We start from the raw sequence: 72089 nt of genomic DNA, 5'->3' as shown, positions 1-72089 counted from the left end.
TTTCTTTAAAATAAGTTTCGCATTTATTATTTTGATTATTTTTATTCGTTAAAGTTGTAATAAGGCCGCTCTTTTTATTATTTTTAATATTTTGGGTTATTAAATTGGTTAGCTCTAGTAGCGTTTTATAAAAGTTACTTATTTTTAAAATATCACGATAACCGAGCAAAGCTTCCGCAACGTAAATGTTTTCAAAGGAAATAAATATTTTAAATAGACTTAAACTTAATTTGTTGTTCGTGGACAAGTAATAAGCTTAAAGGGTGGCAATGGATGTATGCATGTCTAGGATTGGATCATGGAAGAGCTAGGTACTTAAGCAGTCTAATTGACTCACCTCCTCTTTTCTTGAATCCTACCTGGTGCGTAGTATCCATTCACTTTAAGCCATGACAAAGAAGGTTTGATTTTTTTTCGATACTTAACTGTTTTTTTAAAATAACATGTTTCTGCCACTACAAAGGTTTACAAGTTTTCAAAGTTTCCCATAAGATTTTACAAGGTTGTTAACAATACTTTGATTATTACAATGAATCACGTTTTGGAAAAAAAAAATAAGGCTAAGGTTTTATTCAAGTTTAAACGGTAAAAGTTTCTAAACATCAAGAAGGGTTTTCAATGAAAACATGGTTTTCGAAAAATACTTCAATGTGACACGCCGGATTCGGTCGTAACGTCTGGGCCCGGTTTGGGGTGTTACAGCAATCTTTGTCAGCTTGTCTAACTAGTGCTGGCCACACAACTGTCGGTTTATCTGAGTAGCGCTGGGCGCAAACACCCTTTGTTCATCCAACTAGAGCTGGGCTCACAATTATTATCGTCGGTATACCCAACTAGCACTGGGTGCAAATATTTTTGGTTTATCCAACTAGAGCTGGGCTTACACTCAATACTATTGGTTAATCTGACTAGCGTTAGGTGCAATCTCCTCTACGGTTTAACGCTAGGCACTGGATGCCACGTTGCTAATAGATCTTGTGACAAGGTTACTTGAATTATCGAAAGAACTGAAATTTTATTTGGTTAAGTTATAATTTCATATTAATATTGTTTCTTCTTATGGTTAGCTGATAAATGGAACCTATTAATAGTAAATTGATTTATACCTTGTAGGTTAGATAAATAGTAGAACCAGACTCGAAATCCTTCAAGAATCCCGTACTCAATGTTGGTGACGTTTTCTTTTGTGTTTTAGGCATGTACCTAGGATGCAAATTTAGTGATAGTATCCCTTTTGTTTAGTAAGTTCTAGGGAATATGAATTTTTAAGTGTATAATTGTAAATACATGTTTAAAGTTTTATGCAATACTTGAAAGTAATGTTTGCTTAAATGATTTGGTTATTTTGGTGATTTACCTAGGTTGTTTATTTTGTAGATAAAGTAAAGCTATTCTTTGTGTCACTTGGGTTGTGAATTGAATAGGAATGATATATGTAGATTGTGCATTTAGCAAATTCAATTATTTGTATATTTATGTTTATTGAGATACCTATGGATGGTATATTAGTTGTTGATGATAGAATTATATGTGGTGTCAATAAGGGCACATTGTTTAGGCATTTAAGATGCTTTCTTGAGTATGTTTGACAATGTTTGTTGTTACTTAAGACCCTTTTTAGATGTGCATAGACGGGTAAAGTGATCATGCTTGAGTGGTTTTGGAAAATGCTTGTTTTAGGTAAAAAATTTTCCACATGGCCTAAGACACGGGTGTGTATCTTAGCCATGTGTGACTCACGGCCTGGAGACATGCCCATGTGTCCCCTATATGTTCCTTTGCATGCTAATCAGGCAGTTACACGGCCTAGCATACGGCCTGGCACACAGGTGTGTGAGGCCATTTCAAGTCTCACAGGGCTGGCACACAGGTGTGCGGCTTGACCGTGTGACCCAAGTCTGTGAGTTACACGGGCACTGATAATACTCTAAAACAACATATTTTAGTGCTAATTGCATGTTTATTTTGAGTATGATTCTACTAATTTGGGTTACTTTATGATCTTTTATCTTTTAGGGATTAAATTGGAGACAAAAGGAAATTTAAAGGCAACAAGTGCAAATTTGAATATATAATGGGTCAACATGCAACGTAGGGAAAAAGGTGGTGCCAAAAATGTAAGTATGGAAGACATAAGGGCAAAAATGCAGAAGAAGAGATTTTATAGCACAAGACTCTATTTAATGTTTTATTATATTAGGATAATTATTAAGGATAATTATTTAGATTTAAATTTAGGATTTATTTTTATTTATCTTTAATTATCTTTATTTATTTGTATTTATCTTTTAGAATTTAATTAAGAATAGGCTAGATTTCTTAGTACTATAAATAGGGGATGAAGTGACACAAATTTTGTCCATCTTTGGCTGTAAACACTCTCTCCCCCATAAATTTAGTCTTTTTGTTCTTCACATATTTTCTTTCAATAAAAATTCTCTTTCCATTATTTTTTGTTTTTTCCCAAAAATCATGAGCCGCTAAATCCATCTAGCCAAAGGTTGTCAAAATTCCCCAAAAAAGGTTCATGAGGCTTATAATCTGCGCTTAGCCTTCTCAACAGGGTATTCATCGCTTCTCTGCATTACAAGGCTGATGCTTCCGTTCATGTCCCTTAATAGGTGATCTTTTCAACTTGTGCAAGGAACAGCCGCTTTGTACGTTTTGGGAAGGTTGCACTGTCAGTTCGTTAGCTTTCTGCTTCAGAGGTTGGCGAATCCAAGAGACAAAATAGCGTGGTATTCGTCGTTGGGAAGTGATGATCTAGCAGAAGATAGTCCCACAAAAGCGATTATTGGCTAGAGTCAGGTTCCGCCAAATCTTAAGTTTAAATTCTTGGAGCTGGTGGTCGTAGGCGTCCTCTTCCACTATAACTGGCTTATCCTGCTTGAGAAGGTTACTTAAAAGCCAAGGATTGAACCCTAGGCGGATCGAGACAACCGGAGGCTGGAATCTCTCCATATAAGAAACTCTCTCTTTTCTCAAACTCTGTTTATTTTTATATTCTCCATTTTAATTTTCACAATTTATTTAATTTCGTAATTTTAATTCGACTTTAAATTCTGTTTTTATTTTATTTCAAATTTCTTAATTCTGTTTTTTATTTTTCAGGAACGCAAGTTTTATTGGCTAAGAAATTGTCCAAGATTTCAAGGAACGAGTATTCGTACAATTCGATCCTTGAGGATTCGACCCTACTTCCCATTTACTATTATTTTTACTATTTTACAGGGAATAGGATATTTTTTGTGCTCTCAACGACTGCATCAAATTTTGGCGCCATTGCCAAGGACTGGCAACGTACTAATCTTGTTTTTTGTTTCTGATGACCAGATCTGCTCCAGGTACTCTTGCGTTTGATTCAAAGATTGAAAAGACTACGAGAGCTAATCGCAAGGAAACAAAGCTAAAGGAAACAAAGCTAAGGAAAAAGCAACCAGCGGTAGTTGGGACTCAAAGTAATCCACTGTTAGAAATCAAAATCGACGACGAAGCAGAGTCTATGGTTAACGAAAACCCTACTCAAACATTTGATAGCAAAAAAAAAGAAGTCAATTCCCCAGAAGAAGTGCTTAACGCTAAGGTTAACAAAAACCCTAATCTAGCACCTCAACCTATGGCTCAGACAATTCGGTAACTAGCCAAAGTGCCGGTAGAACAACCTCTACTATGCATCACGCTTCCTACTATAGATACTAATTTCGAATTAAATTCAAGGTTAATTCAACTACTGTCAACTTTTCGTGGGCTGCAAAACGAAAATCCCTATAAGCATTTCAAAGAGTTTCATATGGTTTGTCTTAGTATGAAACCTCAGGGGGTAACTGAAGACCAAATCAAATTGCAAACTTTTCCTTTTTCCTTAGCAGATTCTGCTAGGGAATGGTTATTTTATTTACCTCCTGGGTCCGTAACGACTTGGGATGATCTTTCTCATTTGTTTCTCAACAGGTTTTTTCCAGCATCCCATGCAGTTGAGTTAAGAAGAGAAATTGTGGGAATAAGGCAAAAAGACACAAAGTCTTTGTATGACTATTAGGATCAATTTAAAAAGTTGTGTGCAAGTTGCCACGATATAACGGAACAGTCTTTGCTCAAGTACTTTTATGAAGGCTTGAAACCCATAGAGATGAATATGGTAGACGTCGCTAGTGGAGGAGCGTTGGTCAACATGACTCCACAACAAGCAAGAGACTTAATCTCCACGATGGTTGCAAAAACTCAGCAACTTTGGGCCAATCCTGAACCCCCTAGAAGGGTTCACCAGCTAAGTAATTCAACCTTAGAAGATACAGTTGATAGACTTACTAATAATATAAGTTCTCTTGTTCCAGAAAAAGAAAAGCTAGCCCAAGTATGCGAAATATGTGCTACACCTGAACATACAATTGATGCATGTCCCAGTTTGTATGATGATACTATGGCTCATTTAGATGTTGTGGGAAATTTCCCTAGGCCACCACAAAGGCGATAAGACCCTTACGCTAACACGTACAACCCAGGATGGAAGGACCACCCTAACTTAAGATATGGAGCCAATTGATAAACCGTAATTTATACATATTTTTACCCCATGCTTAACACATTTTATGGATGATTTTTCCTTAGAATTGGTGAATTCGATGCTCCTTATGCTTTAATTTCATGCTTTAACAAAAAGACAATCATTACTAGTACTTTTAGTTCCTTTAGGTTTGACAATCCGGTCTTGCTAAAACTATACTACTGTTCGATAGGTACACTTGCCTACATCGTGATAATGGTTAGTTTCAAGAATGATTAATTATAAATATATAAAACTTACCTGTCACGAAAATTGCGATCAAGTTTTTGGCGCTGTTGCCAGGGAACTAAGATATTAGGAACACTCAATTTTTATTACTTTAGTCATTTATTTTTCTTGCAAGTTAATTCTATTTTATTTATTTATTAATTTACTTTTTCTTTATCTTGGCAAGTTTTTATAGTTTATGACTAGAAGTCAGGACCACTACTTTTTGACGAAGAAATCAATCGCACAATTCGTAGAAACCAAACAGAAATAAGGCGAAGCTTCAGATACATAGAGAACAAGCAAGAGGAAGATATTCAAACCCCAACTGAGGAGATGGCTGAAAACCAAGACAATCAGCTACCTCCTGCGATACCCGTTGAACAAGCAAATCAAAATCCTGCTCCTCGTACTATGTATGATTATGCTAAACCTACTTTAACAGGAACTGAGTCAAGTATAGTGAGGTCTGCTATTGCTGCAAATAATTTTCAACTAAAAACTAACACTATTCAAATGATACAGCGATTTGTTCAATTTAATGGTTTGCAGGATGAGGATCCAAACACTCACTTGGAAAATTTCCTGGAATTCTGTGATACATTTAAAATTAATGGCGTTTCTGATGATGCCATTCATCTTCTGTTATTCCCTTTTTCATTGAGGAACAAAGCTAAATAGCGGTTGAACTCGTTACCACAGGGTCAATTACTACTTGGGAACAAATGACCGAAAAATTTCTATTAAAATATTTCCCGCCGACTAAAACAGCCAAATTACGTAATGATATCTCTTCATTTGTGCAAATGGACTTAGAAACTCTTTACGATGCATGGGAGAGATCTAAGGACCTACTGCGAAGGTGTCCTCACCATGGACTACCTCTATGGTTGCAAGTTCAAACATTCTACAATGGTATGAACCCCTTGACAAGGCAAATGATTGTTGCAACAGCCGGGGGAATCATCAACAACAAAACACATGGAGAGGCTTATGAATTTATTGAAGAGATGTCACTGAATAACTATTAGTGGCAAGTCATGAGGACTAAGCCAACTAAAACAGCAGGCGTTTTTAATGTCGATTCGGTTACTATGCTGTCAAACCAGGTAGAACTTCTAAATAAAAAGATTGATGGTTTACTTGGTTCTACTCAAGTACATCCAGTAATGAGGTGCGAGACGAATGGAGGAGGAGCATGCACAAAGTATCAACCCCTCAACCCTAGCATCGGGGAGGAACAAGTCCAATATATGGGTAACAATAACTCTACATCCCAAAATAACCCATATAATAACACTTATAATGCAGGTTGGAGGAACCATCCCAATTTCTCGTGGGGCGGTCAAGGAAATCAAAGACCACAACATCCTCTGGGTTTTCAACAACCACCCTATCAATAGGAAAAGAAATCAAACCTTGAAGAGATACTATCTAAATTTATCTCAGTGTCAGAAACCAGTTTCCAGAACACCGAGACAACATTTAAAAACCAACAAGCGTCGATCCAAGGGCTCGAAACTCAGATAGGCCAGCTTTCCAAACTAACCTTCGAACGACCACAAGGTAGCTTGCCAAGTAATACTGAACCCAACCCAAGGGAACAACTCAACGTGATTAATGTTCAAGATGAAGAAGGATTCGTTGAGCCTGAGCCAGAACCGAGGCAAGAAACTGTGGTGAGTAGAGATCAAGGTGAGGTAGGTCATAATAAAAACAAATCAATTAATGTCAAATATAAACCTCATGTGTCATACCCCAATGCGACAAGGAAAGACCGCTCAGATGAACAATTTGGTAAATTCCTTAAACTCTTAAAAAAATTACATATTAACTTACCATTTATTGAAGCTCTATCGCAGATGTCAAACGCAATGAAATTCTTAAAGGAGCTTTTAACAAATAAATAGAAGTTGGACGAGGCATCGCATGTGGAGCTAAACGCAGTTTGCTCAGCTATTCTACAGAATAAACTACCCAACAAACTAAAAGATCCAAGGAGTTTTACGATTCCTTGCTTAATTGGTAGTTTAGATGTTAATAATGCATTAGCTGATTTAGAGGCTAGTATTAACGTCATGCCCTACAAAATGTTCAAACAATTAGGTCTTGGGAAACCCAAACAGACTAGGATGAGCATTCAATTAACAGATAAGACTACAAGATTTCCTAGGGGTATTATTGAAGATGTGCTAGTTAAAATCGATAAATTTATATTTCCCATTAACTTCATTGTTCTAGACATAGAGGAGGATAGCAACACTCCTTTGATTTTAGGACGGCCCTTTTTAGCAACTACTAAAACGATTATTGATGTTGGCACAAATGAGCTCACACTCCGTGTGGGAGACGAAACAATCACCACTCAAGCTCGCAATTCTGGTAACACATCGGAAATTGAAGGTGATCGTCTAAACCATTCTACTAAAACTGACAATATAGTGCAACCTATTTTGTAGGAAATAAGTCTGAAGGAAGTACATGAGCCATTCTCAAGTAGTAGCAGAGCCTATTCATAAAGATCAAAGGCTACAAATCGAGGAGCTAGATGAATGGCGGACGCATAAACCAAGAACACACGATAAACAAAAACTACGCCAGAACGAGCTCAATACCTTCCTAAATCAACTTAAGGTTGGAGATAAAGTATTATTAGATGTCGCAGATCCTCACATTGTCACTACCAAACTGAATGAAGAAATCCCTCTTACGGTACTTAGCATTTTCCTATTCGGTACAGTCGAGGTAAGTCATCCCAAGTTTGGCACTTTTAAGGTAAACAACACCTGTTTAAAACCTTATTTTGATGAGAATGATAGTAGGAATAAGGAGTATAAACTCTTCGAACCACCATGACCATTCAATGGAGAGGTAAGTCGAGCTTAGACTATAAATAAGTGCTTCTCATGAGGCAACCCGAGCACTAACTGTATTAACATTTTTCAATTTTAGTGTTTAACACCTAACTTACTAACGGAGCTTTTAAATACAGCTTTACCACACAGACACGGCCAAGCACACGGGCGTGCTTATGATCGTGTGGAAACAGGGCAAAGATTTCCCCAACACGGGCTATGACAAATCACCACGGCCGTGCGACATGGCCGTAGGCAAACCTGCAAAAATAGCACGGTCGTGAGACACACCCGTGCCTTGAACCCATGACCGAACCTATCAAATTAACACGGGCGTGCGACACGCCCGTGCCAAAAAACTGTGGGTGAACCTGTTAAGTTAACACGAGCGTGGGCCTACATACACGAAAGTGGGAGAAACGAATGAAACCAGACACAATCGTGCGACACGGCCGTGTGCACCCACACGCCAAAGGGACACGGGCGTGGACAAAATGTCAGACGCGCCCAAATTTAAAATTTGCGAGTCACACGGGAAAAAATTAGGGAACACGGGCGTGTTCCCTGGCCGTGTGCCTCAAAATCTATAAATAGGCTGCATTATTCATTGTCTTCTTCACCCAAAAACCCTAACCCTAACCACTGCAAGTCCACACGCCCTCCTTGCCACGCCCGTGCACCGCTTCCCACTCCATTTTTTTATGCTCAATCTCTCTCCCTTAGTGTTTGTTTTCTCCCTTCACTTCTATTTTACTTATTTCTAATGCTTATTATCAAAATAGTCTTCAGTTTTCTTGTACTATTTTCATTTTTGCTCATTATTCTATCATTTAATTTGCATTCATAGGTTACTCAGTATACATTGCATGTTGAACCGCGTTATTAAGAAAGCTTCATTCTCTTGTCATACCCATGCCATTACTATGCTCATTCTCATGCTATTACCATGCCAATGTCATGAAATTAGACTATCAAATTGATTATTTTGGTTGAGTTTGCTTAGTATTAGTAGTTTTGGCTGAAATCGTTAGTTCAAATTCATGGCTTTTTCCTTTTCAAATTTGTTTACCTACTATCATTATTCTTTATATTGCAAGTATACAATGTCGTCTTCACGAGGAAAGAAGACCGCTGTCCCTATTTCAAAGAAAAGGAAGGGAGCGTCATCTTCCTCGGGTCCTACCACAAAAATTTGCCACCCTTTCCTCTAATTCTCCATCGGGCCGCAAGAAGAACTTTTCCAAATATTCCGGGCCTGACCTTTAATTACAGGCTGCTGCATCGACTGGGCTGCAGTAGAACAAGTTTAGTTGGCTGATGTAATTCGAGCCCTCCTAACCACCAATCCTTGGGATATTTTCTTTGGGATCATCGAGCCAACATATCTCGAGCTCACGATAAAACTATGCTTAACGTTTCATCTTCAGACCGTAATGACAAACTACGATGATTCTGGTATGGTGTAATTTTGCCTAGGCAGATTAGTCCTCCATTTTAGCGTCCCAGAATTCGGTACTGCACTAGGCTTATATACAGAGGAGTTCAAGGAGGAGAATGACTTAGATACTCTCAACGGCCATATCCATCGTTCTTCTTCACGGTGCTGGGACGCACTAGTACTAGGTTCAGCCACCTATAATTCTAGCCACTCCAAGGCATCGGCTCTTCCTTCATCTCTGAGGTACCTACACGCCATTTTGGCTCAGACATTAATAGGAAAGCGAGAAAGCACTGGCGTCGTTAACACTCACGACGCCTACTTTCTATGGTGTATGTCGCACGGGCACATCATCGACCTTACCTATTTCATCGTCCTCGCCATTCAACACTAGACGGAGTGGCATAGGAAGGGGGTCATCTCCATTGGCCCTATGTTAGTCGGTTGGCTTGACACTTTAGGCTCCTCAACACCGCAGCCCAGGAATCATCCTTGACCCTCATTGGCCAGATGTCTCCACAAGGCATCTTAAGCATGCTAAGCATGAGGATGATCGAAAAGCTCCGAAGAACCTACCCTCCTCAATATCGTCTCACCCAATCTGCCGAGGAGGAGGCCCCCGAGGATATTACTGATGATGTCCCTCCATAGCACGAGGACCCACCGTCTCAGCCACCAGCACCCTCTCGTCCAGTTCATGTGGCGGCTTCATATACTGACATTTCTGAGCGACTCACACGATTCGAGCAGCAGTGTTTTCAACGATTTGGAAACATTGATGCTACTCTACAGCAGATCTGTCAGCACCTCCACATCTCATCGCCACCCCCACCTCGCGAACCATCTAGCGATGAAGATGTTTAAAAACTTTCATTTATTATTTTATGTTTTTACTTTTATTTTATTTTAAGACTACTTTTTATTTTTCTTTCATTTTATTTTTATTAGGATTTATAATTTTTATTTAACAATTTTGAATTCCGGCTATTTCCTACCGAGTAATCATTTTTCCTTATATGTTTTCTAAAAGAGTTCCTGATGCTATCACAGTTATAAAAAGCTCCAAAGCTCATCATCACATAGGAACTAAAAACTCCACCAGGAAAGGTTCTCCATGACTACCATGTCCTGCTTGACCACGACCATAGCCACTGCTAGATATAATATTCTTTTGGCGCAGGACTTATGGACTAATAAACCTCTACCGCCGGAGTATCCTCCTCTACCCTCACGCTGATTATTCTCTAAAACTCCAGTTCAAGAAAATTCATTCATCATTTAGGAAGTTTCACTTCTCTCCCTATCTTATTTTTATATTCTTATATCTATCTTTGTACATTGAGGGCAATGTACATCTTAAGTGTGGGGGGGTATTCATTTCACTATCAGAAAAAATCCCTCAATGATTGCCTTGTTCTCTTGAAAAGCTCTCATATCATGTTTAGGATAAATTTTGATTGATTTATGACTTTTATTGATATATCTTGAATTAAAACATAGGCATTTATGCATTGATTGTTTAAAATTTAAGATATTAGGGAATCAAGCATGATAAGTTGATTTTTAAGAATTTAAAAATTTTAGGTTGTTTCCCCAAGTCTAGGTATTATCTTAAATTAGAATTCACAAGTTTAAAGCATCTATTAATTCTTTCATGCTCACTTTTATTATTGCTTTAAATGCGACAGTATTGAACTGTTATTCTAGAACTTGCTTGATTATCCATGTCAAGACCACACCATCTGGTTTGATATGTCAAAATGATTAAGGCACTTAGGATTAACCCACTTATGTCATGAAAAGCCTACCTCCACGATTAACCCTTAGTGAACCCCGTTGAGCTAACAATCCATTTCTTGTATTACCCTTAATATTAACCCTTAACCCATTATTGTTGAAATCCCCTAAATTAAATTTGATCCCTATTTTTGTCGAGATTTGAATTGAAATAGTTGCTCAGCTATGTCTTGTTCTTAACAGTTAGTCTATGTTATTTAACTTGTTCTTAAAAAAAAACTGTGTATACACATCAGTAGTAATCTTTTGTTTTTGAGCTTAAGTATTTAAATCTCATATTCTGAGAAGAAGCTCTGTTGTACGCAAGTGATGATTAAATCTTTTTCTAGTTAAGTGATTTTTCAATTCAATCTCGATTCTAATCATTTCTTTCAACTTGTGACCATACCCCCTAACCAAAGCCGCGTTACAACCCTCTAAAGACCTTTTGATTGATGTCTCATCTCAATTTATAGTGGTGGAGATTTGATTTTCATGCAAGCTTATGGTAATAACTTTTCATATTGACTGATGAGTGCTACTTTCATTGTCCTTAAACACTTTGAGTGATTTGAGTGAATCTTTAATGAGGATGTTAAACTCCGTGAGATTTCGAATCGAGGTAACCACTTAGATAAGGGGAGATGCCTAAGTTTTGCATGATTAAATACTCAACTTGGAATGTTTGAAGCTCTAATGTTCTTTTAGTTGAATTCTCAATGTATGATTACTTGTGGATTATTTTGAGATATTTTTTATAGAGATTATAAGTTGAGAAGGATTTATTTTGATTATGAGTTGAGGATTTTGCTTGAGGACAAGCAAATGCTTAAGTGTGGGAGTATTTGATAAACCGTAATTTATACATATTTTTACCCCATGCTTAACACATTTTATGGATTATTTTTTTTTAGAATTGGTGAATTCGATGCTCCTAATGCCTTAATTTCATGTTTTATACTTAGGTGAGCATAGGAGAGCGAATGAGAAACGGGCCAAAAACGGAGAAAATGGGCCAACGTATGAAATCAACATGGCCTGGACTTCCTCACACGGGCAGACCACACGACCGTGTCAATTTGGCAGAATCGAAGCACGACTCACACGGGTAGAACACACGCCCGTGCCATTTCTAACAGGCTCAAGTGCAGGCTGAAGTAATCGCACACGGGCGTGTCCCTGCCGAGCCCAAGTTGAGTCCAATTCGGAAAAGGCTAATTTTGAGGGCTTTTAGGCATTCTAAAGCCTATAAATACACCCTAAAGGAAGAGGAAAAGGGACGGAGAGAAAGGAGGCAGGGAACTGCTTAAGAGAAGCCCATTGATCCATCTTAGAAGCCGAATTCACCATCAAGATGAAGATCTCCCCTCAATTTCCCTTTAAGAGTTTTGGGTTTTCTTTATGTTTTGTATTCATTATTCTTCTGTGATGTTTTCCTTTTTAGTTATGAACTAAATCCCCTAAATTCCTAAGGGGAATGAAACCTAAGATAAATCTTGTTATTATTTTCTGAATTGTATGATAAATATTTAACTTGTTCTTAATTATGTGCTCTTAATTCTTGTTTTGATATCCCAAGATACTGATTCAAGACAAGCTCTTATTCAGAGGAGGAATAGACCCTGTTTAAGAGTGCATTTGTCATAATTAAGCGGAGTTGATTGCGCGCCTAGAGATAGGGTGACAAGATTTTGCCGGATTAGGGTGAAACCTAATAACAGGATCCATAGATCGAGTTAATGCAACCCTAGGGTGTTAATTTGAGAAAAGTTTCAATTATTCAATCTAGGGATTAGATGTTATTAGTCTTAAATAGGGATAATAATATAGCTTAGGGATCTCTACGGAACAAGTTAAATGAATAAATCATCCGATTCGGAGTCAGAATAACAAGTGAAGTTTAGGTGGATTCTTCCTTAGGTATTGTCTTAATTCAATCATTTTTCCACAAGTAATTCCCCAATTCTATTTTCCGTGAATTCTTAGTTTAGATAATTGTTAGTTAAAATAGAAACCCCTTATTCTTAGGCTAGATAATAAAAAGACAGTCATTACTAGTACTTTTAGTTCCTTTGGGTTTGACAATCCGATCTTGCTAAAACTATACTACTGTTCGATAGGTACACTTGCCTACATCGTGATAATAGTTAATTTTAAGAACGATTAATTATAAATATATAAAACTTACCTGTCACGAAAATCGCAATCACCAATCCACGATATAACCAGCCATACAAAATCAGGTTCCACAAAAACCACAAGATTTAGATAATTCTCTAGAAACTTTGGTCAATAAATTAGTAGCTAATATGTTTGATTTTCAATAGAAAACTGAGGCATCTATAAGAGAATTGACCACATCAATTGAGAACATAAGTTCTCAAGGGAAGTTGTCGTCACAAACAGAACCGAACCCGAGACAACACATAAATGCAGTGACGTTGCGAAGTGGAAAGGTACTGAACCAATTCCTGGTAGGAATCTTGGCCAAGAAATCGCCCAGGAAAATCCCAAAAGTGACGAACAAGTCCAAGCAAAACCCCCCATTGCCAAAAATTCAACCTCCATTTCCAGGACGATTAAATCAATGTCAAAAGGGCAAGGAAGACAAAGAGATCCTTGAAAAATTAAGAAATGTCAAGATCAATATACCACTGTTGGATGCCATAAGACAAATTCTGCGATATGCCAAGTTCCTTAAAGAACTCTGTACCAACAAACGAAAATTAACAAGTAATGAAAAGTTAAGTGTTGGTAATAATGTATCTGCAGTGTTACAGTGGAAAATGCCAACGAAATGTAAAAATAGAGGCATGTTTGCGATACCATGCAAAATAGGTCATTTAGGAATGAAGAAGGCTATATGTGATTTAGGGGCCTCCATAAATGTCATGCCTTTTTCTATTTATGAATCACTTAACGTGGGTTTTTTGACAAAGACAGGTGTTATCATTCAGTTGGCAAACAGGTCTATTGTGCATCCCGAAGGAGTCCTCGAGGACTTATTAGTCAAGTAAATGGGCTTATCTTCCCTGTAGATTTCTATGTGATAAAAATGGCGAAGGATAACACTCCTGGGTCTTTAGACATCTTATTGGGGCGACCTTTCCTTGGTACTGCAAATACTAAGATTGACGTACGAAGTGGAACCCTCACGATGGAGTTTGATGGGTGGATCGTGAATTTTAATGTTTATGGCACTATTAGTCACCCAAGTGAAGTCTTGGATGTAAACCGTGTCGACATAATTGACTCATCAGTAGAAAAAACTTTTGAGTCATCTTATGGAGATAAATCTAAAATGATGTTTGATGACTTTGAATCTGTTAATAAATTATTGGCTCCTATGGATACTAAACTTCTACCTTCTATTGTGTAGGCACCAGGTCTGAAATTAAAACTACTTCCCAAGCATCTCAAATTCACAGTTTTAGAGAATGATGAGACCATTATCGACTTAAAAGGGATCAACCCCTTTGAGGAAAATATGAAACCAAGTAAAGAGATGCAATGATGATTAAACTCAAATATGGCAGATGTGATAAAAAAAAAAGAGAATTTCCAAACCCATACGAACGAAAGAATTCAGCTGGAATAGCCCCAATACTAGTTAAGGCGTCAAGCTAGCAACGTTAAACAAGCGCTTATTGGGAGGCAACCCAATTTTTATTTTATTTTATTTTATTATTTTATTATTTATTTATTCATTACTTTATTTTATTTTATTATTTATTACTTTATTTTGTTTGGGTGATAATTAATTTCTCTTCTTTTATCTAGGTACACCGATGTGAAAATAAGGAGAACAATGAGAAAAACAAAAAAAAAATTGGCATGAAATAGCCCTTATCCTATCTCTATTCCAACCAGGAATAGCGCATCCCTTCCACTGACTACCTACAACCTGCAACCAAACATTAACCCTTCAGCCAAACGCTCCACCTATACACCCCCAAACCCCCACCAGCAGCCGCACCTTCCTTCTACCCCCTCCATTGCCAATTTCTCCAACACCATGGTGAGAACCCGAAGCCGAGCCGCCGCCGAACCATCATTCACCGTGAACAGCCACCGGCATCAATGCTCGGTGCCCCAACACATCAACTTAGGCGACGAATGCCTTTCCCTCCTTCCTCTTCTCTATGTGACGCCAATCCTTCTCCTCCTTGGATCTTTGCATAAACGATAGTAACTACACAGGGAGTTCTTCTAAACTTTTCTTTTACCTATTTATTTATTTATTACACATCGAGGACTATGTGTTTTAAGTAGGGGGAGGCATTCCTCATTATTTCTGTCGTTTTAGATGTTGTTTTTGTTGCTGCTGCTACTTTGGTCGTTGCTACCCATATAATTTTTTTTTCAAGAATATTCTACCTCTTTTCATGCCTAAGAATTTGACCACAACTTGCCCACTGTTTGACTCACATGCATGCTTCTTGTCTACTAATTTAGTTATGATTTTGCCTGTTTGATTTCATCTCCATTGTTTTATTTCTTTTAGGCTGAATAATTATGATCGATAAAGTCAACCCTATTTTGCTTTTAGTAAATTTGATTAAGTTTAAATACAAAGAGGACACTTAATACAATTGCATGCTTAAAATATGTTCATGACTATTAAGGTGGTTGCTGAAACTTATTTTTGACACCTAATTGTTTCTCCTAAGTCCTCCAAAATTAAAATTTCGTTTAAAAATAATAATGTTTTTGTGGTTATGAGTACAGCTTAAGACGTGACTAGCTGAGTAACTAGGGTAGGGTGCTTGGGTTGTTATCGTATTTCGCGTCAAAAGGTTGTGTGACCTGTTAGGTAAAACTTCGCTAATCAGAATTAATTTTTAAGAATATGTTGGGCTGAGTAACCGGGGTGAGGTGTTTGGCTGTCATCTCTCTTCGCATCAAAAGGTTCGATATGTTCTTAAGAAAAATAAAAATTAGGAGTATGCTAGGCTGAGTAACCGAGGTGGGGTGCTTGGCTGTCATCTCTCTTTGCGTCAAAAGGTTCAATATATTCCTACATAAAAATAAATAAAATTAAATTAAATTTAAAAAAAAAGAAAAAAAACTTATTAATAAAGTGTGGGGACTAAAGGTAGAAACGAACAGGGTGTCTTGATAGGTTTGGTAAATTACCTAATTTTCATGAAATAATCCAAGTCGATCTTAATTTTTAAATCCACAGTGGACACGAACCATACTTGAGGGAAAGCATGAGCTAAGTAGGGGGAATTTGATAATACTCTAGAACGACGTATTTTATGTGCTAATTGCATGTTTATTTTAAGTATGATCATACTAATTTGGGTTATTTTATGATCTTTTATCTTTTAGGGATTAAATTAGAGGAAAAAGGAAATTTAAAGGCAAAAAGTACAAATTTGAATATATAATGGGCCAACATGCAACGTAGGGAAAAAAGTGGTGCCAAAAATTCAAGTATGGAAGACATAAGGGAAAAAGTGAAAAAGAAGAGATTTTATAGCACAAGACTCTATTTAACGTTTTATTATATTAGGATAATTATTAAGGATAATTATTTAGATTTAAATTTAGGATTTATTTTTATTTATCTTTAATTATATTTATTTATTTGTATTTCTCTTTTAGAATTTAATTAGGAATAGACTAGATTTCTTAGTACTATAAATAAGGGATGAAGTGACACAAATTTTGTCCATCTTTGGCTATAAAAACTCTCTCCCCCATAAATTTAGCCTTTTTGTTCTTCCGATATTTTCTTTCAATAAAAATTCCCTTTCCATTATTTTTTATTTTTCCCCAAAAATCATGAGCCACTAAATCCATCTAGCCAAAGGTTGTCAAAATTCCCCAAAAAAGGTTCATAAGGCTTAGAATCCACGCTTAGCCTTCTCAACAGGGTATTCATCACTTCTCCGCATTACAGGGCTGAAGCTTCCATCCATGTCCCTTAATAAGTGATCTTTTCAACTTGTGCAAGGAACGGCCGCTTTGTACATTTTGGGAAGGTTGTACAGTCGGTTCGTTGGCTTTCTGCGTCAGAGGTTGGCGAATCTAAGAGATAAAACGGCATGGTATTCGCCGTTGGGAAGTGATGATCTAGCAGAAGATAGTCCCACAAAATCGATTATTGGCTAGAGTCAGGTTCCGCCAAATCTTAAGTCTAAATTCTTGGAGCTGGTGGTCGTAGGCATTCTATTCCACTATAACTGGCTTATCCTGCTCGAGAAGGTTACTTAAAAGCCAAGGATTGAACCCAAGGCGGATCAAGACAACCGGAGGCTGGAATCTCGCCACATAAGAAACTCTCTCTTTTCCCAAACTCTGTTTATTTTTATATTCTCCATTTTCATTTTCACAATTTATTTAATTTCGCAATTTTAATTTGACTTTAAATTCTATTTTTATTTTATTTCGAAAAATTCTTTTTTTTTTATTTTTCAGGAACGCAGGTTTTCTTGGCCAAGAAATTGTCCAGGATTTCAAGGAACGAGCATTCAAACAATCCGATCCCTGAGGATTTGACCCTACTTCCCATTTACTGTTATTTTTACTATTTTACAGGGAATAGGATATTTTTAGTGCTCTCAACGACCGCATCAGGCACGGGCACGAGCCAGGACATGGCTGTGTGTCCCTACTTCGAGTGCCAACACGGCCTGAGACACGAGCGTGTATCGTGGCCATGTGAGTCACACGGCCTAGCCACACGTTCGTCTGACCCCTGTAGTCAAAATTTTGCAACTTTTTCTTTAACTTCTCAAATGATTTCTATTTAGTCCTGAAATGTTTCTAAGGAAGTTTTAAGAACTTAAAAGTCTGATTTAGGGACATTTCGCATTTTTGTTGATGATTTAATATATGCATATGATTTTTCATGAATTATTTGTTAATTGTTTTGATTGGTCGGTAATACTCCGTAACCCTACTCCGACGACAGATACGAGTTTGGGTGTTACACACCAACTCTAATCTCTCTTGCTGCCCAGCAACAAAAATCTCATTATTTCTAACTTTTTCAACTCTCTCACTATATTTACCCACCTCTCTCCACTCTACCCTTTACAATCAACCCAGACCCACTCTTCATATTCCCTTTCCCAATCTTCTCAATAACCTCTGGCATCCTACAACCTCATACTCCCTATTATTGCCATCACTTTTAATCACCCATATTCACCTAATATCCTAGCTACACTCCCATTATCCTTACTCTCACGATGCTCTCCCTCAAAAGACATCCCTCCCAAAAAACCCTTATTCTCTTTCCCTTCTCCAAAGTCTCAATTCCTACTTTGAGATATTTGGGTCCTAAGACTATATTTCAGTTTCTCATCCCTAGGTAATGCATTCCCCTACAATTCTTAATACCATGCCTTAACTTACCACACATATAATAGAAATCATCTAGTTTCTCATACCTTAACTCATCCCAAATATTTTCCTTGTCTATACGAGGAACCCAAAAACCCGCTACTAAGGGAGCATCTGTCATTACAACACCAAAAATGTGCAAATAGCCTCTACCAATACCATTATGCCCACATAGACTCTCTTCCTTAATGAGTTGCCTTAGTTTAGATCCAATCTTCTCTGCATTGCATTCTCTTTAGTCAACATTACTAATGGCAAACCATGAACTTGAATCTAGAACTAAACCTTTGAAAAATCCACCTCATGTATCCCCTTTGGTAATCCGTATCGCTACAAAATGATACAATACCCCATCAAAGACCAAGGTCCATTCTCCAAAGCCCTTTTCATTCCCCTCCCCCAACATTAGCAAATGAAACTAATTGAGATAACCTCTCTTATCCTCCACGTTTTTCACAGAATATTCCATACTCCCCTTCGATTCAAAGGTTTTTCTGCTATGATTTTCCCCAACAAAGTAAACTACGCCACTTGAGACACCTCATCCCTTTTTATTTCAAGTTCAATCTCAAATACATTCTCCATAACAAAGGATTTCAAAACTTAATCGATTGGAGTACTAATGTAGTGTATTCCTTTTACTTACCTTATTAACAGCCAGCCCAGAATAAAACTTCCACGAAGAAAGTAAAAGCAAATCCTAATGACGAAAAGAAAGATCTGACTCAAACCCACCTATAACTTAAAGGAAACCCTCTTCTTCTTCTTTTTTTTTTGAATATTTAGACTTAAAAACAAGAAAACAATAAGAAAAACCAAGAAGAAATTAAAAAAATTTTGAGGTTAGACTCAAAGAAAGGTTACTCATTATGAGAATACTTTAAGACCTAAAGAGAACTTTCCAAAAATTGAGAGAAAATTGATTAGATCAATTCCATACTTCTTATTTGAGATTGAATTTGAGTTTATTATGTATAAGCAATGTGTATGGTCTCTCTAAATTTATTTTAGTTTAAATCTCATCATATATAGGTGAGTTTACAAATATTCCTATTATAAATATTTATATATTAAAAAAATATGTTGTATTTAATTATAATTTTTCGAATATATATTATTTGTATTTTTAATTAGTATTATTCTTGTACTTGTAAAAGAGAAACGCATTTTTGGATTTGATAAAAAATGGTAATTCGAAAATTTATAGTTGAACAACATGAAAGCAATGATGTGTCCACAGATAATTAAATATTACCTAATTAAATTAAATGCCAATTAACACACATGTGATAATATGGTCAAATACCACTAACAAATAGCAAAGACACCTTGAAAAAAAATTGATAGGGAAAATGATTTTATTATAGAGTTTGAATTTCAATTTGATTACTTCCCTATAATTTAAGTACCATTTTCGCAACTAAAGAAAACTGTAGGTCAATTAAATCAGTCCAAGCTTTATTTTTATTCAATTTCATGATACATTTATTTTTTGGCATTTTTCTCATGTTAAATACATTTTAAATATACTGAATATATGATAGTGATTGATGTTTGATTGGTTAAAATTTTATTTTAGAATAACTCAGTTGGGCATTCAAATTTTGTTATTTACAAAATAAAAATTAAATAAAAATTAAAATAATATATTTTTAAAAAATTTCATTATAAGTTCGATCGTATCTATTTTTTGACAATAATTATAACTACTCATATTTTTTCAATCTATAAATAAAAGATAATATACTTAAATAAAGCTAAATTAAATTATTAAATAATTTATTTATTATATTTTAATCTATTTGACCGATCGAATTCATTCAATTTCATTAGCGCCGAAGATGAACGTGGCGGCGTATATTTTATTGCTTTTGGTGAATGTCACCAAGCGTGAATCACATCTTCAAATTTATATATTCAATAAAGATCATTAATTAAAATAGTTATTTCTCATTGTTTTCATGTTACTTTTTTTAATTTATTTTTACAAAATTATATATACGGTTGGGTAAACTATATTTAAATTCATTAAACTATTAATAAGTTTATATTTTGGTCTCTAAACTTAAAAGATTATAAAACAGTCATTGAATTATTAGAAAATTTAAATTTAAATCATTGAACTATTAAAAAATTAAGTTACTAGACTATTAAAAAAAAATTTATATAAAAAAAATCTTGTTGGTGAGCTCTAAGTAACAATTCCACAATTGGTATGAATGATTAGTACCCATCAACGAGTAGAAAAATATACATTAGATCAGAGTTGATCAAATAGTCAGTGTTGGAGATTAGAGGAGAAAACTATTTCGATTTTGATTCGCAAATTTGTAACATACACAACTGTTTCATAAAAAAAACTAAATTATAGAAGAGAATGGGAAGAAGAGCTTTCAATTGATACAGGCGATGCGAACGGAGAAGACCATACAACATAGATTTTAACAAATTAGTGACTTAAATGAAAACATTCGAATAGTTCAATGATCATTTTGTAACTTTTTAAAGTTGAGTGACCGAAACATGAACTTACTAATAGTTTAATAATAGGAATTTAGAAACCTTAAGCAGGGGCAGATTTAATGTAAAATTGCTATATAGGCCCTTAAAATTTTTTTAAAATTTTAAATTAGTAAAGGTAAAATTACACTTTAGCCCCCTAAAATTATAAAAATTTGATTTAATCCTTTAATAATTATAAAGATTTAGACTATAAAAAATAAAATTTCATTTGCCCTTAAAATTTGTTCTAGCTTTGCTCTTGACCTTAAGTGTAATTTACTCAATTTTTTTTATACAATAAAAGTAATGCACTAAATATAAAACATTGATATTAGAATTAAATAACCCTACATATACAAATTAAGCAAACCTATAATAATTAATCATTTAATTTAGACATTGAACTTTTCTAGATTCCACCTTCCTGTAATCAACCTAAGAGGGTTAGTGACGGGAGACTGAGATATTTTATATATATATATAAAGAATGAAATAAATTTTAAAATTTTAAGTTTAGAAATAATATATATTTAATATAATCAAAATGGCTCGCATAGGACCAAAGGAAGAATGAAATTACTTATTTAATTTCAATAAACTATATCTACTTCTATATTTGAAAACTTTGGAAATATAATTTTGAAATTCAATTTATTTTATTATTGTTGAGAAACATAATTTTTTAGGGTACAATTAAGAAAACAATTTTTATATATATTGTTTCATTATATGCTATTAATTATTATATATGTGATACAAATTTCATAGCAACACAATAATAATGACATCAAAAATTTGGAAAATGTTATTAATTAAAAATAATACATAACACAATTTAATACAATATTATTAGCATTTTTATTCAAAAATATTTTTAATTTAATAAAATATTTGCATATTTTTAATTCTTTTTATTTTCAAATTAAATAAATATTTTAATTGTATGCATTAATTAAGTTTTAGTTAAAATTTAATATTTTAATGTCTTTATTTCATTTGTTTTTCATTCAATGAAATAATAATATTTTAATATTTTAAATATATAATTTTATTAAATCCAATAAAAGTAAGAAAAAAATTAAAATCTAAATAGAATACAAATATTGATAACTTTTAACTATAAATGTTTAAAAGAACTTAAACGAAAACAATATGTAAAAACTTAATAAAAATAAGTATAATGGAAAACCAAAATAAATTTTAAATATCAAATTTCTATTAAATTAGATAAATCGCTTAATTTCTTTTTGAAAGTTAAATTACTTAATTTTTTTCAAAAGTATTTTTTTAATTAACCTAGTCTGTAACTTTTATTAAAAAATAAAATGAAAAACACAAGAAAAGAAAAGACCACCGAAACAAGGCCTAACCCCAAATCCAAAGAAAAAAAAAACAAACAAAAGCATAAAAACCTTAAGCCCAACTTCAAAAGAAACAGGGCAAAAACCAAAAGAACCCTAATCCTAAAGCATTTACAGCCAAATACTCCATTTTGGTCCTCCATGTCTTCTCTGCAAACAAATAGTCATTTTAGTGCTCCAGAGGATGCCCAAATCTTCTTCATGAAACCAACAGAGAATACCCCTTCAGATAATTATTTGAACTTGTAATTTCATATCCTAGCAACAGGATCCTGTGAATCTGAGGTATCCATCATCTTTATCGGATTCATTTCCTGGTTTCTTACAATCTCATTTTTCTTTATTTTCAAATCTGTGTTCGCCAAATTTTCCAGTCTTTCTTCAGGTTTCATGGGTAGAAAACTAAACCACTGCATTTCCCCCTATCTCTGCAGTCCATTCCTCTACAATGACCAGAACCCAGACAAGTTTCACTCCCATCTTTAGGCCTCTCTTTAGCCAAGGTATGCGCTTCTATATTTGCATGTTGTCCTACATGTTTGAATCGACATGAGACAAAATACTTTTGAAGTCTTTTTACATTAGTAATATATGCCCTTAAAATCGATCTGTCTTCTTCCTGGTTTTGAAGTTTTTTTATAATCGTTATGGCATCACCTTCCAATTCAACCTTTAGGAACCCATATTTTGCCCCAAATCTGATCACCTGAACACAGGCAAGGGCGTCGACTACAAATGTTGTCGGGATGTAAGTATTGATGAAAACTTTAGATTTTAAAACCTTACCCCTCTGGTCAAGAATTAAAATTCCAGAGTATGATCTCATACATTGTTTGTCAAATGCCGCGTCAAAATTAATCTTCACGAAGGGATCTCTTGGTGCGCTCCAACCTTTTTCCCATGCATTTCTGTTATGTCTTTATTCTCTTACTCCTTCAATTTCTCAAATGTAACTTTTAACAAACTGGGATAAATCAGTTGCATGTTGGATTTTCCTTTCATCTACTAGTTTATTACGTGACATCCATAAACCCTATAAAGTACCTACAATTAATCTAATCTGTTGACTTGATTCTTTCTTAAATAACAACCTTACCCAATCCTTAATCTGTAACTGATTTTCCTTCAGGGTCCATCTTATGCCTAGACTGGTCCAAACATCAATAGCAAAAGGGCACTCCCTAAAGACATGTTTGGTGGTCTTAAGACAGTCGGAGCATTGGGAGCAGTTAGTTGAGTTCCCAAGTCGTCGCTGGTAAAGATTAGATAAAGTAGGGATAAAGTTATTAAGAGTTTTCCAAATTAGGATTTTAATTTTTGAGGGCAAATCCACCGCCTAGAGCTTCTTGTACATGGTTTTGTAAAAGTCGATGTTAGCTTGTAAAGTAATTGGGTTATCATCTGTAATAATTTTATATAACCACTCCGTACTGAGTATGATCCCGAAGCTTCACCATGCTAAACCAATCTATCAGCTTCTTTCTCCATAGGGAGGGGAATGCAAAGAATTCTTTCAGCATCATCTGCATGAAAGGTACTTTTGATCAACTCTTCCTTCAATTGGTTTGATTGGTTTGATAAAATATCTGCCACATAGACTAATCTTTTATCATTAATATCGTGTTGAATTTTGTATTCCTCAGTCCCGAAATCCACACTTCATCCCATATTCGAGTTTGTTTCTTATCCCCAATCCGCCAACATAATCATTTTTCAAGCAAACCTTTCGCAGACCATATACTTCGCCAAGTATAAGAGGGTAAGGTTCCTAAATTTCTTTGCATGAAATATGAATTAGGAAAATACTTAGCTTTTAATGATTTGGCTAAAAATGAATCTGGATAACAAATTAAGCGCCACCTTCGTTTTGCAAGCATTGCGATATTAAATTTTGGAAGGCACCTAAAACCCATCCTATAACACCCCTAACTCGTAAACGTCACCGGAATAGGTTAAGAGGCATTACCTGACCTAAAACTCAATTCAAAACATTCATTTAACAAAATTCATCTCATTTCAGTAGCCATCATTCATTCACATTCAAAATGTACTTAAATTAATCATACAAAGTCTTAAACATGCATTTGGTACTAGATTGATAACATATAAAAATTTTAGAAACTTAGCAAATTTTTATCTTTTCAAGTGACACACGCCCTTGTGAATAGGCCGTGTGCCTCACACGGTATTAGACAGGCTCGCGTGTCTAAGCCGTGGCAAAACAAAGCATACATACTGACTTGTCCACACGGTCACAAGACACGTTCATGTGCCAAGCCGTGTGAAAATTGGGGAAGCTACTGACTTGGGTCACACGGCTGACCACACGCCCGTGTGCCACACATGACCGATAAACATGCCTGTGTGTCTAGGCCGTGTCAAAACTGTAAAGTATTCTGACTTTAATTTATAGAGTACTCTAGGGGACACACAGTCATGTAACATAACCGTGTGTTGCACACAGCTGAGACATACGCTCATGTGCCTGCCCGTGTGGACAATAATAAGCCATTTGAAAAGACAAATTTGCCACCCTAAAACATAAGCATTTACATTCATAATTGACCACATTAATGAAACTTAGTTGACAACAAAATTAACCAATTCAATACACATTATAAGCTATATCCAAACTTACCATTTACATATCCAAATACCTATATAACCACATATACAACTCATTCATCTAACATCTATATATATTAAGACTTCTTTGCATAATTTCATTCAAATATTATCATACCAAAACATACCATCATTAAGCACATATATGCAATCCAAATATGATGCCAAAATAAGCCAAATCACATAGCTTAACTTGTATACAAATTCATTCTCAAACTATAATACCAACACATAACTATTACCATCAAACTAGCTTATAAATGTCATATTTACATAAGTTCATAAGTTCAAAATACTAATCGGAAATAGGATAGTGTGACGTACAACTCAGACTTGTCCGAAACGAGCGAGCTAACGAACCCTATAAGACATAGAAAATGAAACAGAGTAAGCTTATAGCTTAGTAAGCCCGTATAATTCAGAATTAAATTTATCAATTAAATATAATCAAAGCAATAATAAAATGCCAACAATTCACTTTAACCATCACTTAATCACACATAATCATCACATGTTAGTCATTTAACTAATACATAAACTATTTACTAAAATAATACTTCATATCTTTCCAAACTCATACATCATATATAACTTTAGTAACATTTATAAACCGTAATTTGTCCGTATAACATTATTTAGGCCCGTTGAACCTATTAGAACTTCAAAGGATAATCGAGTGAACAATGTCAGTAATCTGTCAATTCATCATCATACATGCTCTTTCGAGTCATGGTCGGTAAGCTCTTCTTGGTGATAAGCGATAAGCTCTATTGAGTGAAAGCGAGAAGCTCTTTCGAAATTTGAATCGAAGCTACAATAAGTTGAAACAATAAGCTCTTACGAGCTATGGTGAGTCCGCAACAAATGCAGGAGCTCGACCATTACGGTAATTCCAGTAGCATGTCACTCGTATCCAATGAATTCAAATAGTTCTAACGGGGCTCGGTAACGCACACAATATAACAATAAGACATTTATACTTCAAATATCTCAATTATACACATTCTTTTAAATAATCACAAGTATAGAAAAGTTTAATTCTAATTATATGAACTTACCTCGTATTTGCTCGTATAACTATCGTCTCCTCGTCTATCTTTCGTTTCTCCTGATCTAATTTCGGTATTTGCTTATCTTGATCTATATGATATCAAATTAACTCATTCAAACTTTCATTCAATTCAATTTATCTTAAAACATTCATTTTGGCTAAATTACAAATTTACTCCTAAACTTTTGACTACTTTGCAATTTAGTCCTTAACACATAAAAATACAAAATTGCACAATTAAGCCTTAATCGAAGGTATTCGAATTTCAATGGGATTCATATTAGCCCATATTTTCATTTTATTCACATTTTCAACCAAAACGTTTCTATCTTTCACAATTTAATCCCTAATTCTCATTTTTGTCAAAAATCACTTTATAAAACTTGTATAACTATTAACAACCATCAATAATCTAACAAGAAACTTCAAAATACTCAAGTATTCAACAATGGCATATCTCAAAATCTATAACAGTTTCAAAAACGAAGGTACGGGCTAGCTAGATGAAGTTGTAACGAGCTCAAAAACGTAGAAATCATTAAAAACTGAGCTAAAACTGTACCTTAATCAAAGATTGAAGTTTTTGAAACCATGGAAGCTCAAAAACCCTTATTTCTTTCTCAAATTTCAGCAAGAAGATGGATAGAATAACATGATTTTAATTTTTGTTTTATTATTATTAACTTAATACATAAATTACTATTATAACCTTATAATTAAACTTAATATATCATATAATTCATGGACATAAATGTCCACTAAATTAAGTTATGGTTAAATAACATTATAAGGACTTCCATATTAATAAATCATAGCTATTTAATACCTTTAAACAATAGAACTCAACTTTTACGTGTTACGCGATTTAGTCGTTTTTACCTAATTAAGCATTTAAACAGTAAAATTTCTTTACGAAACTTTCACATAATTAATCTGTGATATTTTTGACCTTATTAAAATAATAAAATAAATATTTTGACTTCGGATTTGTGATCCAAAAATCACTGTTTTGATTTGATCTAAAAACGGCCTATTACACATCCCACCGTTCTCTTAAAGATTTCTGAGTTTTTTCCACTCACACCAGTGGATACCACGTTTATCATGACTTTTTTGCCACCAAAATTGGCCCATAGTATTTTCTAAATCGACACAAAACGATTTTGGCAAAAGAAAACATGCCATCAAGTAGGTGGGAATTACCTGTAATATTGCTTTAATAAACACCTCCCTTCCTCCAATTGACAAAAATCGCACTCCGTCCTTTAGTCTTATAAATCGTCCTATCCTTAAGGAGTTGAAAGCTTCTTTTCCTATCCCTTCCAATCATGTCAGGTAAGCCTAGGTACCTTTCTGGGTTTTGCGAGGTTTGAACTTCCAAAACAGCTGCCACTTGATCCCCTTTTGTAATCAAGCACATTCGAACTAAAGAATGCCATAGATTTATCAAAATTTATGCATTGCCCTGAACAACCCTCATATTCTCGAAGTATAGTTCATAGATTATGTGCTTCCCTTTCAGTGGCATCACAAAATAAAATACAGTCATTAACAAAAAGGACATATGTGATAGTAGGACCTCTTCGACACGTTTTTGCCCCCATTATCAAACCTTCCTATGTTGCTAACCTCATTAGCGAAGATAGTCCCTCATGAAGTAACACACCACATAAGAAGTTCAATAAAAGATTCAGCAAAACCAAGCTTCTATATGAATTTTTCCAGAAACAACCATTTCATTCTATCGTATGCCTTACTCATATCCAATTTTAGCGCCAGACTCCTATGTTGACCCAATCTTCTTTGCTTGAGAGCATGCATAAGTTCATATGCAAGTAAAACATTGTCCGTGATAAGTCGTCCAGGTACAAAAGCACTTTGGGCTTTGTCAATACAAGCATCTAAAACTTTCTGAAAACGGTTAGCAATTGCCTTGGCTATAATCTTATAGATAACTGTGCAAAGACTAATGGGTCGAAAATTCTTTAGGTTCGTAGGGCTTGCTACTTTTGGGGATTAGAACAATATTTGTAGAATTAATATCATCGAATGCACTACCATTATTCAGAATATTTAAACAAAAATCATCGACATCAGTTCCAACTATAAGCTAGTATTTTTGAAAGAAAAGAGCAAGGAATCTATCATATCCGGAGGCTTTATTTGGTCTCATATTTTTAATCACAAAAACAATCTCATACCTAGTGAATTCCTCCTTCAAACCCTTTTTAATGTCTTTCGAAATACGATTTTCAATCCCTAGTAAAATATAATAAGTATTGCAAATACCACCCAAAGTAAATAAGTTTTCAAAATAACGCTTCGCCACATCTACCATCTCATGACTGTCAGAAGTGATTAGCCCAAATTCATCTTGTAACACCCCTAACCCGTATCCGTCGTCGGATTAGGGTAAAGAAGCATTACTAGACATATCGAAACATTTCATAATCATTTCACAGTCAACAGTTATACATTTTCATATCATATTCAAATATCAATAATAAGTCCCTTTCTTAGGTCAACGAGACCTTAAACATGCATTAGAAAGAGGTCGAGACTAAAACGAATACATACAAAATTTTTTGAAACTAAACAAATTTTCTAAGTTACAAAGGTCACACGCCCGTGTGAACAGGCCGTGTGCCTTACAATGTATTAGACACGCCGGTGTGTCTAGGCCGTGGCAAAACAAAGCATACATACTGACTTGTCCACACAGTCAGAAAACACGATCGTGTGCTAGGCCGTGTGAAAATTAGGGAGGCTACTAACTTGGATCACACGGCTGACCACATGCCCATGTGCCAGCCCGTGTGCCATACACGACTGATAGACACGCCCGTGTGTCTAGGCCGTGTCAAAACTGTAGGGTATACTGACTTTAAATCGTAAGATACCCCATGGGACACACAGCTGTGTAACATAACCGTGTGTCCCACACGGCTGGGACACACACCCGTGTCTCTGCCCGTGTGGACAAAAATAGGCTATTTGCAAAGCCAAATTGCCACCCATTTTGGACCATCCCTACAAGCATGAAATAAAACACATTTCATGTCCCAAAGACAGCCAAAAACATACTAAATCATGCACAAATTGACCCATGATATCACCATTCATTCCCATGTAAAAATCCAACTCAAACATACCAATTCAAAGTACAAATTTTATATCAAAAGCACATGATTCATACATCATATTAATCCATTTCAATTCATAGCATTTCACATCATATTAACTTTCCAAATCAATCATGAAACTTACCAAAATTGACCATGTCATTTGGTCATTCAAAAGCGCATCAAAACATACTATTTTTGAACATAAAACATATACCAAAATTCGTTCATAATTTTATCCATAACCAAATCCAAGCCATATCACATGGCTAATATTCACAACTCAAAAACATATTGAAATACTTCTAGCCTATACATGTCATACTTCATTATACACATTTTCAAAATGTACCAAAATAGAGTTCGATAGTCTGGTGATGATCCTCGACGATCCCCGAGCTCTCGGTAGCTTCGATATCTAAAAAAAAAAAAAATTGAAAACAAACACAAAGTAAGCTTTCAAAAGCTTAATAAGTCATATACAAATAAACTCATCACATAACACATTTCTAAACCACTTCATTCATGTAGTTTATGGCAAAATATAACCACATATCTATAATTCTTATATAGCTCAATTGTTCATAATTCAACTACATATGCACATCTCATTCTCAAATAACTCATACATATTTCATATGTCCACATATATACATATGATTACCTTTCATTCTCAATCTTAATATACATTTCAAACGTACCTGAATCAGATACAAGCTCACATAGTCATTCATTTTCTCGGAATGCCCGTTGACCGTTCAGAATCAAATAGGATATGCGGATAGCTCAGAAAGTTCGTACAATGCCAACGTCCCTCCTTACATGTAATCAAATATCGATGCCACTGTCCCAAACAGGATCTTACACGAAATCAAATACGATGCCGATGTCCCAGACATGGTCTTACACGTAAATCTCAAATCGATGCCGATGTCCCAAACATTGTCTTACATATGTTGCTCTCAGATTTCAAATATCGTATGGGACTTTTCGGACGTCGTATTATTGAAACTTTCTCAGATTTCACATATTTTGCTCTTAAATTCATTCATCACAATTCAAATATCATATAAACAATTAATAATTCAATTCAACACATTTATTTGTATATCGACTTACCTCGTACGAATTCGAACAAATAGAATCAACTACTCAATGACTTTCGACTTTCCCCGATCTAAATCTGTTTTCTTTGGTTCTTGATCTATATAAATTCAAATTTAACTTATTCAATCTCACATTCATTCAAATCAATCCATTTACACATATTTAAGGCATTTTACAAATTAGCCCTTACATTTTCACATTTTAACCTTTAGTCCCTAATTCATAAAATTACAAAATACGCAAAATTTCCATATACATATGCTTAGCCGAATTTTCATGTAGTTCATATAAATCCACATATTTTATTTATTTCATATTTTAGTCCCTCAATTTCTCATTTTCACAATTTAACCCAAAATACTCAAATTCATCAAAAATCCCAATACAAAACATAGTAATCTAACACATATCTTTCATTTACTATCATCAAAATTCATAAAACCCATATTATCAACAATGACACCATATTATCAACAATGACACATCTTAAAATCATAATCAAATTTAGAAATTGAGACATGGGCTTGATAAAATACAGAGCAACTATCACAAAAATATAGAAATTATCGAAAACCGATCAAAAACACATACCTTAATTCAAGCTCAAAGTGTCGAAACCCTAAGACTCTTTTTCTTATTTGGCCTAATTTCATGCTTTTGTTTAATTTTAACAATCATTTAATTATCAAATACCAATTTTACCCTTAATTAATTAACATATAAAACATTAACATTAAGGCCATAAATGTCCACTTATACTTTCAATGGTCAAATATCAACATAAGGATCTTTGCTTTAATAAGCCACAACAATTAAGCACACTTAACATATGGTATGTAACTTTTACATTTTATGCGATTAGGTCCTTTTTCAAAATTAAACACACAAACGATAAAATTAACACACGAAAATTTCACACATATGAATTCACATATTATAAGCACAGAAAAATAATATTAAAATATTTTTCTCTGATTTAGATTTGTGGTTCCAAAACCACTATTCTGATTAAGGTCTAAACCGGGCTGTTACACATCTTCTAACTCATCAATGTGATTCGCCCTTCTCCTTTGAGAAGCAAAACTATGAAAGAATTTTGTATTTTTATCTCATTCTTTAAGCCAATTCATCCTTGCTTGTTGTTCCCAATATTTTTCTTCATTTTCCATTTCCAAATTTAAATGGACTTTGGTATCAATAAGTTCTGCTAAGTTATTATCCGTTCTATCCATATCATCCAACTCCTCAATTCTAGCAAGTAATTTTTCGATAAGCCTCTTCTAGATTTTTTAATACCCAATGTCTATTTATTTAGTCATTTCCCTACAGCTTCGAGCTTTTCTACTACTCTTTCTTTGCAGCTCAACCATAACTGTTTAATTTCCCTCTCACAAGATGTCTCCATGTCCATCAAGCTTCAAATCTGAATCCTTCCCTTCTTCTACTAATTCCTTTGGTTTTGGTTTAAAAAAAAAAAGAGAGAGGATAATGATCGAAAAAAGAATGAGGCAAATTTCAGCTCGTATACTCCAGAAAAAGCTCAACCCATTCCTTATTAGCAATTCCTTTATCAAGACGTTCTCTGATATTTGTTTTAGACAGGTTACCTCGCTCCCATGTAAACCATCTACTAACATACCCCACGTCTTTTAACTGACATTCACTCAAAACTGATAGAATTCTTTCATTTTTCCCTCATCACATGGTAGTCCACCTTCCTTTTCAAACAAAAAAAGAATCTCATTAAAATCACCACAAACCAACCAAGGCATTAATTGTTCACCACTAAGCCTTCTAAAAATTCGGTCAATCTCCAAATTGCACCAACCTCTTTATCCTCGATACTCACATCAATATGGTTATTGGAAAAACTCTTGATAGTTACTAAAAGCTTACTCTTCCAACCAAAAACTACCCCGAGTTCCATTAGCTGAAACATCAATGCCGCAAGAAAATCCACATCAATGTCGTACTTTTTTCATACGAGAATTGTCAAGTTTTGTCTCCATAAAGAAGACCACCCGGGGATTGTATAAACTTAGCATATGCTAGAGTTTTCTAATTTCCTCAATCTACAGTCGTTTCAACTTAGAATTTTCATTACGTCTAATCGGCTTGCCTATTGGCAGCTGTAGATATCTGTTTAAAACTGGTTGTTCCTTGCTGTTCACCTTGCCCTTTAATTCCCTCATACGTATAGCTTGGACGAGCCTGAATATTTGATCTATGACCTTTTTTCCCTTTATTAATTTTTATCAGGATTTCTTCATTATCTTCCTCCATATCATCCTTATCCTTTTTTCCTGAATATAACACTCATTTTCCTCTGTCATAAGTCTAACTACCATCCAAATTAATTCCTCAAGTTTGAGTAATCAGCCCTCGATTCTAATGACTGACTATACCGTCCGTACCCATCTCATTTTGTTCCTTCCTTCCATTACTTGAAACATTCCTAAAGTTCCTCTCCATAGGTTATTCTCTTATCCACACGCTAGGTGTAACAACAGCTCTCCTTGGTTTTGCTCCTAATGTAATATCCCACCCACATTCAACCTCTCTTAAGCCTAAATCTATCCTTTTTCGACAAAACTTGTCCCCATGTCCCAATAAACCACAAAGGAAACAAAATAAAGATAACCTCTTGTATTTAAAATTCACATAAACCAAATCAGAGTGGGGAATTAAAATTTTCTTTTTCCTCTTAAATGGCTTCCTGATATCAAGTTGTACCCTAATACGCATAAAATATAAAGTCCCCCAGTTGTTTATATCAATCGGGAGCTAAAACCTTGAAATAATATATATATGATATACATCCAAAAGCCTATGATTAGAACTAACCATTAAATTAGAGTGTTTATATCAATCAGGAGTTAAAACCTTGAAATAATATATATATCAAATACATCCAAAAGCCTATGATTAGAACTAACCATTACAAAACACGATGGGACCAATAATTGAAATAAATCTTGGCTTATATCAAAATAAATCTTTCCATGATCCATACACAATGGGACTTAAACCAAAGATAAAATGATTTAGAACCCACACATGCTTTACACAGGCTGAGAGCCTAAAGCTCAAATTTGCTTGGGCAATAAAATTATCTTTGGTAACATTGAAAATAACAGTGATTATAAACTTAATTATGGTACCAGTGATATTAAAATTAGTGGTGGGACATGTTTAGATTCATACGCTGTGGTGGCAGTCAAATGAAGATAGAAAATGATTATTGGCGTAATATTAAAATGAGTGTAAATATAATGATAAAATTTATTAAAATCATATGTATATTGAATAATATAATATAAGAATGAATTATATTAATGTTAAACAATATTTAAAAGTAAGTAAAATTCATTTATATTAGACCTTAAGCCCTAAACCCAATAAATTAATAAAATTATTTAAATTATATTCATTTATAAAATATATTAAAAGAATTTTATGTTAAATAATAATTAAAAGGCATAATATCCAATTTAGTCTTTAATATTTACGTTTTTTTGTCAATTTGGTCTTTTTAAAAAATTATCCTTCAACTTTTATAGAAAAAGTCAAATATTTTGAATTTAGGTAACCAACATAAAAATACACTAATAATTGAATGATTATTTATGTAGTTTACCCTAATTCTTTTCTCTTTTCAGAAACTACCTTAAAATTAATTTAACTATTATAAAATAATGATTTTATTCGTTTTTCTAATACATGGAGTTGTACAATACCTTTTACCAAAATGAGGAGTCCTTTGTACGTATCTCCACGAAAATCGTTCCATGGCTTTATGGCATTTTCAGGAATAGTTAATTCCATCAATGCCACGATTCCACCTGGGCGTCCAGCTAAAGAGGTCGTACCTGCTAAAGTACAAAATTCTCGTCAAGGAAGGACAAAAGAGTCATTTCAATTAACACCGTTTCATTAAACGACGACTAACACCGTCAAGTAACCATATCACCCAAATAACTGTCTACCAGAATATTCCTCCTAAATCCGCATACAAAGAAAAAACACTTCTTAACCAATTCAACTATTGAGTTTTAATTAACTCTAAAAAGAAACTAATGATTTCAAACCCAAAAAAAAAAAAAAATTATTATTGAGGTTAAAGGCCATCTTTCTGTAGATAATTTTTTTATTAATTTTGATTGTGTATCTATATTATTTATTTGTATAAGATATAACTAAGTTTTACATTACGAGTAAAAAATAATTAAAAACACTTTTTATAAAAATAATTAAAACACTTTTATATGGAGATATTTCATGCAATTATAGATTTATTTATAAGAATATCACCACAAAGTTATCAAAGACAACCATAATACCAAGATTCAAACTTATTAATTGCTACTACTTTTCATTATCACCAATTCCCAAAATACTCACATCCAAACTACATCTTAATCTAGGGAGATAATCATGAGATAAGAGGCTCACTTCAAGCCTTCCTCCATCTATAATTACCTCTTCTTCCAAGAAGAGCAGGTAAGTGTATGAGACTAGAATTTTAGTCTGGCAAGCCACACAATCTTAAGTGATTTCTTTGCTTCCAAGTTCACCTAAGTTAGTTTAACTCTCGAAAAATGAAAATTCACAAGAGAAATTCTCTAAGGTACCAAAATGGAGTGGAATCAACTCAAAAAGACAAAGAGACTTGAATCGAACAGAAGTTCGAAAAGTGTTTGAATAAATGTTTTCAAATATTCAATAACTTTGAATAGAATACAATAAAGGAAGTGATTACAAATAAGTGGGAATAGCTCTAATTATAGTTAATCTCACCTAGATCCAATGGTATAGATTGAATTACATCAACAGTTGAGATTAGTACCTATCTACAATATGAGAGTCCTAAGAGATTTAAACTCTATGCAATTTTATCCCTTAAGATTTACATTAACCATGGTAACTCTAGTTTTATTAGAGTGGTTCATTGTGCCTGTAAGGCTTTAAATAGACAGGTTTCTTCATATGTTCCTTGAATTTGGGTCAATTCAAATTTACAAAATGAGCCACATTTAATCAATTAAACTCTATAGGACACTCTATGCGCATTCTTCACGAACTTTGATTTACAACCGGTGACATAAAAAGGAAGATAGTATCAACAATTGCTCAAACACAATCTCTACTCTATAAAACCATTGTTTTCAACAATCCTTCATACCAACCACGATGTAAACCGCCTTTATTCTCATGGCTCTTCACACTCTTACAGTGTAAACTATCATTATTGTATGCTTTGCAACTTGTATGGCTTAAATGTTATAAAACCTGACGTAATATTTTAATAAATTAAACATAATATTGTAAGTAATTTAGTTGACTGAGATAATTGTATAATTTATCTATACCTATACTTAAAAAATTGATTGAATTTATACACGAATTGATCAAACACCAATTCAACTAAAACATAATTAAAAAAAATTATCTTTTATAAAATAATAAGTATTAACACATAATGATCAATGAAATTTGAGTTTAGAACATCACGATTTCTAAAATATTAAGTTTATTATTTCAATCAAAATCTCATCTAATTTTTATTTTATATTTTTATAAATATATTTTGACTCTTTTTTCGCTGATTATAAATTTGATTATATTGATGTTGCAAGTCTCCTAATCCATAACAAAATATACCATTTTAATAAAAAAAATTAATACAAAATTTCCGTCATAACGGTTGAGTGAAAGAAGACGGTTTGTTGGTGTAGGTGGGGTTAGCGGTTAGGTGCGGTGTTAGGCCGGTGAGGAGAATGTAGTGTGAGTTTGCCATCTCCATCATCCATCCGTAGCTCTCTTGATTTATATATATACACACACTCCGTTGTAGAAAGGAAATATATTCCCATCTTCAACCGTTGCCTTATTGTTTCTTCCTCTTTTAGATTTTCTTTCTCTCCGTTTTCTTTCCTTACTTGTATGGCAGCCAATTTGAAGAGTGGTGGAGGGATCGCCAGCTTGGGGAAGCGACTTCTTAACCGCACCTCCACTCGCACCCCTTCTCTTTTCATCTCCACTTCTTCACCTACCAGGTTCTTTCTTAATTTTTCCTTGATCACAGTGCCATTTGATGTGATTTTGCTTGCTGCTACTTCAATTTCTTCCTTGATAAATTTGCCTTGGCATGATTTCCTGATAAGCTTGTTTAGTTTTGATTTATATTAATTTGAAAAATTTCTCCCTAAGATATGATCGTTTTACATCAACAAATTATGAAGTTTTCATTAAAACTGAGTCTCATGTGAATAACTGAATTCGATGTATCAATTACTTTCCATTATATAAGTAGTATCACTAAATTCTTGTAAATCAATTACTATCGCAGGAAATTTTTAGGAATATTTCGTTTTCTTTTTTTATCACAATATCATCATCACTTGCTATTTTTGTTTTGATTTTTTTCCTCTGTAAATTTTAACTTAGTTACTAAATTAAAAGTGTAAGTATGTTTTAATATTCATGAAAGTTGTTTGAATTGGATTTAATACCGATAATCGAACCGAAAATTAATCAAGTATCGGTCTAAAAAAATATTGAACCAGTTGAAAATATTTATTATTTTTAATAATTTACTAAATTAAATTAATGAATTATTAAACCGACGAATCGGTGATTGTAGAAAAAACATGGTTAGTAAGCGTTAAAATTAAAGAGAGTAAGTGTTTGTCGGGTTAATCGAGAAATCTCGTACAGAGTGAAAATGCCGTACTCGGTGGAGGGGTGGGTGGGGAAGGTAAAGGCTAACTGGATAAGGACGCATTTCCACTCTTTGTCTCCTATTGGACACCCGTCTTTTATTGGGGGCACTCATCGTTTTTTACGCAACCCCTTCATTTCTTTCTTTATCTTTTTATTTTTCTGCCTTTCAACAATTAAATATTTTAAGAAATCCATTTATCACTGCTTTATAAAGATAATAATGTCGGTAGAACACTCCTGTGTAGTATTATAGTTACCTTCACATCATAGTTCTGTGTTATTTTAAATTAATTATAATAATAAATGTCTAAAAATGAATGGTCTAATTTCATTAATATTGACTCATTGAGTGGTAGGAATGCAAATCACGTTGGATTGGACATATATCAATGGCTAGAAATGGCAATGATCATTTTATATTTATTTATAATATTCAAGATTTTCAACGCTTGGATTAGATTGTCAAGTTTCTGAAAGTTTGAGTAGACAGGGAATTTTTTTTTCATCAAATTCATATTTTCAGTGAAAAGAAGTTTAATTATAAAATATATATAATTTTAATATAAAAATTAGTAAAATATTAATTTAGAAGTGTAATTTTTAACATAAAATTAATTTATCTTTTGTTTTCAATTCACTAAAACCTTTATTTCTTATTACAAAGCAGCACTCATAAATTGAATTGATTTTTTTTAATTGCTGATCACGTGTTTTAACAATCCATTGTTTTGCGGAATATCCTAATCCATGCTTTTGATGCTTTACCTGCCCTTCACTCTCTGCCAAAGATTTGCACACCTACCCTCGCTCTCTTTTCTACTGTTATTTACTCAACTTGTAAATTTTAATTAAGGACCCAATTTGAACCTTTTAATTAAATTAAAAGAGTAATATTAATTGCTGTTTATAGGCAATTAGGCTTCTGAAGATGAGGATTTAATTAGTATTTACTGTTATAGGATTATAAACATTCGTTAATCCAACACTTGATAAAACGAATTTCAACTCTAAAATAGCTGGTCTAAATTTGTAAATTTTGATAAAAAAAATGTAATAATTGAATGCATCCAAATTTTAAATTTTTTTCTGTTTTTGACCGTTTATACAAGGAACTGGTTACTCCAGTTTTTTAAGTAACAAAAACTAGAAATCAATCTTGCTTCTCATTATATGCATGACTGTTTTAATTAATATGTTATGTGGTTGTAGCAACTCGGATGGATTGAAATCAAGTAAAACAAGTGATTTTGATCTTATTTTCGGTGATTTATTTTTTTTATTTAATTTAAGATTCATCCATTTGAATGTGGAAAAAACATTGTTGATTATCATTTGAAAGATTGAAATTAATTGATTGGATATGCAGGAGTCCTCACGCGTCGGCATACGACAAGAACCTGGATGATCAGGTCCATGCGGCTGTGGTTCCTGATGATGTGATTCAGCCTCAATCGGACAAGTACTGGGCTCCTGACCCGCGGACAGGGGTATTTGGCCCTGCTACGGAGCAACTTAACGCATCTGCGGGTGGGGAGCAGGGCATCCATTCGAGTGGTGCAAACTCGGTCCTGGAGGAAAAGGCGTGGTTCCGCCCCACTAGTATTGAGGACTTGGAGAAGCCACACCATCACTAAGTCGCTGATAATGAGCCTGCTACTATATAGTCTATAGGTAAAACAAAGACAATAGGTGTGGTTTGCTTGGATCAAATAAACTGGAAAAACGTTTTAATGGTTCATGTTCTATTTCTACCTGGTTGTTACATGGGAATTTGCAAATCTAGTTACTGCGAACTCTGTAACACAGGAACTTATTATATTTGTGATGCTTGCGCGCTATCTTACTATAAAAATGTTGGGGTTATTTTGTGTACTCTATCATGGCTATGGTTTGTGTGGCCGCTGAATTTGGCATGTGCAAGCATTTCCAACCATCGGATGCAGCAGAGAATGCAAATTGATGGTTTGGAACAAATACCTTCACATTACTATTACCATGTTTAAATCGTGACTTAAAAGGAGTGGTGCCGAATTCCACCTGCCCTCATGTCGGAGAAAAAGTTATTGTTGTTGCTTTGGGTAGATAATATTTGGGCTATCTTTTTATGTTTTAACACTTCAACACTCTCAACTCATCTCCATCACAGCTCCCTTTTCGACTGTGGTTTTCATTTCATGATGCTCGATATCAAACAATAGCAGTAGCTACTACTTTAGTGTTGAATCAAGCACAGAGTTGGTATCCTTCTTAGGTTATTGGATCAATCAGAAGGCTCAAAATGTATAAATTTTATATTTATTTCATTTAATCTTCCAGACTCTAGTTTTGTTAATACATCCGAAAGCAACGTCAAAACAACGTCGCTGCAAAAGATTGAACTCATCATCTTTATTTTTGGATTATACTCCATTTCATTTATATTTGTTAAATATTCAATGAAAATTAGAAGATCACTTAAAACTAGAACTTCTAATGAAAGTAAATCAATAAACGTATTGCTGATTGATAAATAAAATAGTCATCTATAAAAATCAAACAAAAATTCCCATATAGTATTGTAAAATATCCGTCTAAAAGGATTTCCACTTAGAGGTCACATTTATATATATTAAACTGTATTACTAGTTATTCAACTATATTTTTTTCATTTTGATTACCTAATTATTAAAAGTTACAAAATATCATCCAATTATTAGTATTTATTTTTTGTCACAAAGTTACAAAATTATCGTTTAATTATCCAATTTCATTTTTTTGTCAACCAACTATCTTGAATTTTTATTTTTCATAATTTAATGATAAAAAAATATAATTAGATTACTTTTATCGTAGTTTACCCTTTTAAATATTTACTTGAAATTGGGAGTCAAACTTTCTAGAGAAGGTCCCTTCAGATTTAAAAAGAAAAGGAAAGAATGATGGATTTTATAATTAAGTAAAGAGAAGATAATGTTATCTGAAATTATTTGTAAATTTTCAAGCCATCAAGTTGGAGGATAATGTCAAACAGAAAAATGTAGCTTTCTTAAGAAATAAGTCGGCCTAGTAGGCAGCCTTATCATTAAAAGAAAATATCTATGGTTAAGGATTAGCCCAAAAATCTCAATCTGCTGATTGCATTGCCTGCTAGTGGTCTGTGGTCCTTTTTTGCCCTTTTGAGAGACATCTGTGGTCCTTCCTTATATAAAGAAAAAGTAGGAAGAAATGGCAGCCCATTTGGTAGTGGGAAGGTGTAGATTATCAACAAAATAAACACCAACTATAAGCTAAACCTTGTTGGGTACAATTCCATTTTCAACGATTTTCATCTACCCTTTTGAAAGACGCTTTCATTATCGGCTTCGTTTAATATTATTATTTGACACCATTTATTAGATTAAAAACTATTTTTTTGCTGTAACATGAATATTAAAGGAGTAAAAAAAATTGAATTTTGCAGTTAAAACCATAGTTTGCAAATCCTAATTAAGAAGTTAGAAAGTTTTAGAAATTGAAATAATATCTCTAAACTTTTTAAATGCACATCTTTTTGATATTTTAATTTACCATCATATTCTTTTTATAATATATATAAATACGAGCTTGAAACTGACAAGATTAATTTTTATTGTTTATTATATTACTAAATTGACATTAAATTAATTTATTAGTATATTAATAATTATTGTGCAATGATACTAAAATTAATAATAATCAACTATTAATTAATGTGATAGTATTAATGTTAAATTAATTAGTTAGGTTACATCTTCTAAAAGTTCTAATTAATAAAATAATATCATATATTATTAGGAATAACTTATATTAAGATAATCTTAAAAGGTATAGGTTTTAGACACTAATAAAATAGTGTCTCGTCATTAAATTTTAAAGATAAAAAATATTATTATACACTCATCTATATTTACTATCTTTTCAAATTTAATTTAACTTTAATTAAATTACTTAAAATAATTAATTTTTAAAATTATAAATAACTATATTTTCTTCTTTTATAATTTTTAATCATTTTATTTTTTTCAAAAATTAATATTTTTTATTTTTGTGCAATCATTCTTTTAATTAGTTTATAGAGAATGATTTTTTTCCATTTTAAATTGTTTTCTATTTCATATTATACATTTTTAAAGCAAAAATTATATTGCATTGAATCTTCACTAATAAGAGTTGTGTAAATTTTAAAGTTTCTATATTATTTGATTTTTTTATTTTACTTAGTTATGTTTTTAGGATAAATCCTAAAATTATACATGAATTATGGTTTAATATGCAATTGTATATATGAACTTTGATTTTGTGCAATTTTATACATGAGATTTTGATTTGATCAAATTCTTGTAAATTATTAATACAATTACTGATATAACATCATTTTATAGTTATATATTGCATACATAAATAATTATATTTATCTAATATAAAAATAAATTGATGTATTTATTTATCTAAATGTTTATGATTAAATAAAATTAAAGTTTCAAGTATACAATTAAACAATAATTAAAATTTCATGTTTATAATTACATCAAATTAAAGTTCATGTATATAAATTTTAAAAATAAATATTACTATCTTATTTTAGATTAGATATAATTGTTCACGCATGTAATATATAACGTAAGGGTGAATGGTAACATGGCCTCCAAAATTTTAAAATTTTCATTAGCCCTTCAATTTTTTTTTAAATCTTAAGCCTTTTAAAATTTTTGAAAGTTTTTTTTAAAAGAAAATTATTAACCCCTAAAACTTTTGAAATTCTAATTAAGCTCCTAATTTAAAAAAATTAATTAGGCTTGCCAATTTTTTTAAAATTTATTAAACACTTTAGAAATTTTAAAATTTTAATTAGATCCCTCTAAAATTTATTGTCAAGATCCAACACTGTATAAACGTAAAATGGTGCTATGTCGATAATTTTATTAGTGCAATGTGAAAATTGAATGAAATCAACATTCACTTTTAAAATTACAAAAACTTAAAATTTATGTATGACACTATATATTGGACCAAAGTTCATATATAGTTTTGACATAAATCTTAATTTCTCAAAAAAAAAATAGGTGAGGGAGGAGAGGTTTTTCAAATCCAAAGTTAGTTTGACTGGTCAAATGAATAACTTAATATTTATAAAGTTCTAATGAATACTTAATCAATTGAACCAATCATATTTATGAAATGACTTTTTATTTTTATTTAACTTTACTATATATTTATAAGATTACCAAAATCATATATAATAATATAAATAATTTAATTATGAATTTCGATTAAATTTTAGACCTAATATATAAGATAAAAAATGTTTTATATAACAATACAAGTAGTTATATTTTTAATAATTAAAATCAATGAAATAGATGGAATCAGTTTCTATTACTTTTTGAAATCTTATATCCTCATGTATTTTCTACCACACAAGAAAGTAATAAAATATAATCAAACACTATCCTTTATTTGTAGGACACAACAACATTGAAGAATATTTGTTATCCCTCTAATTTATTAGAAGGATTGCTTGTCACTTAGAAAATTTATTTAATTATTATTTTAATAAAATTTTGATATTCAATACATTATTTTTCTGATTCAAAATTAAATAATTCTATGTCCTGTCCTTAAACTTTATAAAATTCCCTTACTTTATTCTCTTTTTCCCAACATTTGTTCGATGGTATATGTCCAATTGTTCGTATTCTCTTTCATCATGCCATTACTTTATATAAAATCTTATGTTTCTATTATTAATTTATCGATTGAGTTTTAGCTTGATAGATATAGGGACTATGAATAATTCTAAATATTATGCAAAAAAAAAAAAAAAGAAGAAGATCAAAACCTATAATAAGATTGTATAAAAAAACTGTCATTAATTTTAAGAAAGAAAAGTCATCCATTTTAAAGATAACAAAAATATTGTGATAAGTGATGCTTTTATTTATTTATTTTATAATTTTCATTTTTAAGATAATTAAATAAATAATTTATTTTTATAAGTTAAATTCAATGAATAAATAATTTTTAAAAGTGTTGTTTTTATAATTAACTGTTATCTTAACAAGTAGTTAAATTAAATGGATATATACATTTTTATAATTTTATGTTTAAAATAAATAGTTAATTAGATAAATAATAATTTTAAAAGTTAATTTATCTATTTTAATAGAAATTTAATTTATCTACTTAATTTACATTAAATATTATTTATATATTATTTGTATTATCTATAATTATTTTTAATTGATATTCCATTTATAACAGTCCCTTTAATCATTAATTGAGCAATGCACTACTTATTTTTTTGCATAATCAGTCCCTTTAATTTGAAAATAATTTAAATATAGTTCCTTAAAAGTTCATCATTCTTTGTCAATTTAAATTAACATTTTGATATTTTAAATACTATTTCCAAAAATCAAAATAATACTTTTAAAAACAAATGAAGGCATCATAGTCTTCTTTTAACTTATTCTTATTTAAAAAAAACAATATTTACTCCTACCTCCATTAATGTTGATAAGAAAACTTTTTAAAAATATTACTTTAAATCAATATTAATTAGTCAAACATGATTATAGTATAAAAAGATCTAAAATCATTTATATTTATATGAAATTTACCTTTAATATTCTATTTAACACAATTTTTTAGAAATATTTTATTATTATTTATTAATTTCACTACTAATAATAAACCATTCAATATTATATTTGTGGGATTTTTTAAAATTTTGGAAAATATAATCGTAATAATAATCAAAATTAAGTTCCTATTTTAATACATTAATATAGAATACAAAAAAAATTGATGCAAATCATCTTAATTTATCAATTACATCATTTAATATTACTAACTATGTAGTTACAAAATTATATATTAATTTTTCTATTTTATTCAATAATTTATCTTTATTTTTTCTATTTTTATTAAATATTTTCCTTTATTCTTTGAGTAAGTTTTGTCAAAATACTTTCAATTTTAACTTGATGTGCACAATTATGATTACAAACGCAACATTATAATACTTTTGACTAATGAATATCATTATCACTAATAAACCTTTTGAAATTTAAAATATTGATTTTTTAATATATTGATTTGTTGATTAAATTAATTCACTTTTAATCAAATTAATATATTGAGTAGCTTTAAAACTCATGACCAACATCTACCATTTAATGAGCTTATAAAATATAGATGATTAATTACTAGACTCACTTTAATAATTAAATACATACCATTAAAACAAATCATATTAATTCAACACCTTAAAAATTGTAACATAGTACTAGCTTTTTTTTTACCCTAAAACAACTATTTAACTAATGGATGCCATAAATTTATTTATCTCATGCAATATTTACCATAAAATAATTCTAATATTAATTTCTTGGTTAAGAGTTGATTTATTGTTATTTAAAATTTCATAGTATTAGAATTAATAATTGAATTTTTATTTTTATTATATAAAATGAACTCAAATCTATAACATTCTTTGTTCGATTCAATAATAGATCCAAGAAAGAGATGTCACATTCAAATCCCAAAGGCATTTCACAACTTTCATTCATTATTCATTAAGGGTGTAACACCATTCACCCATCTTGACGTCCGATACAAATGGGAGATGTCACCGGAGCACATATAAGTTGAAAATCTCGCAAATATTTAAAATTTCAAACTTCAAATCATTTTTGTAAAATAGCTAAATCAAGTTTAGAATAATGGAGAGGCTTTAAAAACATTTTAAAATCATTTAGAAAATGTTTGAAAGTGATTGGAAATGTCTGAAACCCAAAATGAGCTATAGAAAGTCATAACAAGCCAAATCAATGTAGTTGGCCAAGACTGAAGTAGAGGTATAGGTACCTCTAGGGAGAAGTACAAACATATCTACCTCAATAAGACAAGTTTTGGTTGATGACTCAACTGTTTTGAAATAACTAAGCCAAATATCGATACCTTGGACCCTTTGATCATTGTGGTGCGTGCATAAAAAACAAACAATTTTATAAATAATTTAAAAGCATAGTTTTAACTGCAAGCGTATTGTGTCGAGTTGCAATATAAAAATTTTTACAACAAAATATGGAAGTAATCTAAGGATCGAACCCAAAGGATTATCGAATTGGTAAATGTGTTCATCAAGTTAATCACGAGCTAAGCGATTACTAATCTAATTGAGTTGGAAATTAGTAGAGCAAGCCAAATATGAAAATATATTAAAGCTAAGGCTTTGTCCGTTTGCCAGTAAAACGTTTTCCGTAAAATATTTTCCTTATTTTACGGTGTTTGTTTGGTGGAAAATAAACTCATGTAAATCATTCTCCAAAACACAGAAAAATGAGGCTTGGTTTAAGGAAAATGTCTTACCCCTTTTTTTTTCAGTAAGACATTTTCCAATCTTTCTCTCTTCACATTCTAGCAAAGAAAAACCCTTTTCCTCTTCCCCTTCATTACGACTCTGACCCAATGCTTGTCATCGACTTCTTTCCCCTTTTCGCCTCTTCCCCAAGACTATGGTCCTAACCCCGTCATCCCCATAGCATACAAGGAAGAAACCATGGATTGCTTCTAAGCCATCTACAAAGCCGATGAACATTCCCCTTGTGCCTTCTGCCTCACTGTAAATCTGTAACTTTTTTTATATATGTTTGTTTTTGTTGTTTCTTCTATTAATGGCCTCTTTTTCGACGCTCAAAACATATAAATCTTTGTTGTTTGTGGTGTTAATGAAGGTTTGTCATTTTAGACAACTTGCTCGAAGCACTTAATGCCTATTTGGACAAGGAGTTGGATTTTCTTCAATGGATTGCTAATTCTAACTCTAAGAACTATCAGTTATGGTAAGTTTTATCTTTAAATTTAATTTCTTCCTTCTAGTTATACATGAAGAAAACTGTTTTGTCTTGAAATTGATTCGTGGATTCTTTTCATTTTGAGTCAATCCTCTGCTGATCATTTAGATGTTCAGAATGATTGGTCTTTGGGTGTTGAAGGATCACATCATACTTTTGTATCTATATCCCGATATATGACAAACGCAAGTGTCAAAGTATTATTTGGAAAATGAAAAGTCCCATTGTTTGCAATTGAGAATTTGTACACTAGCATTGAGATCATGACTTCAAAATCTTATAAGTAAAACAATGACTTGTTGTAAATTTGATTTCAATTGTGTTTTTTTCTTTTAATTGATTTTATTTATTCCTAGCGGGCTTTTGATGTTTGCAATTATATGCTTTCACTTTCATTCTTAGCTTTGCATGTAACACCCCCTAACCCTAAACCATCACCGGAAGAGAGTTATGGAGTATTACCGGAGTTTACAGAATAATTACACACAATTCCATTATTTTCTTATGTTCATGTCAAAGTTGTCTTCTTGAGCAACAGTCACTAAAATATTTATATCTGGATCTACGAAGCTCCAAATTAAGTTCCGTTAATTTTCCTTGAAACTAGACTCATATACCTTTCTATCATAAAATTTTCAGAATTTTTGGTTTAGCCAATTAGTACAGTTTATTCCTCAAAGTTACCCCTGGTCTGCTATTTGACGGCTTCGACCTTTCTTTACTAAAATTTAATTATCTCATAGCACAAGACTCAAGTGATGTTCCCGTTTATTTATCTTGAAAATAGACTCATTAAGGATTCTAAGAATATAAATTATAGCCCATAATTATTTTTATACAATTTTTAATGATTTTCCCAATTCAGAATAGGGAATTCCGAAATCAATCTGACATTGTCTCATAAAAATTCAAATTCATACCAAATTATTCAAATCCTATTTTATACCATAACCAACCTTAAATTTATTTATTTCATCCTTACATTTACAATTTCAAAATGACACGCACATAAGACATCCTAGGTACATGCCATTACCCATAATTAACACACTTTACCTCATTGAATTTGGGATCGGCCTGGGATGCTGATTCAACGTTCTATCTTTACTTAACCTGCGCACGGAAACAAACCGTACGCTGAGTATGGAATACTCAGTGGTATTTCCATAATCCGAACACTTAATAATATAACAATTAAACTTAAAATCACAATAACAATTATAAGTATTCATTTATTTATTTTATAGATAAATTTTATTTACTTACCATAAAAATTTGTACAAGTCATATAATAAACACAATAACATATTTGTTTAATTCTTTTCATTTACTTACCGTATAATTTCTATACAATATATTCACAATTCACTTGTATTCACACTTTACTTCTTAACAATATACCATTTAATTCATTCTAACATCAATCATCATCCATTTGAACTTCACTCATTTCATGAACCTTTTGGTTCATGTTTTCCATCTCATATCTCAATTTCAATTCTCAATTCAATTTCTCATTTCATTCCAATAGCTCAGTCAATCAAATTCACTCGATTTATCTTTTCACTTATTTACCCCTATTAACAAGACTCGGACTCTGATAGATACGTGGATTCCTCCCAAACACACCAGAATATCCAACCCAAACACACCCGGAATATTATAAATCCTCCATAACACACCAGTATATCATATCCTCCCAATCACACCAATAAGGCATTAAATGCCTCTTCGGATAAACCGAAGTATATAATAATAGAAACATCTTCTTGTCCGAACTACAAATCTCCTCATCACATCACAAACCCAATGGCATGCCATTTGTATCCAATCTAGTTCAATACTGTTAATAGGGTATTTGATTCACTTTCTCAATTTAATAAATCTTTCATCAATATACCATTCTAATAATCACATATATTCACACATTTTCACAATTTCATACATTTTCATTCAATTCAACAAATATATTTCAATTATTCACATTAATTCATAATCCAATACAACTCAATTCACTTTTCAATATCAAATATTCAATTATCACAAATCTCATATATTCATATCAATTCCTTATATTTCCAATCAATATAATTTTTCAATATAACATTCATTCAATATTCAAATTTTTACATAGATCATATATATATATATTATAATTTCAATCAATATAAATTCAATCAAAATGATTTCAATCAATATAAATTTGATAAATTCATCACATACCAAAATCAATCCATTTCAATTGTAAAACATCTTAATTCTAACACTAACAATTGTCATATGTATATAAATATAACAAATAATGACTGAGTTCGGATTATAGAAATACAAACCGTATTTTCCAAGCTTTTCCAAGCTTTTCCTCGTCGACTTTGCTATTTCGTTACTTAGCCGAAACTTCTCGAGACAACATTAGCTACGGAAATTAAAACAATTCATATTCATTAATTCACTACTAATTTATATCTAATTAATTGAATTTTCTATTCAATTTTCTACTTTAATTTCAATTTAATCTTAACTAATTTTCACTTACGTTTCTAATTCAATTCACATTCTATTTCTATTCAATTTTCATCCATACTCTCATTTAAATATTCATATTTTCCTAATTTCAAAATTTCATCAATTTAGTCCCTACAACATAAAACTTATAACTTACTTTACAATTTGATCCTATTATCAATTCTAGCTTGAAATTCACTCAATTAAACTCTTAATTCACTATTTTATTCAACATAAACTATACTTGAAAATCTATAAACTCTCAAAATATCAACTTAATTTTAATAAAACCTTGTTTTAAAGCTTCTAAAACATCAAATTTAAGAGGAAATGACTTAATTGACTTACCAAATTAAACTTCAAGCTTCAAACCTTAAATTTTTCCTTTTTTTCTTTCTTTTCTTTCTTTCCTTCCTTCCCTCTCTGTTTCGTTTCTACTATTATGTTTCTTCCTTCTTTTTTTTTTTTCTTTTGTTTTATATACATATATATATATAATATTATTTGTACTTAAATAATAAGTAATACTTATTTATATTTATACATGTGTATATTATTAATACATGTGTATCTATTTAAAACCATACATTTGTCACTTTTCTTTTCTTTTTTTTTAATTTATTTAATAATAATAGTTAATAATAATTTATAATTTATAATTCAACAATAATCTAGAAAAATCTTTAGATTTTTCATTGTTTGCCGCCTCAACTATACTAAATGGTCTATTTTCCATTTTGGTCCTTTTTATTTTCTTTTAATCTACAATTCAACTTTTATCCTTTATTCAATTTAGTCATTTTCCTAATTACTCTTAATTAAGCTAAATTCACTTAATTAAACTCTAATTAACCACTCTACTAACTTCATATATATATATATTTTATATTTACTAATCAATTTTTTTTAAAACAGAGACCAAAATACATTTTTCGATAACCTTAAAGTTCGGGTCGTTACATTGCAAACATGTATGTTATGTTTTAAGCTTTTAATTGTATGCTTAATACAATATCAAAATAGTTATTGAATCTTGATAAAAGGAAAGTTTAGAAAGAATGCATTCTCCTATCATGTTGTTCAAATTGTTGATCAAATTTGGAGGACTTATAATAGGATCAAATTCGAAAATCTTATAAGTGAAACTATGGCTTCTCAAAAAAATTTGGATTTCAAATGAATTTTCAGATTCTTATGCTTGATCATTGGATATTCTGGTTTGAAGTGTTGAATATAATTTTCATGGTTGAACTTGATTCGTTGTTTTAACATCTTCTTGTACTATCAATTTGCTTGTTGTAACAATGGGATAAACATATCTTTGTTAGACGTTGGTTGTTTCTAAGTTGTTATTTCTGTTGCTTAATTCTTTTTACCATTTTATGATTTTTTTAGTTGAATGATTTGCTATCATTCTTATTATAATTTAGTTCGATGTTTCATGTAGCAGTGTTGGATGCAGGATAATTTGGGAAGAGGTATGGCATGGCTCAGTGCACTAGGGATATAAGTAGAACTGACTGCAACAGTTTCTTGGATACTCAACTAATGACATTTAGAACTACAATTAGAAATAAGAGAGGATGGTAGGTGTATGGATTAAGTTGGAGTATGTAGTACCATGATTACTAGTTCTATTCAAACTTTTCCATCACTGCAAATGATGGTGAGTTGCTATCAACTTTGATCATTGTTATGCTTGTTTCAAGTGTCCACTGCATAACTTTTATTAACTACTACAATCCTTGAGATTATTTTGACACAAATGATATTGAACCCTTTCTGTAATGCTAAAACAGGTGTTAAAAGATTGTCCTTGCAAGAAGTTGCAACTGGCATAACAATGGCAGTTCTAGTGTTTATATTTTTGCCATAACCATTCATTTGAGGTCAAAACTATGGTCGGCAGCTAACATGGTTATTTTGACTAATGCAAAAGTGTCCACTAAAACCAAATATACATATTCTTGTGTAATCTACTTTCTTAGACCAAGGAATTTCTTTGTGTAATTGATTTTTTTCTCTTTGAATCTTTTCTTTGGCACTTGTTCTTAATATTTAATTTGATGCATTTATTTATAAATAAATCATTACAATATACTTAAAAACATTGTAAAATATAAATTTAATAGATATAAAATAAACGCAATTAAACTATGAAAAGACAATCAATTCTTAAATGTATGTTTGTTTCATTTAAAACAGCTTTTATGAAATATTTTCAAAAATCTACCAAACAATAGAAAATGTTTTACATAGATTCATCCAAACACCAAAAAATATTAGTTTTTCAATAAAAGTAAGCAATTTTCCAGAAATCAATTTCCGAAAACGATTTTCCAAAAATCATTTTCCGATAACCATTTTCAGTCAAACAAACGGGCCCTAAATTCTAAATTAACAAATAAAAATAACAAACAAACTTTCTTCATTTTTACTAGAAAACAAAGCAAATGGATTGAAATGATGATCGAACAATTCATTAATTACTAACTAAGCTAATAAACCTATGTTGATTATATTGATTGCCACTTTTAGCTAGGAATCTCCTCTCGGTCTCAGTCTAAACTAAAAGATACCACTTAAGCTCCCTTCTCAGTCTCACTACTTAGTACAAATGTATTAAAGTCCTACATGATAGAATCTCCTCTCGGTCTCGTCTATCTAAATCTTCAACTAGAGGCGTCAATTCTTGTATAATATGCAATTCAATTAAATTGAACAAAAAAAATCAAAGCATAGGTTATAACTTAGTTAAGTAACTCACTCATCATTTAACCAATAAAACCATTCAACACACGATCAAACTTAAATTCCATCCTAGCATTTGAACAAACACTTGATAGACATATAATATAAAAGATAAGGGTTAAGAAAATGTTCATTAATAGATAAAAATCCAATGAAGCACGAGAGTTTAATCCATCTCCAACCTCAAGGTTCCAACAAAAGTGAAGAAAATATAAAAATAAAAATGATAACTAATGTAAAAGAAAAGAGAAAAATTAAATTAAATTAAAAGAAAAGAAAAGAAACTCTAAACTAGTAATATGAAAGTAAAAATAATAATATGTTCTCTCCTTCAAAAGACTTATAAAGTAGTATTTATAGTCTTTTCTAGCTTAACCTAACAATGACAATCATGACCTTAATTAAAATTTAGTTATGCTTGTTGGAAAACAAAATACCATTAATAAATTTTGCATTTTTAAGGGACTAGAACTACAACTTTACATTTTTTGGACCAAAAGCCCCTACCTACTGTAACGCGTGGTTTGTGCAAGCGTACACAATCATTATTAAGTAATAAGTAAGTATAAGATTTATCGTCTCCACAAGGACTGTATGTGTTAATCAATATTTTGTAAAATTAAAGTTAACAAATTGGTGAGAAAAACACAATAACTTTGATTGGTTGATGTTAAGTAAAAATAACTCTAGATGCAAAATGATCCCTAAATGCAATGTATACAATAAAATGAATAAGATAGAATTAGCAACAGAATTCACAAGATTTCAACAACAACAACATGAATAGGCTAGAATAATCACATCAATTAACTTAGTTCATTTTCATCATGTTAATAATGTTTTGGAAAATATTCCATGACAACTCGATCTTTCATGAGTTTGAAACTGATTTAAGTCCCTTGGAATCTTTTACTTAGAAAAAACATGCATTTTACTAATCATATTCAACTAAGGGTTTCTTAGAATTCATGTGAAGTAACAGGGTGGGTTAGGTTTGAAATAATTTAATCACATAAACCTAAAAACTATGCAAGATAATAGAGCTCGTTAAATTTATTATGAACCTTTAATTTAGTCAGGTTAGGATCTAAATTAAACATGCACTTTTCAACTATTATGTCCATTAGCTGTCGTCTAGTTAGAATCGCTTAGCTAATTCTAATGCATCCAGTCACATATGAAAGAAATACATGCTTGAGTTTAATTGAAAACATGATCGACTGAGGCATAAAACATCATAAAGTGATTTAAATAAACTTTATTAAATTGATGCAATTATCCTAGCTAAGCAAAATTAAGCTAACATTGTTAATGAAAAAACATAAAAGCAAATTAAAAACAGTTGAATAACAAGAACAACAATAAAGATAAATGTAGAAAACACTCAGAATAATTATGGCAATCCTCTGGAATTGATTGTGGTGGCTTCCTTCGATCCTTGTAATTGCTCATTCGCAAGATGCTCCTCAAGGTGGCCAGCCAAGAGAGAATTTTCTCAAGGAATTGCTAACTAAATGAAGGGGAAAATAGATGGTTTATGAATAAGGGAAAATGAGAGGTTAGTGAATGATGAGTGGAAATGAAGGATGACTGTTAAGTGAGGGATGGGGGATGATTTGAAATGAGGAATGGAGGTGGATATTTATAGTAAAGGTTGGTGGATGAGTTCACTAAAAATAGTGTGAAAAGTCCTTCCATTTACTCCTTTTCTTGATCGACCACATATTGTTGAAGAGGGAGTTGTTTGGTTGCTTGATTCATGCATGATATCATGCTTGAATCAAGTAAGGGGTGGACGATTTCTTGGCCAAAGTTGGTGGGATGTTTTCTGATTTGTTTACAAGTGTGGGGACCTCCAGTAAATCTCCCAAAAATGAATTTTTGAGTAGTTCAAATGCCTTTGCCGAATTTGGGCTTGTTCTACCTTGTTTGGACAGTTTGGTGACCCAATTGCTTATTAGACTTGTCCATCAATTGGTTCATTTTCAATTGTATCAAAAACAACCTCTTCATGACCATTTTAAATATGTTTGTCGTCCATGTAGAATGAATTTGGGCATGTCCATGTAAATTTATTTTATGAATAAATCATGCATAATTTCCTTGGTGCAACTGCATTAATCAATAAGTAGCCAAAAATAATTAAATTATACATAAATTTATTAAAATAACATAAAATAACTTTCTTCATTAAATGATGCCCATTATTGAAATATAAACAAAATTCACTCAATTAGTTATCAAATACTCGAAATTTATATTATTTTTATGTTAAAAGGTGCAAAAAACAATCATAAAAACCCTATATAAATTAGAGTTTACACACCCCCAAACTTAACCCATTACTCGTCAGCAAAAATTTAGATAAGACAATCTTGTAGTAGGTTAATATAAAATCCTTAAGGAGAATCAACTTTTGTATATAAACATTGTTGCGTGTGAAATGATATGCGATTTGTGCAAGTATACACATTAGATCAAGTAATAAAGTGATGAATGTGTATCATTCCCATGAAGATCGGATTGAGATACAAAAGTGGTAAAGTTATTATAATAGAATGCGATTAATGCTATAGAAAATTCAATGATAACTATGCAGTGGCAATTAGTGGAATCATGATGTAAGAAATACATGGAATTAATGAATAACTGGAAATGCTATGGCAAAACGAGAGTAGAAATGTAATGGTAATTATGAGAATTACTATGAGAATATTATGTAAAAGAAAAAAATAAATAACTAATAATGATGTGGAAAGGATACTATGGCAAAGAATAAGGGATATACGATGTTGATTCAGAAGGTCGGGATTACTAAGAATCTACCTTTACTGTCAATAATGCCTCAGCAAATCATACTCAGTTTACTACTCAGAAGAGCTCTAAAATGGTCTGCTTCTTTCGAGAGCAAAAACCTCAAGTTACCTTGCCCGTGTCTATAAGCCTTAATATGGTACGTTGTATTGTTTTCCTTTTGTATGAATGTTGCTCTATGTCTAGAGTCTACTGCAAGTATCGATCGAGTACTTGCTCATATCATTCAATATCAATCCAACTAACCTAACCTTTTTAGAATTAAATTAGTTTATGGGCATGCTGCACAGTTATCTATGTCTAGGGATTGCACACATACAATTTAAAATAAAACAATTGAATTAAATAGTAAATTGATTTGAATCTATGTTTCAACCATTAAAGAAAAGAAAAGTTCCATCAAGTAATCCCAACCCTATAAGATTTAGCTCATGGGTTGGAAAATAAAATTCAAAACCAAAATAACATCTAACACCATTTTCATCATTCAACTCATGGAAGAACAAAGTAAGAAATATGGAAGACTTTGGGAAGACAGCTTTCGCATTTCCAGTTCACACTCCAATAGTATAGTGTCTTGCGATGGCTGAGAGGGACTGCTTTTGTCTTCCTCTTCTAGTCACTGCCCAACTACTGCCCTCTATTCTTGCCTAAGGATCTCTCCCTCTTGTTTGTCCTTTTTAGGTTTCCTCTTTTGGCTTTTTATAGGATTTTTCCCTAAGGTAAATCCAACAACCCATGTTTATATTCTCTTTTTAAATTTTTTTTTCAACAACCCAAGATTATCTTCTTTTTAAATTTTTTTTTCTAGGATATAAACCAACAGCCCAGGATTATCTTCTCTTATTTTTTAGGCAAATTTTTCTAGTACAAGTACAGTTGAGCTAAAACTGGTATGCGTTGAGTGTTGACTCAATCTTCTTGGAATTGCCACGACATTTGTATTGACAAAATGTTCAACCTTTTGCCCCGCCAAACTTTCACTCTTTTATTTCTTGTTCCTCAACATGCACCTGCCAAACCACCAAACACAACCCTTCCACATGCAATTAAAAGTAACAAATAATAATATTTAAGCACAATCTAAGCTCTTAATGAAATGATCAAAATACGAATGAAATGTCCTAAAATGTAACTAAATGTACTTAAGCACAAGCAATTAGCTAGGTCTAAAGGCATGAAATGTAACTCTTTTCAAGAGTTATCAAACATACATAAACAAAATCATGCTCACAAACTCTCTTTATTGATAAGTCGCTCCCATGCAAACATTATTTCAAAATATTATACTAAATACGGGAAAATGCTAGCATAAGTCATAGTGTGTATTCTTTTCAAGATCATACATAATATTTACCACTCAATCAAAGTTTCCTTATCAATTAGGCAAAACAATGACAAGGTTTAATTAATGGTCATCATATGTTGAACTTAGCAATTCCTCTCTACCAATGTAGTAGGCATAATTATCAAAATCAATAAGTCTTTTATAGGGTTGTAATGAGGCTAGGCTCAAGGTAGGGATAAAAAAATGACTTTTTAGGTTCAGTAATCTTAACCTTAACTTCTTCTTGGATCTTTTTGAGTTACATCCTTCCTACTAATGGGTTTCAACACCCCCAAACTCAATTTGAAGCTTTATTCTCAACAAGACTTCTCAATATCTTGAGTATTTATTTTGCTCTTTTTTTATTTGCCATTTGAACTAATATTTTTCTCTTTTTGTTTTTAAAAACATGGAGAACATATACATCTTTTTGAATTTTTCCTCAATCTTTGCTTACCAAGACAAGTATAGTTAAGATAGGTGCAAAAAAAATAAAAAAGAAGAAGAAGGATAAAACATGAAAAGATAGTAATATGGCTTATGATGTAGGTGAATAACAATAAAATAAGCTTAAAGGCTTAAACTAAAGTTTCAAGGGTCAAATTCATATGGTAGGCTTGAAAGGCTCAAACGATCCAAAGAAAATTATGCCTAAATCATGTTTAGATTCTTATGCCTCCTAGGGTTTTGCCTCAAGAAAGTTACCACTACAACAAAATAAGTTTTTAGCGGCGTTTTTTTGGGCCTTTAAGCACCGCCAAAACTATTTGCGGCACTTTTACAAATGCTGCAAAAAAGGCCGCTAAAGACAACACCACTAACAGTTATAACAATCCCATTTACACTCATCATATATATAAACAAACATGCGTACACACACATGTGAAAAATAATCCTCAATAATAGTTAATACTGTCCCGTATTCCCATTTACAGTCATCACATATATTAACACACGTATATATATATGTATGTGTACATATATATATGAACAGTCTCCCACAATAACAGTCAAAGCAAATCCCATTTACACTCATCATATATATATGCATATTGATATATGTATATATAATCACAAGATTATAAACATCAATAGTTAACTTCATTGTAATGAGTAGACTAAATTACAAAAAAATTTACAGTACCAAACAAAAAAATAACTATAGATTATTCAAGGATTTTGTACTACAAATTCATTATGAAGCCCTATTTTGAATAAACCCTATACATTCATTAAATGATCAATAACAGAAGTAAAAAAAAGCCCTAAATCAAATTTCCAAATTTCAAGAAACCCAAACATCTCTAAAACCCTGAAAAGAGAGAGAAGCAGAACAATCTAAGATTACCAATCTCAGCAAAACAACAACTAAATGAGAGTACCCAGATCTGTTCGACTCCCAAAAGCTAGCCTTGAGTTGGCATCCCTTAATCTTTCTACTTGCTACAAAAATAAAACACAAGTGTAACCCACATAAAAAATAATAGAAAAAGAATAACTTTCCAAAATATGAATCGAAATGAAAGGAGCTTTAAAAACCTGTGGAACCAAAAAAGAAAGGGAGACGATAGATGGGTTTGATTTGGGGAAAATTTTGATTTGGGAAAAAATAAGGGGTTTCGAGTTTGTATTGAAGGATAGAATGAATGAAACAAAAACGACGCCGTTTGGGTAAACATAATGACGTCACTAAATCACAAAAGAAAACGACGTCGTTTTAATTAAAATTTTTGCAGCATTTTTCAAAAAAGCGCACTAATTCTCGATCTTTAGCGGCGTTTTTCAAAAAACTGCTGTTAATTCTCGATCTTTAGCACCAATTCTTGATCTTTAGCAGCGTTTTTCAGAAAGCGCCGCTAGTGCCACTAGAGACGCAACCTAAAACAATGCCATTTAAGTTAAAGTAAAAGGTTTTTGCAGCGTTTTGTCAATAACGCCACTAATGCCTTTTATAGTAATAAATTTTAATAGTTTAATTATTTCTTAAATTCCTTTTAAACTAAGTTTTTTGTTTCAAACATATATCTAATTTGTAAAATTTTATAATTGTGTACAAAATTAGTTTTAAAAAATGAAACCAAACCCTAAACCCTAAATATTTAAACCCTAAACCCTATATATATATATATATATTACAAGGTACAAAAGTTATTAAAGAAAAATATTATTGCTTACTTAAACCCTAAAATAAATTGAATTTTTGTCATTTTTATCAATAACCCTAACCATTAAACCCTAATACCTAACCTTTAAAACCATAAACACTAAGATCTTAAACCCTAAACACTAAACCCCAAACAACAAACTTTAAACTTTAAACCCTAAACCCAAAATAACAAACCTTGAGCCATAAACTTAACATACTAACCACTAAACCCTAAAACATAAAACCCTAAACCCTAAACCAAAAAAAATAAATTTAATCAATATTAAGTATTGCTTCCACAATTTATTATAAACATAAGCTTTTACATTAATATCTATGTATATACACATCAACATCCATATGAATTTTTTTGGGGTTTAGGGTTTGGGGTTTTATAGATTAATTTTTATGGTTTATGTTTTTAAAATTTACGGTTTAAGCTTTAGGGTTTAAGGGCTTAGAGAAAGCCATACGGCGTCGATTTTAACAGTTTGGTAACTTAAATGAAAACTTCTAAACAATTTAGTTATCAATTTGTAACTTTTCATAATTAAGTAACTAAAATGAAACTTTCTCATAGCTAAGTGAATGGTGTAGTTTATATTTTTTATAAAATCAGTTTCAAATATCAAAATAAAATCAAATTCAAAAAAAAAATAATATGAAAATTAAATTGGATCAAATCAAAACGAGTGTCGGCGTTTGGACCAGAAATGCCGCTATTGCTCAGTTTTTAGTAGCGTTTGGACCAAAAACGCTACTATTGCTTAGTTTTTTGTAGCGTTTGGACCAAAAAAGCCGCTATTGTTCAATTTTTAGTGGCATTTGGACCAGAAACGTCGCTATTGCTCAGTTTTTAGTGGCGTTTGGACCAAAAACGCCGCTATTGCTCTGTTTTAAGCGGCGTTTGGACCAGAAACACCGCTATTGCTCAGTTTTTAGTGGCGTTTTCTTGCAAACGCTACTAATGTATAATCTTTGCGGCGTTTTTTGTCCAAATGCCATTAAAAATGCCGCTAAAGCCCTATTTTCCTGTAGTGTACTAAGTCAATTCTAAGGACTTAAACCTTCATGCATGTCTATTTCTAAGGAAATTCAATTTTCATGGAAAAAAACTACTTAAAACCTAAGAGCATACAATCATTCCATAACTCAAGATAATATAAAAAAACTTAGAAAAAATTGAAAATCATACTTTCATTTAAGCTAACTTATGAACAAATATTTTTTCTGGACATCATTTTATTTTAGCATGCTTATGTGTAAACATTGAATCATACTTAAGAAAAAATTAAAACTCATGCAAATATTGCCTTACCCCCTTTAAAAAGAAGCAATGTCCTCATTGTAGAAACAAAGTAATGAATGAAAACTGAACACCAAGTAGAGTTGCAAGAAAAGAGAGGTGAGTCATAAAGACTGCTTAAGTACTAATCCTAGACATGTTCATTCACATTACCACACTACTTTGCTTTTTATTAGAGAAGAGGCATTGAGCTTAATTTATTAATGCTTTCAATTTCCTACTTATTGTGCGAAAGTAAAATACTAACTAAAAATAAAATGCTTAAAAATAAATACTAAAGAAAAAGAAATAAAATAAATTCCTCCATTTTTTATTAATTTGTGTCATTCCCTTTTTTTTTTCCGAGATTGTTGTAGCGCGGGGAAGTGATGCTGCTGCAAAGGGAAGGGGCAACAAGTGTTGGATATTTTTCTCCTCATCACTATTCTGGATCTAGAGCCCAAAACTACAAAAATTTTATTACCTGTACTAAAATAAAATTTTATAGAAATAAACTGATTAAACCTTGGGTCAACTTGACCCTCTTATTGAACATAAAAATAAAAATGAAAATAAACTTAAAATTAGAAACAAAAATTAAAATTCCTTTCAAGCTACTTAGAAAATTTTTCTCAAAAAATTACATTAAATTAAGTTCCCAGGAAAGGTTGTAGGGGTTCACAAATGGTCCCACTTAAGCTCCAATATCCTTAGACAAAATTAATTTAACGTACTAATTCAAGAAAATTTTTTAATCATGCAATTTATTCTAATAAGAAAAAAAACTGAAAAGAAATTAATGACAGAGAGAGTGAAGAGAACTCCCTCAATGTTATTGATGATTGTCACTAACAAATGTGATGTCAAATGATCATTTATCAAACCAATCGTATCCATCTAGAAAGAAGAGATAATTTTTCCCAACAATCATACTCAATATTTTATAAAAGAATAACAACAAGAAATGGTCTTTCTACTATGCTTTGCTTGCCTTTCGTCATTCATACAAATTTGCCTACCTGTGATGATCCCTAATGGATTTAGCTTATTATTTCTGATACCTTGCTTCTTTGATACATGTCTGACCCATTGAATGTCATAGATGGGATGCATGATCCTCACTTTTAACCATTGAGGCTCGAGTTTCCCAGGATCAAATACTCGAGATTGAATCAAACTCTTCTGTCCTTTAATAGATCCCTTTTTAGTATTTTTAATAGTCCACTCGATACCTTTCTCGTGCCTTTTCAAAATATTTAAGTCTAACTTTGGTGGCTCTTCTCTTGATGGGTTGGGTTTCTTGTGCTTATGTGATGATAACTCTAATGATTCGAACTGAGCTTTTGAATTGAATCCCTTTGCGTTAGCTTCCAAACATGTTTTATCCTCATCTTGATGTGGAGAGTTAGATGAAATACCTTCCAATGAATCATTGTATTCTAATTTTGTAAGAACTAGTGGATCTTCATTGGAGACAGTATGTAACAACTCGTTTTTAGTGAAATCAGAATAGTAGCTTTGGGACCACAAATATGATGATTAAATTATTATTTTTTTATTATTTTAATCTTTATGGTATGTTAGTAGGGTCATATAAAAATTTCGTTAAGAAATTCTGACATTTGCACGCTCAATTTCGTGAAAAGGACTAAATCGTAAAAGGTGCAAAAGTAGAATTCTCTTAGTTAAAGGTATTAATAAGCTATGAAATTTTAAATTAAGGGGATTTAAATTGTAATTAGACCATTATTATTATTAGTGGACAAATATGGGCATGAAATTGATGTTTTGATTAGTTAATTAAAAGGTTATTAAAGTAATTTGATAAATAATTGAAAATGTAAAATAATTAAAAGATGAATAGGTTGTTATCTTTCTTATTTATTTCATCCATGTCTAAATACACCATAAGTTCTGCTAGTTAATCCATGGCATGTAAGTGTTATTTTGTCCTGTTTTTAATTATTTTTATGTTTTCGGGATCGTTGTAGTTTAATCTAGCTAGTCTAGGTACTAATTTGTAAAATTATTAAAGATATATGGTTTTTCATGAACATTTTTGCATGATTCTTGAAGTTTAATGAAAGATTATGAGTCTTTGTTGTTAACTAAACAAGTTTTGTAAAGGGATTTTTAATGAAATTGTCATTTAGGGACTTATTTATAAAAGTAGTAAAATTCCATGGTAAAATTGTGAAATGCCGATTTTCATGAGGTTGAATAGGTCCCTAGTGAATTCAAATAGCATGAAGTGTGGATTAAATTGCTTAAATTTCAATTTACGAACTTAAAGACTAAATTGTAAAGAAGTTAAATTATTAGGGGAAAAAGTGTTAATTTTGCAAAAGTATGAATTTTGGACTGAATTGGATAGTATGAGTATTAAATGGATTGAATATTCTTATTTAGATCAAGATAAACATCGTACGAATCTAGATCAAGGAAAAGTTAAAGCCTTAGATTAGTTGATTTAGTTTTTTTGTCTTTGTCATTAAGGTAAGTTCTTATAATTAATTAACATTTTAATGTTACATTGAATTATATACTCATGTATTAGTTTCTATGAAATCAAATGTGGAAATAAAATGATGTTATGATGATTATCGAGCCCCATTTGAACCTTAGGAATATGTAGATACAAATGACATGTCATTAGGGTTACCATGTTTTGGGTGCTGGTCCTGAATCTCCTACCGATGGCTGAGGTCCGACATTTGTCATGGATACTCAACAACTTGTGTGAGCAGCATCACGTGGTTTACATTCCAATCGTCAGCTTGTGTGAGCAAACCCATGTTACAGCTCGAGTAGCAACGATGTAAAGGGAAAGAATGTTAGTTGATGAGTTTGGCATGTATATGTCGCTTTGTTTGATGTAATCTTGGTACTTTTGGTGCCTTGTTGATGTGTGTGAATATGGTTAAGTTATGGTGCATGCTTAAGTGACCAAATGGTATGTTTGTATGTAAGTGCTAATGATCATAACTATGGTATGTTATGAAATGTTATTTGAGTAAATGTTTATGATTGAGAAATGGTCAAATATGCATATGTATAGATAAGTTTGTATGCTTGCTTTTGAGGTGCCTTACGTGGGTATTGGTTGAATGGATTTGGTCATTTGAATTTGTCATTTTATGCATGTTTTAGTATGTTTGTTATGCCTTGGTCATGGGTGCAAATAACTTGTAGGTACATGCTTGCAATGATGGTGGAAATGACTTGATTTTGACCAATTTTATGTCCACAGGCCTAAGACACGGGTGTGTGTCTTAGCTGTGTGTAAGACACGGTCATGCGACACGACCGTATGTCCCCTATAGGTTTCAAGGCTTACGAGTCAGACAGTTACACAGCCTAGCACACGGGCGTGTGGCTTGGCCATGTGACCCAATTTCGAATGTTACACGGGCACAGACATGGGCTGAGACATAGCCATGTATCTGTATTTTGATTATTACATTATTTGAGACACGGATGTATGTCTCAGCCGTGTGAGTCACACGGTCTGGCCACAGGACCGCGTGCCTTATAGTTCAAAAATTCAAACTTTTTCCTAAACTTTCTTAATGATTTCAATTTAGTCATGAATTGTTTCTAAAGTGTTTTTAAGGCCTCGAGGGCTTGATTAAAGGATGTTATGCATGTTTATGAATGATTTATGATATGTTTATGTTGGGATTTGATATGTATGTTTTAAAGTTTCATTTTTACAGTAATGCTTTGTAACCGAATTGTAACACCCCTTACCCGTATTCAACACTGAAATAGGGTTACGAAGCATTACCAGACTTACGAAACAATTAAGCAACGATTTAGCATACATAACATCATTTCATACATTCATCATTCAAACTCAATCAATTTGTCCCTAATATGAGCCTACGAGGCCCTAAACATGCATTGGGACTGGTTCGGGACTAAACTAATAACTTTTAAAACATTTGGAACACATAGAAACTTTCTCTCAAAATAGGGGACACAAACACGTGTGGCCAGGCCGTGTGGACATTTGAAATGAGAGCACATGGCCGTGTCCCAGCTCATGTCCTACCCGTGTAACTCTCTGACTTGGGTCGCACAGCCAACACAAATGTCCGTGTGCCCTAAAAATGGCCATATATGCCCGTGTGTCAGGCCGTGTGCTAGGCCATGCCAATCCTGTAGGGTATATTGACTTATGCCACACAGCCAAGTGAAACGCCCGTGTGTGAGGCCGTGTGGAGCACACTGACTTGATTTTAATTTCAACACCAAGGGACATACAACCCTGTAACATGACAGTGTCTCACACACGGTCGAAACACACGCTCGTATGGACAAAAATAGGTTATTTGCAAAGCTATTTTGCCACCCTATTTTTACATACCTGTACAAGCATAATTTGTAACATTATATAACTCAATAGGCAGCCAGTCCACAACATCTCATACGCATATTATACCAATTCTATCATGCTTTATCAACCTACTTCAATAACATAATTCATACACTTCATAAATTTAATATTCAAACCATATGACAACCGAACATGGTATTCCAATACCTAAATTATAATCAAGAATTTTCCATTCATATACCTATCACATATCAAGACAACATTTGCAGATTTCCATTCCATCTTCTACTTGCCAAAACATACCATATTTGTACATATACACAACCAAAACATTATACCAAGTTAAGCCAAATCACATGGCTTTATCATATAGCACAACATGTACTAAAATCACAATCTTAAGTGACCATAACTATCATCTTTATAACTAGCCTATACATTCCATATTTACATATATCCATAAGTACAAAGGTACCAATCAGGAACTGGATAGTGTGATGCATATCTCCGACAAACACGAAAAAGAAACAGAGTAAGGTTTATAGATTAGTAAGCCCGTATAATTCAGAATTTAACTAACAATTTATACATAATCTGTAACACCCCGTACCCGAGACCGTTGCCGGGGTCGGACACGAGGGGTTAATAGACTTAATTCACTTATTTTCACAGTCCATTTTAAAAATTTCCAGACTAGCTGGCTAACTGCGTCACTGTCACCTTAAAAATCATATCTTGAGTTCCGAAACTAGAAAATCAGTTTCGTAAATTTTCCCTGAAACTAGACTCATATATCCATCTAAAAATTTTTTTTCTAGAATTTTTGGTAAGTCCAATTAGTACAGTTTATTAGTTAAAGTCTCCCCTGTTTCAGGGTTCGACTGCTCTGACCTTCATGTATTACGACTTATATATCTCCCTGTACAGGGCTTCAATACTTATGCCGTTTGTTTCTAAAGAAACTAGACTCGAAAAGAAATCTATACATATATGGAATGACTTCTAACTATCTCTGGTTAATTTATAATGAATTTCCTAAGTCCGAACAGGGAATCCAGAAACCGCTCTGGCCCTGTTTCACTAAAACTTTAAAATCTCATAAAATACCGTTCATATGATCGTTTCAATACTTCCCTATGAAAATAGATTCATCAAGGTTCAATTACATAATTTATTCACTATTTAATTCCATTCTTACTATTTTTAGTGATTTTTCAAATCCACACCACTACTGCTGATAGCATCTGCTTTTAAGGTAAACCTTACCTATTTCATGGTTTTCCATGAATCAACTAGAGTTTGTCATACATAGCATCAAAATAATCATAATTAACCATTCCGAATGGCTAATCGTTACCAAACATTTCCATACCTCTCAATGAACAACATACAAGACTATTATAATGCTATGCTCAAAGTGTATATAAGCCATTTTCGCATGGCTATCCAAATTTATACAGAACCAAAGGGCACATGACCAACAACAAAAGGGTAGTCCTATACATGCCATTTTCAGAGTTCAACCAAAAGTGTACCAAAAGGGCTTTGATAGTGTGGACGACTTTGACTTCAACAATCCCGAGTCCGATAGCTGACGAACCAAAATCTATAAAACAGAGAATCAAAGAAACGGAGTAAGCATTTAATGCTTAGTAAGTTTTGAGCCATGAAATTAGACACAACTAAAGTATAGCATTCATATGGCTAAACGGATAATTTCTTATGCACAAATTCTCAATATCATACTTACTTCACATTACCAACCCTTATATTCATACACAAAAGATCAACTTAGCTAAAGGTCTAAGCTCATTAATTGATCGAGCGATTAATATTTCAAGGAATTTACTACTCCAATGCATATACTGAAACGTACCTCATCGTTGGGATTTACGAGCGTATCAATTTAAATTATTACAGTAAGATCGCTCATTCCCAAACCAAGTACCTTCGGAGTTTAGCCGGATATAGCTACTAGCTCAAATGCCTTTGGGACTTAGCCCGGTTATAGTAACTCGCACAAATGCCTTCGGGACTTAGCCCGGTTATAGTAACTCGCACAAATGCCTTCGGGACTTAGCCCGGATATAGTAACTCGCACAAATGCCTTCGGGACTTAGCCCGGATATAGTAACTCGCACAAATGCCTTCGGGACTTAGCCATGCACAATTCAATAAATCATGACACATCAATATTTCATTTTCATAACTAGAGTTCAAACACAATTCAATTATTAAGCATTACATTTTCGGCTCAATAGCCACATACGAACAGCATGATTCAGCTTGCTTCATGACATGATTTCTATGCACATACGGCTACCCATCATACGTATAGACTAATTAACTCACATATGATTCAAGTAGAATCATTATATCACCGTATATTGTTATAATTATACGTCATGACTTAATCAAATCGTAAATTAAGTTTCACTACTCAAAAACTTACCTCGGATGTTGTCGAATGATTTCGATGGCTATTCGATCACTTTTTCCTTCCCTTTATCCGATTTAGTTCCCCTTTGCTCTTGAGCTTAATATTAACAAATAAATTGATTTAATCATTTTGAACATCAAAGAGGAATTTAAGGTACTTAGCCCTTATATATTAGGCATTAGAGTCATATATGTATGAAATCACGAATCAAATTCAACATATTGGCCAATATTCTCCTTAGCCGAATTTTCTAAGTCAAGATAAAGCCATCAATATGCTTACCTATGGCCGAACATACACATCAACCTATGTACTCATTCATGTGGCCGAATATGCAGGTCTATGTTGAGGCCGATTGTATACTTAATACATTCTACAAATATGGTCACTTGTATTGACTAAATACCATTTTGTTTCAAGTTCAAAACTCGGCTAATACACATATATACACTAGAAATCAAATACTAACATTTGCACTTCACCTTAATAGCTAGCTTAGCAAACCTTGATTTAACACATAATTGTTCATAACACAATTTAAGCATACTCTCCATTCCATCAATTCCAAAATACATACATTACTCAATAATGTTCAAACTTATATTCGGCCTTAGCACACAACTTGCTAGCCGATTCTTCTCCATCTAGCAACTAATGCACATATGTGCTCATTTGTTAGACTCTACTTCATCTAACAACAACCATATTTCTCTTCTACCTCCTACCATGGCCGAATGCTCAAGATACCTCAATACCGAAACTTTTAACTTGGGTTGCTTAAAGAACTTGGTGATGAGTTAAAATTTATCTAACACCTCAAGCATCATAACACATCCATATAGCCAACATGCTAATAGTATTAAGGCTTCAACTAAAACTTTTGAAGCCTCTTAGTCAAATACTAACTCTCTAATAACCCCAAATCCCTCCATGAGATAGTTAGAATTTAGACTAATCATCCAAGGGATGTATGAACTTTCAAAGCAACATTAAACATACCTTAATCTAGTGAACCACCATAGCCGATTTTCTCCAAGCTCTTTCCCTTCCTTTCTTTTTTCTATTCGGCCAACTTGAACAACATGAGAGTTTTTTTCTCTTTTTTTTTCTTCTTCAAGTCACGGCAATGGGGGGGGTAAGGGGGAGACAACTTTGGTTTCATCACCCCTCCCTTTTCATTACTTAATTACTAACCCCTTTATTTTATTCTTTCTAACATAACGCACTAACACAACATGTTCACAACATGTTTCACCCCATAGCATGGCCGGCCACTAGCTCAAAATTTGGGTAATTTGACATGCAAACCCATCATTTTCATAACATGCATTAATAGGCCACTTTACATTTGCCTAGCACATTTCTATATTTTCTCACATAAGTCCTATTTAATAAAATTCACTTACAATTAACAAAATTCAAACATGAAATTTTCACACATGCATATATGCATATAATAAGCATCAACTATGACGGTTAATTATTTTTTTATGACTCGGTTTAGTGGTCCCGAAACCACTTTCTGACTAGGGTCAATTTAGGGCTGTCACAACTCTCCCCCACTTTAAGAAATTTTCGTCCCCAAAAATTCTTACCAATAAATAGGTTTGGGTATCGTTCTTTCATAGAGTTCTCGGGTTCCCAAGTAGCTTCTTCCATCCCATGTTTGAGCCATAACACTTTCACTAAAGGAACCTTTTTGTTTCGCAACTCTTTCACTTCACGAGCTAGGATACGAATCGGTTCTTCTTCATAACTCATATCGGGTTGAATTTCAACCTCTGATGGATTTATTATGTGCGATGGATCAGATCTATAACGTCGAAGCATCGAAACATGAAAGACGTCGTGAATCCTTTCAAGTTCAGGGGGCAAAATCAATCTATACGCAACTGGACCGACTCGTTCGGATATTTCATATGGCCCGATGAACCTCGGACTCAATTTGCCCTTACGCCCAAATTTGAGTATCTTTTTCCAAGGTGAAACTTTAAGAAACACTTTATCTCCCACCTGATACTCAATGTCCTTCCATTTCAAATCCGCGTACGACTTCTGACGATCTGATGCTGCCTTCAGACTTTCACGAATTATTTTTACTTTCGCTCAAAGATCTTTAATCAAATCAACTCGAAAATTTTTCTTTCACCGAGCTCGGTCCAAAACAATGGTGTACGGCATTTTCGACCGTACAAAGCCTTGTAAGGCGCCATCTTAATGCTTGACTGAAAACTATTATTGTAAGCGAACTCAATCAAAGGTAGATACCGTTCCCATGAACCACTAAACTCAAGGATGCAGCATCTCAACATATCCTCGAGTATCTGAATTATCCGCTCGGATTGGCCATCTGTTTGGGGATGAAAAGCGGTGCTAAAATGCAACTTGGTACCCAAAGCTTCTTGTAATTTCTTCCAAAATCGTAAGGTGAATCTCGGATCTCTATACGACACAATAGAAATAGGTACCCCGTGTAATCTCACAATCTGAGAAACATACAATTCAGCTAGTTTATCCAGTGAATAATCCGTACGTACGGGAATAAAATGGGCCGACTTCGTCAGTCTATCAACAACAACCCAAATCGCATCTTTCTTACTTGTCGACAATGGCAACCTGCACACAAAATCCATCGTGACTCGATCCCATTTCCATTCGGTATCATGATCGGTCAAGTAAACCCGTAGGCACTTGATGTTCGCCTTCACTTGCTAACATATTAAACACTTCGAAACAAAATCGGAAATGTCTCGTTTCATACCATGCCACCAAAACTGACGTCTCAGATCGTTGTACATTTTCGCACTCCCCGAGAAAATTGACATTCGGCTACAATGAGCTTCGTTCAGAATCATCGAAATAAGTTCTGAATTTCTTGGAACACATAAACGACTTCTGAACCTCAAACAATCGTCATCATCAATTTGAAACTCTGATTCCATATTCGAAACACATTCAGCCCGTTTTGCAACCAGTTCATCATCGACTTTCTGAGCTTCACGAATTTGATGAATCAACAATGGTTTGGCCTTTAATTACGCCACTAACACATTGTCGGATAGAATGCATAAGTGTACATTCATCGCTCAGTAAAGCAAAGCAGTGTTTTACGACTTAAGGCATCCGCAACCACATTAGCCTTTCCCGGGTGATAGTCAATGACAAGCTCATAATCTTTCAACAACTCGAGCCAACGTCTTTGTCGCAGATTCAAGTCTCTTTGAGGTATCAAATATTTGAGACTTTTGTGATCCGAATATACATGGCACTTCTCACCAAATAAGTAATGCCGCCATATTTTCAAAGCGAATACGATGGCAGCTAGTTCGAGATCATGGGTTGGATAATTTTTCTCATGTGGCTTCAGTTGCCTCGACGCATAAGCTACAACTCGACCTTCTTGCATCAATATGCAACCCAACCCAAGTAGGGAGGCATCACTATAAATGACAAACTCTTTGCCTGATTCGGGCTGCATTAGAATTGGAGCTTCAGTCAAATAAGTTTTCAGTTGATCAAAACTTTTCTGACATTTTTCCGTCCATTCAACTTAACATCTTTTGAAGTAGCTTCGTCATTGGTGTGGCTATCATCGAGAAACCTTTACAAACCGTCGGTAAGTAAGCAAGTCCCAAAAGCTCGAACCTCGTAATATTTCTGAGGCTTCCAGTTAAGTATGGTTGAAATTTTGCTCGGATCGACTCGAATGCCCGATGCAGATACCACGTGACCCAGGAAGCTAACCTCTCTTAATTAGAACTCACACTTACTGAACTTAGCATATAACTGCTTATCTCGTAAAATCTGCAACACTAATCTCAGGTGTTCAGCATGCTCGGTTTCATCTCTTGAGTAAACCAAGATGTCATCAATAAACACAACTACAAACCGATCCAAATACGGTCTAAAGATCCGATTCATCAAATCCATAAATACCGCAGGGGCATTAGTGAGCCCAAACGGCATGACTAAGAACTCGTAGTGACCGTATCTCGTTCTGAAAGCAGTTTTGGGTATATCCGAATCTCGAATTTGCAACTGATAATAACCCGATCTCAAATCTATCTTTGAAAACACTGAGGCTCCCTTTAGTTGATCAAACAAATCATCAATACGTGGTATCGGATATTTATTCTTTATTGTCACCTTATTCAGCTGACGATAGTCGATGCATAACCTCATGGTTCCGTCCTTCTTTTCACAAACAATCTGGTGCACCCTAAGGTGAGAAACTTGGTCGAGCGAAACCTCTATCCGTCAACTCTTGCAACCGAAGCTTTCAACTCTTTTAACTCGGTTGGTGCCATACGATACGGAGCTATCAAAATCGGCGTAGTCCGTGCACAAGCTCAATACCAAACTCTACCTCCCGAACAGTGGTAAACCCGTAATTCTTGGGAAAAACATCCGGTATTCACAAACCACCGCACAGATTCAGCTTCTTTTCTAACTCTTTGTCATCATACATACGCAAGGTATGCTTCGCACCCTTTCTTACATATTTCGAGCCAACATTGATGATATTACAGCTGGCAACCTATTCAAGTCAGTAGACTCAACTCGGATTATCTCATTATTTACACACCTCAGATCGATGGTTTTTCTTTTGCAATTCACAACTGCATCGTGAACGGTTAGCCAATCCATACCGAGGATAACATCAAATTCATCAAACGGTAAAAGCATCAAATTGGCCGGAAAGCAGGAACCTCTGATTTCTAAGGGACATTTCTTACACACTTTGTCGACAAGCACATAACGACCCAAGGGATTTGACACCCGAATTACAAACTCAGTAGACTCAACAGGTAGAGTCTTACTGGATGCTAAGGTTTCACATATATAGGAATGAGTAGAACCAGGGTCAATCAAAGCAATCACATTAGTATCAAAGAGAGTAAAAGTACCGGTAATAACATCTGGCGAGGAAGCATCCTCGCGTGCGCGTATAGCATAAGCTCTAGCAGGAGCACGAGCCTCAGATCTGGTTGTAACATCTCTAGATCCTCTCTGACTGCCACTAGCATTGCCCGTATTCCTAGATGGTCTACCCCGAGTAGTAGTAGCACCAGGTTTCCCACTCTGATTTACGTTCTGTTTAGACAATCTCGGGCAATGTTTAATAAAGTGGTTGGCTGACCCGCACTTGTAACAGGAGCGGTCATGGAATCTACAACTCCACGAATGCCATTTACCACAATACTAACACTCTGTTCTGTCTCGACGATCATTTCCAACACTGGCGACCGAAGTGACTCGTGCACTCACAGGGGGTCGATCACGGTCTCGTCTAGAAAAACCCGAAGTGTCTCTAGATCGGCCCAAATCATCTCTAAATTTCTTCGATGACTGTTGAAAGGGCCTCCCCGAAGACCTCTTACGAAACTCCTTTGCTCCCATATCAGCTTTTCTTTTCTCCATACTGAGCTCCTCGGCTTTGCAAGCTCGCTCGACAAGTACCACAAATTCTGATTTCCAAAATGCCAACATACAGCCTTTATATCATCATTCATCCATCCTCAAACGCTTACACATTATGGCTTCTGAGGAAATGCATTCTCGAGTGTGCCGGCTAAGCCTTACAAACTTTCGTTCATAGTCGGTAACCGACATGGAGCCTTGTTTAAGTTCAAGAAATTCCTTCCGCTTTTGGTCAATGAATCTCGATCGATATACTTCTTTCAAACTCGGTTTGGAAAAACTCCCAAGTTACTTGCTCTCGGGGCACAATAGAAATCAACGATTCCACCAATAGTAGGCGTAATCACGTAGCAAGGAGATAGTACACTTTAGGCACTCATCGGTGTGCAAGATAGCTCATCGAAGTACCGAATAGTGTTGTCCAACCAAAATTCAGCTTGCTCGGCATCATCATTGTCAAGTAGCTTTGAATTCAAGAGCCCGTGTTTTCGATTCGTCAATCGGGGCTTATTTGACCTTATTTGGTCGATTCGGAGGTATTGTAGGTCTTGGGGTGGTATTAGTCGGGAATGGAGGTTGTGGAACAACAGATTAGTTCGAATGTATTGGTTAAACCAATCATTCATCACGCTATAAAAAGCTTGCCTAGCCTCATCATTCGGATTGCTAGCAATAGGTTGAGAGTCCGCTGGCACTGTCCCTTGTGCGGGAGCAGGCGCTACACTCTCAAGATCATCAGCTACCGCTCGGTCGGGATCAGGATCCATTACTATAAATAAACACATTTGCAAATGTCAGAAATCACCACACTATCAAATAATCACAAAATGACATGTATAGCTAGACCCAAACGTATTACGGTAGTCCTAGAATCAACTAAACCGTAGCTATGATACCAATAAAATTGTAACACCCCGTACTCGAGACCGTTTCCGGGGTCGGACACGAGGGGTTAACAGACTTAATTCACTTATTTTCACAGTCCATTTTAAAAATTTCCAGACTAGCTGGCTAACTGCGTCACTGTCACCTTAAAAATCATATCTTGAGTTCCAAAACTCGAAAATCAGTTTCGTAAATTTTTCCTGAAACTAGACTCATATATCCATCTAAAAATTTTTTTTCTAAAATTTTTGGTCGGGCTAATTAGTACAGTTTATTAGTTAAAGTCTCCCCTGTTTCAGGGTTCGACTGCTCTGACCTTCATGCATTACGACTTATATATCTCCTTGTACAGGGCTTCAATACTTATGCCGTTTGTTTCTAAAGAAACTAGACTCGAAAAGGAATCTATACATATATGACATGACTTCTAAATATCTCTGGTTAATTTATAATGAATTTCCTAAGTCCGAATAGGGAATCCAGAAACCGCTCTGGCCCTGTTTCACTAAAACTTTAAAATCTCATAAAATACTGTTCATATGATCGTTTCATTACTTCCCTATGAAAATAGATTCATCAAGGTTCAATTACATAATTTATTCACTATTTAATTCCATTCTTACTATTTTTAGTG

General features: G+C 32.9%; 1 protein-coding gene, 3 long non-coding RNA genes and 1 other non-coding gene across 6 annotated transcripts; 3 read left to right on the top strand and 2 right to left on the bottom strand.

Annotated features, from left to right (window-relative positions):
• Nucleotides 1-5545: 5545 nt before the first annotated feature.
• LOC128289524 (small nucleolar RNA R71) lies at nt 5546-5651 on the bottom strand. Its single transcript, XR_008279169.1, has one exon. It is a non-coding gene; the product is annotated as a small nucleolar RNA R71 (small nucleolar RNA).
• A 16456-nt stretch (nt 5652-22107) lies between these two features.
• LOC108466506 (uncharacterized) lies at nt 22108-23607 on the top strand. Of its 2 annotated transcripts, none has more exons than XR_001868642.2 (3): nt 22108-22344; nt 22445-22562; nt 23189-23607. It is a non-coding gene; the product is annotated as an uncharacterized LOC108466506 (long non-coding RNA). The 2 variants fall into 2 exon arrangements; XR_001868640.2 differs by having other exon boundaries at nt 22434-22562.
• Nucleotides 23608-35611: 12004 nt separating this feature from the next.
• LOC108460863 (late embryogenesis abundant protein At5g17165-like) lies at nt 35612-38559 on the top strand. Its single transcript, XM_017760558.2, has 2 exons — nt 35612-36020; nt 38054-38559. Exons 1-2 carry the CDS (start codon nt 35908-35910, stop codon nt 38319-38321), a joined length of 381 nt encoding a protein of 126 aa, XP_017616047.1. The 5' UTR covers nt 35612-35907; the 3' UTR covers nt 38322-38559.
• Nucleotides 38560-45422: 6863 nt separating this feature from the next.
• Nucleotides 45423-49835, top strand: LOC128283188 (uncharacterized). Its single transcript, XR_008273535.1, has 2 exons — nt 45423-45530; nt 49510-49835. It is a non-coding gene; the product is annotated as an uncharacterized LOC128283188 (long non-coding RNA).
• Nucleotides 46481-48547, bottom strand: LOC108460873 (uncharacterized). The gene is made up of 3 exons (XR_001867681.2): nt 48396-48547; nt 47876-47958; nt 46481-46655 (listed from the first exon to the last, which is right to left on the bottom strand). It is a non-coding gene; the product is annotated as an uncharacterized LOC108460873 (long non-coding RNA).
• Nucleotides 49836-72089: the final 22254 nt, after the last annotated feature.

The sequence above is a fragment of the Gossypium arboreum genome, chromosome 2 (genome assembly GCF_025698485.1).
Source record: "Gossypium arboreum isolate Shixiya-1 chromosome 2, ASM2569848v2, whole genome shotgun sequence".
Classification (NCBI taxonomy): Eukaryota; Viridiplantae; Streptophyta; class Magnoliopsida; order Malvales; family Malvaceae; genus Gossypium; species Gossypium arboreum.
Note: the sequence above shows the minus strand (reverse complement) of the source record. Positions and strands in the feature narration are given on the sequence as shown.

What these genes read in the sequence shown, in the direction of transcription:
- LOC108460863 (XM_017760558.2), top strand. Translation starts at nt 35,908, where the DNA reads ATGGCAGCCAATTTGAAGAGTGGTGGAGGGATCGCCAGCTTGGGGAAG. An exon ending in TCCACTTCTTCACCTACCAG is followed by an intron (nt 36,021 to 38,053) that starts GTTCTTTCTTAA and finishes TTGGATATGCAG; the next exon opens with GAGTCCTCACGCGTCGGCAT.